General features: G+C 45.2%; 2 protein-coding genes across 2 annotated transcripts; both read right to left on the bottom strand.

Moving 5' to 3' along the window:
* Positions 1 to 8051: 8051 nt before the first annotated feature.
* On the bottom strand, positions 8052 to 16830 carry LOC121872412 (the record flags this gene model as incomplete). The annotated part of the gene is made up of 3 exons (XM_042375153.1): positions 16742 to 16830; positions 10027 to 10627; positions 8052 to 8181 (listed from the first exon to the last, which is right to left on the bottom strand). Coding segments are annotated over exons 2-3 (684 nt in total), but the record flags the coding sequence as incomplete, so codon positions are not given.
* Positions 16831 to 28707: 11877 nt separating this feature from the next.
* LOC121872413 (ribosome-releasing factor 2, mitochondrial-like) lies at positions 28708 to 57065 on the bottom strand (the record flags this gene model as incomplete). The annotated part of the gene is given in 14 exon segments (XM_042375154.1): positions 28708 to 29014; positions 29332 to 29400; positions 29565 to 29624; positions 30232 to 30405; positions 32515 to 32661; positions 38435 to 38620; positions 38996 to 39096; positions 43497 to 43643; positions 45249 to 45365; positions 49570 to 49714; positions 50329 to 50390; positions 50393 to 50456; positions 51525 to 51674; positions 56916 to 57065. Coding segments are annotated over 11 exon segments (1440 nt in total), but the record flags the coding sequence as incomplete, so codon positions are not given.
* Positions 57066 to 64407: the final 7342 nt, after the last annotated feature.

Below are 64407 nucleotides of genomic sequence, written 5' to 3' on the forward strand. Positions count from 1 at the left end.
TAGAAGCAGCACACACAACACAGTACAGCATGCACCTGTCGAGCATCAAGTTCTGTCTTTAGTTTATTCTGGGCTCACTTGATTTTGATGTCTCAGCTGTTGACTCTCCTGAGCTTCAGCTCCACCCTCCCCGCTGATAACAGTTGTTCTTCTGATCTGATGTGCTCTTATAAACATGTATTGTTTCAACCATCATCATCATCATCATCACATATTATTAGAATCACCTATTATTATAGGAATCAGACTTATTATCAATACCATAATCATTGCTGTCATCATAACCACCACCATCATCGCCGTCTTCCTAACCAATTATCCTCACCACATCATCGTACATCCTCACCATCACCATCATTATTAAACAAGAACAACCCCAGTGTGACCCAACATGGAGAAAAAACTCGAGGGTTAAGTACAAGTAGGTTGTAGGCAGCTACCAAACAGGAGGTACTGGGGAAGATATTGGAAGCATAATTTGGGTTTAATGGTAGACTCTTGCTGCCATATGTGACCAAGTCCCAGTTGATGATCTGACTTTTCTGTCTTTCATTTACACACAATTGCAGGGTCTCAAATTGTTTCTTACTATTGACACACACAACATAAGATTGCTTCACTATTGATTTATTTGTTCGATTTTTATTTATTTATACATACATACATTATTATTATACATATATATATATTATTATTTATTATTATTATTATTATTTTAATTGTTAATAATAATAATGTATAGACATTAATATTATTATTATTATTATTATTATTATTATACGATATTATTATTATTATTATTAGTATTTTCACCCTCAGGTCTAAATGTGTGTCAGACTAGTGTCTGGTATTAATCCACGTGTGTGTGTGTGTGTGTGTGTGTGTGTGTGTGAGAGGCAAGGGTGTGGGAGGGTGTTTGAAAACCATTTACCAACCACTGTATAAAGTTCTTATGATGCAATTAAGATGTTGTGATCGATAGTTATCCCAGGAGAGAGTACCACCAGAGAGAATGATCTGATCAAGAATAAAAGCCCTTGTAGATACAGCCACATGATCTAATGCGGTCTTTGTCATAAAACTGTAATGAGACCTTAATCATAAGAAGGACACACTGTGAATTTTACCGTCACAAAGTTGAAGGAGAGGATTGGCTTTTAACCTCAGCTACTGGCCTGCCTTGCACAACAAGTGATGTACTGTGCCATTAAGGGGAGAGAACTTTGATTTCCGGGTCTTGCTGACTTAAAAAGGTCAGTGAAGATATGTCCATAGGATAAATACACCCTACTCTACCAACTGAGGTGAATATAAATCCTGACTACATCATACCATAACTAATCATAAGGAAGAAATCCAATAATGAAGAATCATGGCAGAAGTTTGAGGCTGTTCCCTGAAGTCAAGGAAGAAAGGAAGTCCAGGAGGATGAACCGCCAAAACACATGAGAATCAACACACAAATAAAGGATTCACAGAGAACCTGGCCTAAATCCCATAGAAAGATCCCAAGTCCTTATATGTAATAATACCAGACCAAAAGCAAAAAAATAAAGATGAAGGATAATTTTTATTCTGGAGGAAGAAATAAAGACGGTAGAGACCCTCAATACATACGTTTTTATATTAGAGGGCCTCATTATAAAAAGCAACACCCGCCAAAAATGTTTTTTAATGGATATCAATTATTTTCAATTCTTCCTCTACATGTTGGCGTTGGATGACTCTACCTAGAATAGGAAATAGAAAACCAAAAATATGATTTTGCCCAGGCCTGAGCTGAGTATCTGGCCAGCGCGAGTTGGGTCGATACCGACTATACCGAGGCAGTTAATCATAATGTTTACACGCCACAGCTGCCAATCCTCGACACCCAGATGCTGCCCTCCTTAGTTTTATATATTTTAGTATCATCGTGAAGTTCAGTATTTGTTCGCACTTTCGCTATTTTTTGATAACTTTGGGCGCAACATTGACGCTATTCGTGTTCCACTGGTGCCGTAAAAGTAACATCTGTCATCAAGTATTAGAGCAAGACTGAGTGAGGCTGTGGCCTTCTGGTGGGTTCAGGAGCTCATTATTCCTGAGCGTGTTTGACGCTAGTGCTCACGGACATCTCCCAGTAATGCTTTGGTGATAGTGATTTTGTGGTGAATTTAGTGTGATTATGGTGATACAAGGATACTGGAGTGGTGCAGGTGACCTGCAGAATGTTGGTATGAGCTACGGTGATGGTTTTGGAGTGGTGGAGCAACATGGGATGGATTGCGGAGTCAGGAGCATACCCGCCCCCAATTCCCACCCTGCAAGAATTTATGAAGAGGATTGAGCTGAGGTTGACGAGGAGGTTGCTGTGAACGGCATTTTGGGGTGAGGGGTGGTGTACAGCACCAAGAAAGTAGTCATGGTTGGCACCACACCAAGAAATACAGATTATGAGGGAGGTAGAGGTGGTGCAGAAGAGAAATGTAATTGATTCTTATGGTGATGAAAGGAGCCTGACCCAACAATGTTAGGTGAAAGGAGCTCTGACCTAACGAATATAGTTATTGGTGATCTAAATTTATTTGAAAGGAGTAATTTTTGTAGTGAGCTTAACTCAACGAATGATAGTGAAAGTGAGCCTTTATTCCCAACGAATGAGGGTGATGTGAGTCTGAACGTAATGTAAGTAAAGTGAGCCTGAATCTAGAGTGAAAGTGAGCTCAATTAAGGAGGTAGTGAAAGTGAGCCTGACCCAACGAATGTTGGTGAAAGTGTGAAATGTGATGCAGGTGGACCCAACTAATGATGGTGAAAGAAAGTAAGCCTGACCCATCGTGAATGTTAGTGAAAGTGGAGCCCATACAGTCTTTGTGAAACTGAACTGTTGCCGGTATCAAGTATGTGTAATCAATGATTTAGTTGATGAAGAATTGTGTATGATTTTAGAGAGGGCAGAACTTTGGATCAGTACCTGATTGATTATGACGGAGGTCGTAGTTATACGACTTTGTGGGTTTACTTTAACTTCAAGTTGCTACGGCTTCAGTAAGTAATAAAACGAAGGAACTAAACAAAGCAAGATTGTAATACTATTAGTTGACAATCCCTTATGCACCTGGATTCCAGAGTGAGCAGGTGTATTTACAGGATCAGACCACCCCACAGGTCACTGACCTCCATTGTGGCCTGAGGGTTAAAAATATTAATAATGTTTGTAAACTTTGTGGTCAACCCGACTTCACACCCTCCACATCCTCACTTTGCCCTATGACTCCTACAGTCCCTCAGTCATTACCAACACCCTCCCTGACCAGATATCCCCTCCTAGTGACAGGCCTGGCACTAGGGACCACACTTTGTTAAGCCTAGACAATTGTACCGAATTCTCCCACACACCATCATTCTGTCACGTAACTTGCTGACAAAACCCATGACCCTTCAGGCTTTTATGTCCTTAATGCATGAGTCATGAAGCCAAGCATGAACTCAGATGCTTCCCTGTTACTAAACGCTTCTGTTTCACCTTGCACAGGATGGGTGGTGCCTAATAAACTAGTTCGGGCAATCTGTCTGTAATTAATAATAATTCATAGGTCTAGGTCACTTTTGGATCTTTTCATTCTTATTTTTTATTATTATTATTATTATTATTTTATTATTACAGTATTATTATTATTAATTTTATTATTATTATTATTAATTTTATTATTATTATTATTATTATTATTATTATTATTATTATTATTGTTATCATTCTATTTTATTTTTGCATTTTTATTAAAATTTTATTTACTATGAATAATTATTATTATTATTATTATTACAGTGGGTATGCTATAACGAACGGATCCTACTACGTAATATTCTATAATTAACGGTTTTACCTAAAATTGAGAATGCTATAATCAATCTAAAACCCTACAAACTAACATTATTTAATTTAATTTATTGTTTTTTATTACAAATATTAATGATATTCTTATTTCAGGGTTTAGATGCATATTTATGCATCTTTTACAATTTTACAATTTTATGTTATATTTTTCAGTGTTAAGTTTGTATTTGGGGCCTGGAACGGATTAATCCATTAATAATCTAATGCTAACTAACAGGTTCTAGAACCAATTAGATTCGTTATAGCATACCCAACTGTATATATATTATTATTATTATTATTACAGTTTTACCCCCGCCTAACGCTGTTTCACTTAATCTGCAGATATAGCGGTGCTTTGCCATAAGCTGAATCCTCAGAGATCACTTTGTCTAGGAGAAGCGGCGGTGATAAGACGCCCAAATTTCCATTTAAAAGTAGCTTTTGAGCTCATAGTTGCATAAGACCAGTACCCCAAATGTGACACTTACCCACTGACTCAGTAGTCCTTACCAACCATCCTTGATTTTTAAAATAAGGCCAATTCACTTCAAGTAATGTCATCAAATTATTTGTTGGTGTAAACACTAGTGACGTCACTGAGCGTGGTGGGAGTGTTCCTCGTCTCGGTGGTGTAGGTTCTAATATAACAGATAGCATTTACAGCAACCACCGTATTCTAATTGTGGTGTTTCATTAGGGATTTGAGGAAAAAGTTTACTAGTATGTACTTACTACATACATTTATTACACACACACACACATATATATATATATATATATATATATATATATATATATATATATATAATATATATATATATATATATATATATATATATATATATATATATATATATACTGAATATACTTATAAAAATGAAATGTGTTCAATGAATTATTTATGGTGCATTAGGGTACTGGCTACTTCAGATGGGCTATAAATAGCGCCTTGTTATCTCCCTCCATCTCACCCTGAGCCAGACGGAAGTGCCTTGGTAAATAACATGTTTGCTTATTTTCCATTTACTTTAAATAGATTTACGAATTATTTGTTTTTATTATTTATTTATAATATACTGTAATATATTAAACACTGTAATTATTTTCTTTAATTTATAAACTGTTTATGAGCAAAGAATGTTCTCCAGTAGTGTTTCATTTAGGATTTGAGTGAAAAAATAATACGTACTTACGCAATTGTTCTCTTACTTTGACAACACAACATACATACAGTATATTATTTCTCAGTTTTGACTTTTTTTTAATTTTTGTATTTATTTATAGTTAGTTACAAAATAAGGCCAATTCACTTCAAGTAATGGCATCAAATATTACCAGTTGGTGTAGTGTAAACACTAGTGACGTCACTTGAGGTCTGTAATTAACCGTCGATAGTTTCCAGAATTAATGCACTCATTTACTGAATATTCTGGAAAAATATAATTAAATCAATTATTTATAGGAGATAAATATTATTATGAGTAAATATACCGATACCGGTATGCATTACTGACCACCTCCACTTGCCAAAAATAGCCCAATCTCTAGAGTCACTTTCCCTTTCTTGTCTCTCACTGGCAAATGGGGGGCGTGGAGGGATGTATTGTTAGCTGTTTATTATATGGGGTAGTAATCTTTACGGTATGTTAGACAGGTTTATAATACATTTATTATTTTAATATACCGTAATCTTAATTTGAATCCAGCTTTCAAAGGTAAGTTTCAGTATAAAAATTAGTGGTGGACCTTGTGAGTGGCTTGATGTTTTCATCACCACTCTTGACACACTAAACCACAATATTTAAGAGGTAAGAATTTAAACTTGGTGGTTTAGACGATCAATTTCTATTTGGGCAGATTTTTTTAATGTTCAAATTTTGTCTTATAGGCCGTGATAACGCAGGATTTTTTCTCAGATATACGTCGTGAGTGTCCTAGACGCTTATTTTTAGATTTGCCCCACCCGCCATCTTCCTGACTGCCTGTTTAGCTCATAAAATCCATACAAATTATTCAGGCCAGAATATAATTTACATTGCTGGAATTATATTTGGTGATCATTATGAATATAAACATCATATATTTTGTTTTAAACTTACAATTTTAGATAAAAATTTTTCTAGGTAACTATGGTATCTTTTGTGCAAAATATATGACATTTATATTCAAAATATTCCTGGTCTTACAAGGAATCCAGCAATGTCAATTATATTATCCTAACTTTAGTTTGAGGTATTATTTATTAAAATTTAGTGGTTATCCCACACATCTCCTTGGGACGGTTGGTGGGGGTGGGGGAGGAGGGACCGACCGACCATCTGTTACCCCTGAAGAATTATTATTTTTTTTTATTAACTGAAGATATTTGTTTTAGCTCATAAAATTCATACAAATTACCCGGTCAGAATATAATTTACATTGCTGGAATTCTTATAATTTGGTGATCATTTTGAATATAAACATCATATATTTTGTTTTAAACTTACAATTTTTAGATAAAAATTTTTTCTAGGTAACTATGTTATCTTTTTGCAAAATATATGACATTTATATTCAAAATATTCCTGGTCTTACAAGGAATCCAGCAATGTCAATTATATTTTTTCTTAGTTTGAGGTTATCCCACATTCCCTTGGGACGGTTGGTGGGGGGGGAGGGACCGACCGACCATCTGTTAGCCGGCTGTGTAGTGTGAGAGGAGGGTTGAGTCCATTATTTGAATGGATAACTTTACAATATTTTCTATTTCTCTTAAGTATATTTGTGTGCATGTACCATCATAAAATTAAGATGTTATTTTTACAACATAGGTATGTGCCTTCAAAAGTGGAGTTGGGGTCGGGCCGGTTTTGCTGAATTAATCCCATATGTTCTGTTCACTTAATCATGATTTCACTTAACGCGACCCTCTGGGTTCAATTGACCGCTAAGTAGGTACAACTGTATTTATAATTATTATTATTATTATTATTATTATTATTATTATTATTATGATTATTATTATTACGTATTACATTTTCCCCCCCGGCCCTGATGTGGGTCAGTGACTCTGCCCGGTGGTTATAATACAAGAAGAAAGAAAAAAAAAAAACATTGCTCCACAAAAACTTTCGGTTTTCGGAATTTCGGATGAAGGGTTGTCAACCTGTATCATATTACTGTTACTAAAGATTATGCAAACTTTCTCCGCGTTTGTATTCGTAGTTAATACGTGAGGGGGGTTAATGGTGGGGGAGTGTAGTGGTGCTTCCTTACTATTATTCTACTTAACAACATTGTAAATCTTGGCTAATAATAGGAACCAAAAGATAGATACTGATAAGCAAATGAGTTTTTATTATTATTTATTCTTTTGGGTTAATGGGAGGTTTATGGGGGGTGTAAGACAAGTGTCTGATGGTGATTATTAACTTGTTTTCAGTATTAGCCAACAATAATAAGAAAGTTTAGCAGAAAAACGCGATTATTGTTGGTTTCAAGCTCAAACAACTGTACATCACAGGTAGTTATTCTCATTCAACTCTTGATAAAATAATAACTATTCACAGAACTAACTTCCAGTTTCCACAGTTCGCTAGAGAGGATTGAGCTGCACGATAAAAAAAAAAAACCTCTAGCTAAAAAACAGTTCTGGGTGTTTGAACTTCAAAAACTTTAAATGCGTTTCAGCTTTTGGAATTTGGTGTCATATGGAGATCCTCATATAATGTACATCAGTGTTGACAAAGACAGTGGATAACATGCCAGCACCCAGAAGAATCACACTTGTGGGTACTTCAGGTGCTGGACGTGAACCAAGAGGAATAACGACTGCAAATGAAATCGCCAGAAAAGACGGACGCCAGCCAACCTGCAGGAATTCAAAGCTGGAGGAGTGATGGCTCAGAGAACAAGGTGATGAAAGAGTCAGTGAATGAGATACACACTCCACTCAAGCCTGCAACCTGTACAATATTTAGGAAATACTCAGACCATCGACATCCAAGGGTGTAGAAAGAGCGACGTAGTAAGAAAACCCAAAGACCAATCAGGTGAGCTTCAAATACTGTACCTGCAAACTCTCTGGAAAAATTATGAGGGACTACATCATCATAAAATGTGAGAGAGTTTATGAAGGTAGAGGAAACTCACATTTAAGATAAAGACTTAAGACACGGGCGATCAAGGAACATAAACGCAGGTCACCCACCTTGGTATCGAGGGTCTGGCAGATGCGAAGCTTGTCCGATATTAACATTTTAGTTTTGGCAATGAGCTGTCTTCTCTCCATTTCCTTCATCTTTTTCTCGACTGCTTCTTCTGCTTCTGGCCACAATGACCTGGAAAAATGTCAAGATCTAAATAAAGAACTAATAAAGAACTGAATACTATAGTACTGAGAAACTGCAAAGATTAAATTAAGGAAGTGAGAAAAAAATACAATGAAATGATAAAAATGGGAAATTCAGCTTTAACTTATATTCCTAACTGTCAAGGATGCAATACCTTTACGCCTGTATTATTAAACAACATCTTCCTTGAAGAGGCCTGTTTCAGGACTCATATAGTTTAAAACTCGGGTTGAAACACTCCATCGACCCTCTTCAAGGAGGATGTTTAATAACACGAGCCGAGTCTTTCCACAGGTAATAATCTGCTCAGCTTAGAAGAACCCATATACCACTTCTGGTCCAACACCACTCACCTCCCTTTCTGAAGTCGCATATTTGACGCACCATCGATTCCTTGTCTTTATTTGCCACTGCACTCTCGTGTCATGCGCTCAAGACGAGTCGTGAGATCCGAGCGACTTGACATTTTCGACATGTAACTCTCCTCTGCTTGATGTGTTTTTGTTGCCAACTACATGCATCTGCCTGTGCCTGCAAGCAAATGCAGATATTGTTCAGTGCTCTTTCAATTTCTATCAATTACATTTGTCAGACATTTATACAAAACACTGTAAAGCCCAAGAGCTATTAACTGACCATTAATTAGGTTAACACAAAAACAATGATCCTCCTAAGTCAACCATAACAACTGCTATTAATTGGTTCACTATGACCATCTCTGCACACATAGAGCTTTATTACTCAGGTCAACCAACAGAGGTAGAGGAGGGAGGCCAACAGAGGTAGAGAGGGAGGTCAACAGAGGTAGAGGAGGGAGGCCACAGAGGTAGAGGAGGGAGGCCAACAGAGGTAGAGGGAGGAGGTCAACAGAGGTAGAGGAGGGAGGTCACCACTACTTTATTGTAACAGATGTAAACAGAGAGTATTGAAGGAGGTCGCGAAAAAAACAAAATGTGTGTTTGTACGTTGCAGTCACCTGGGCGCAGAGCTCCTCGAGGGCTTCTATCTGTGAGGCGAGACCTAGACGCAGTGGTCAGCTTCAAGGCGTCCACTTCACCCTCTAGCCTGGAGAGAAGAGTATGGATTAAGGTATATATGGGTAGGTTATGATAGGTTAACCACACTACTTCAAGATATTTCAGAGATAAGAGCAATGTCCTTCATCTGATCATTAATATTGTATGACTTATCTTCTTTTATTTAAACACCATAATGTTCAGTGCTGCTCCTAAAGAATATAAACAAAAAAATAACTATGCAGTACTTACGCCACCTAACCTACAGTACACGCCTACACATTATTTACACTTCCACTGTTGACAAGTTACATTAATTATAAACTGTACAGTACTATAATAAAACTACATTCACAGTCTGTACACAGTAAGGCTCAGTGTCAGCTGCCTCAACAGTGGCTCTGGGGAGTGTGGTGTAACTTATCACAGCAACAAAGAACTACAACTTATAACAATTGTCATGATTTGTGACTGTTGGTTTACACTACACTGGCTTAGTTATTAATACTGTGGTCAAAAGAGACCACACCTTGTGGTATACTACACCTTGTGGTAGCCTACACCTTGTGTAGTTTAGCCTGGTACTCACCTGGCCTTCTCCCTCTTCAATGTGTCACACCTGCTAATAAACACGACAACATCCTCATCAGGTTTTCTTTTGGGGTGGAGGAGAAATCCACTTTGCTGATCTCAAAGTCAGAATCGGACTACACTCATTACTGCTGTCGTCAGAAGGCTTTCAATTTCGGTGAGAAGACAACTAGAAGTTTTGGGATCCTCAGTACAGGATGGGATGGTAAAGTTAATACTTGGTTACTTTGGGTAACGCCAGGTTCTACTGTGTCTGGACGAGTCTGGTTCAGTGCTACTACAATATACAGAATCTACTTCAGTTTGTTGTAAATTGTTCTCCATTCCTCTGGTGTCACTGTCTGGGATATATTCCAGGGAAAACTCTACAACACTATCATCTCGTAAAACACTGTTGGTTAACATCAGTTCCTCCTCTGCAACATTCATCATTCTCTCTTCTGTATTGACTGTTTCCTCCACTATTCTCACGTCACTTGAATTCTGTTTTTCTGAAGCACAAGAACCTTCCCCTTGACAGTCTTCCACACCTTCACTCTCCCTGGACCGTGACGACCCACCACTCGTCACTGTATCATCATCTTTATTAACTAACATCTCACTGGACCTTTCTAACGGTAATGCTTGAAGAGTTTCATTTTCCATTCTTGTTTGTTCAATATCCCGTGGACCCGGCCGATCCAACGGCAGGAGTTCGCCGTCATCATCGACGATCTTGTCGATTTGTACATTCTCTTCAGATTGTAGTTTTGATTGGTCGTCAGCCTTTTGTTCATCCATTTTAAGTGGTTATAGTCCAAATAGAGTCATGTGGACTGTGCTGGCATCTGAAACATGTGAAAAGGAATATTAACAGCTCTTACCTACAGTACTGTACATTGTAAACTCTTACTTCACTCTTAATATCCTGCACATTCTATTAAAAGACTTACTTTGGTCCCACAATCTATACCGAGTCCTTCTTCCAAGATACAATACAACTTTGTAATTACTATATTGAATCGGGGGTGCTTGAGGACATTCTCGCTGTTTATCCCAAATTTGCTAGCCCTCACTGATTAGTCTTCAATTAGAATACGACGTCCAATGTATATGAACCACTGCCTTACATGCAGCGAACAGTGACATCACCCACACGACTCTGACCTATATACAGTATACTGCTAATGAATATGATGTATTTCTTTGTGTACAAACCTCTGTCCTGCATGGCAGTGAATAGTGACATTACCCACATGAATCTGACCTCTATATATACAGCTCCTCCCCGACTTACGACTGGATTAGGGACCCAAATCCAGGTCATAAGTCGAAATGGTCGTAAGTCGGAAATGCTTAAATAATACATATAAAATCTAAAATGGGTCTCTTTTTCTTCTCAGCACCACAAAACACTCACTTTTAAGCTTGCCAGCCATTTTAAAGTGAATTACAAAAGAAAATTTTGTCTGTGTACTGATTTAGGGACTCGAAAATGCATAATTTGACCAAATTTTGGTACGACTGAGACAGGTCGTAAGTGCGGGTGTGGTTGTAAGTCGAGTAGGTCGTAAGGCGGGGAGGAGCTGTATAGCTGTTAATGAATATGTTGTATCTCTTTGTGTATGAACCTCTGTCCTGCGTGGCAGTGAGAAGTGATACCACCCTCAGTGTTAAGATCTGACTGAATTACTCAGAATAGGCAAACTGTACTCCAAGCTTTGTCAATAAATTTGTTAAACTAAAAAACTTCTTCCCAGCTGGATTATGAACCTTTCCACACTTGTACAACTTGTCTTAAAATGCCACGAAACTTGCAGATTAACTACAATTGAATTCTTCCCTCTTTCATTTACGATAATATCAAGAGCTACAGTGCAGTACTATTGTTCTGTTATATACACTAAATAATTCTATATCTACAGTATTAAATTTCTGGTGGTTCTTTTTCTTTATTGTCAAAGGAAAAAATTTGTAAAGGAGTAATTCAGATATTGACTTGATGCAGCACTGTACAGAACTTCCGTTGACCAAACACTCTCTCACCACTGTGTCCTGGGTAAACATGGGTACGGTGTTAGTCAGTGTAACACCACCCAACATGGCAGGTCTCCTATGGGTATCCCAGTTTCCTCCTGTACTAACACTGGACAAGAGGAACATAACAAAGAATGGCTAGTGAACTCATAAGTAGTGAAATGAAAACAATTAATTAATCAATGTAAATATCCACTCCAAGACAAGCTGAAGATGTAATATATGGGGGCCACCTTAGTACAGTACTCAAAACAGCCTACATGCACAGTATTGTGTTTTTAGGCCACTTGAACCCCCTACTATTTTAGATACTGGTAAGAAAGTTCACCTGAAGGTTAGGCACCCCAGCTTATTTCCCCCAGTGTTTAAACACCCCAACACAAACCTAGACACATTGCTCTTGTCACCATTGTTTTGTTCCATCATAAGAACCAGACAATTATGAGGTACAGTACAGTAGTGTTTTCTTCGTCTCCTTCACTATGGACACGCCACCTGTCACAATTTATTGACTAACACCAGATGATATTAACCCGCTCAGAGACACTGTACACAAGGAGTTAAAAACCTAACAACTAACCTAACCTCCCATAACCTTATCTATCCTGCCAAACCTCCCATAACCTAATCTAACCAACCAAACCTAATCTAACCAACTAAACCTACCTATCCTACCAAACCAAATCTAACCAACTACTCCACCATAAGATACTGAAAAAAGGGAAAATCAATTAATTTAACTACAGTATAGTCTGGATTTACGCGGTTTTTGTTTACGAGTTTGGTCATTCACGCGGTGCCTTGCCAGAACGAAATGTTTTAATTACGCGGTAAATTTCATCATTTACGTGGCAAGCGGCTGGAGAGGTCCAGACCGCCGCGCCATCTTTTGCCCACGCGGTCCATTCTTGACCATACGCAGGAAGCGGCGCGGTGAGTGGTGCCGCTCTTACGTTATCGCTGAAGTCATATGACGTATCGGACTGTGATTGGGCTACGCATCCTTACCACCCACGCATTCCCTCCGCCGCTAGCTGTGATTGGTCTAATGTAACATGACGTGCCCTGCCACCAGACGGTAGAAGTCGCTGACCTAGCCGGGCCTGTCTCATTGTTCTCAGTCCGCGTATACAGTTCTCTCTTGTGCCCGCTATTCCCCTCACAATGGCTTCAGCAGGACCCCCCACCACCAGAGAAAACCCTTGAATTACCTGGACCAAGCCATGATAATGTGAAGGAAATCATCGAGTTGGGGGAGAAAATTAAGCTCATCCTTGACAACGACCCAGACAAGCATCAGTATGAAGAGTCTAATAACCATCTGACGAAAGTTATGGAGCCGTTTGTCCAGATCTATCTCGACAACATCAATGCTAGTCGTCAACGTAATATTAAGGACTTCTTCGCCAGCAACCCACCACAACCACAGCCAGCCCAAGTCAGTGATAGTGACGATATGGACTTTGAGGGGTTTGTCTGGGAGGCCCTGCAAACCTCTGCGAGTAGTGAAAGTGATTCACCGGAGGGCAACTAATCTGCCCTCTGCCTTGGAACCAACCGCCATCCACGTGTGCCGACCCATCTCTTCTACTAATGTAAGTGTTAAAAAATCTAATATTATTGATATTTCTCTTAAATATTAATTGTGCATACCATCATAAAATTAAGATGTTATTTTTATTACAAGGTACGTATTGTGTCGGAAAAAGTGGAGTTTGGGGGTCGGCCCAGTCTCTATTGCAATTAATCCCATATGCTCTGTTATTTCGTTTACGCGTTTCTCGTTTTACGCAGATCTCCACGGGTTCAATTGACCGCGTAAATGCAGACTATACTATTTATAAAATTTTGAGAACAAATGTGATAGGTGGCAACTACACACAGTACTGGTGGTGGTAGTTCCTATGATCATGAAACAAAAGTTGCCGACATTTATCCAAAACTCGTGGAATTTGCTTTGTTATGTTGATATAGTATAGTATTTATCTCTTACTGTGCAACAATTAATGTTTAATTCTGAAAAGTTAAAATAAAAGTTTTATTCTAATATAAAATGTCCAAAATACCGTCCTTGAAGAGGAGTGCAAAAACTACAAGAGGTCCCCCGAACACCTACTGATATGAATGAGGTTTTACACTTTTTTATTTACCTGATGACTTATTTTTTACTCTCATTTACTGTATTTTGTCATTCTATTTCTTCTTTTGTCTTAAATCAAGTGATTTTAGAGGTATACAGCTCCTCCCCGACTTACGACGGGGTTAGGGACCCAAATCCAGGTCGTAAATCGGAAATGCTTAAATAATACATAGAAAATCTAAAATGGGTGTCTCTTTTTCTTCTCAGCACCACAAAACACTCACTTTTAAACTTGCCAGCCATTTTAAAATGAATTACAAACGAAAAATTTGCCTGTGCACTGATTTTCGGGACTCGAAAATACGTAATTCTACGAAATTTGGTACGACTGAGACAGGTCGTAAGAGTGGGAGGATCTGTATAAGGACTTAGGCTGTGTTATAGTGGGATTTTAAACATTGTTCTGTAAGTACGGTCTGCACATAGCACGTATTCTAACTTACGGACAAATCCAACTCACAAACATCCTCAGAAACGGAACCCGTTGGTAACCCGGGGACCCCCTGTACTGTACCACCTGTAGCACCCTTCACAAGTGTTCTAAACAGCCCTTATTCCTCATGTACTAAACTTTAGTCTTAAAACCTGACTCACTCACTCCTGTCTCCACCAAATTTGCTTCTATAAACAAAAATAAACATACAGTATCATATCTGTTAAGCTGCCAACAACATTAGGTAATACTTTATGAGAGCTGTAGCCCTTAACCAGCAGCTTTAGGCGTTATTCTGGGAGATAAATGCTTTCTTATCACACGAACGCGACCAAAAATTCTCAAAATATTAGCCGTGCCGAACATACGCGGCCGGGTGCATCGCGTGACACTGCTTACGTCTGCAGTACTGTATTTTGTTTTATCCTCAGGAACAATTTTTGTATAATAGATGATAACTACAACATGTTAGGTGAACTTGTCAATGGTTATCTTATATCATCAGGGTGGTGGGTGAAGAGCAGCAGCTGTCAGGAAAAACTATAGGTGTACGTGTGTTGCAGTAGGCCCATACACCTCCCTTAGAACGGAAGGAGGTGTAAAGGCTGTAGTTGGAGACTTGAAAAGGTTTGGGTGAAGCTGCTTTGGTCAGTTGAAGTTCAGATAGTAGTAAGGGGTCGGGGGAAGAGGTTAATAGATGGTGCTCCACAGAAGGAAAATTGGATCTCAGTCCGCGAATGTTGGAAAAATGAAGTGTGAAAAAAGCCGATCCTCCAGCAACAGCGGTGGAGTCAGTTGAGGCCCCAGTAGTCTGATGATGATCAGGTCGGCCCTGGGGTCCACAACTAACCCACTCGGTCCGAGCATACTCTATCGTCCACAAAAAACACATTGGTACCAGATAATATAAAAAATACTTTGTTTAATATAGAGGGGGTCCACCCCGGCTAGGAATTAAGGTAAGGTTAGGTAGGTTTCTTTGGTTGGTTAGGTCAGGTTCCATTAGGTTCATTATTATTCATTTGCAACAAAAGTGTATAGAATGAAAGTTACTTGGAATGATAAGATATATCTTTAGCATTTGATAAAAAACTTAAAACTAATTGAGAGTCCACATGTAAAAATTGACCAATTACCCAACTTGAAGTTAGGTAAGGTTAAGTGGTTAAGTCAGGTTGATGTTTCTATCATCGTGTTGAACATCATACAAATAGTACGTCCAGAAATTTGGGTTCAAACCCATAAGTTATTTCTATTGCTGACCACGTTCCCTTTATCTTGAGGAAATGAGAACAAATACACAAGGATTACATTTAACATAATAACACTTTTACAAGTTTTTCAGTTAAATCTGCAGCTGCCGAGGCGACACCACCATCACCCTAAGTCACGTTTACAGCAACAACATCAGCTTGTGCGGTGATGTTCGCAGTTTTGTGCAAACATAACATTGTCTTGAAGGTTCCTTAAGATTTGGGTAATATTGCAACAACCACCAACCACAGAATTCCGGAACTTCACTACACCCAATCGACAGTTCTATTTTTTCTATGATCACAGGTTAGGTTAGGCTTGGTTAGGTTAGGTTAGGTTAGGTTAGGCTTGGTTAGGTTAGGTTAGGTTAGGTTAGGTTAGGTTAGGCTTGGTTAGGTTAGGTTAGGTTAGGTTAGGTTAGGCTTGGTTAGGTTAGGTTAGGTTAGGTTAGGTTAGGTTAGGCTTGGTTAGGTTAGGTTGCTGTAATCTGCAATCTTACCAGATTTTTTTATATTTTTCCAGATTACAATATAAGAACACTAGTACGTATAAAAGGTTGGTTTGGTATTATTGCAGTTTGGGCCAATACACGGCCGGCTGTTTTAACCATCCCCAACCTTTCGATCTCCTTATTTGGAGTATTTCTGACCCTATTTCAACCAGGGGCAAGAAATAATAACGTCAGAAATAAATTTAAAAGTTTTCCCATACTTTTGGGGGAGAGAGAACTCTAAAACGGGTACAGTTCTTCCCACTGGAAACTAAAGTCAAATTAGATTAAATCACACCAAAAATACACTGACAAACTAATTTATAATCTACTCGGGCATAATGGCCAAAAGCTGCAATTTTACCGCTGGTTCATTGATTGTGGCACTGACCATAACTACAAGGGTTATTTTATTTCAGGTCATCCAGGGAATCGGTTAGGTTAGGTTATCTTTTGTTTAATTATTTCAAGAGAAAACTATAATTAAAACTATTGTAGAGACAGTGACATGTCCTTCACCCCAGACACTGCCACCTTAACATCACCTTCCTCTTCGTTCTTCTCCAAAACATAACGTCACTTAAGGAAGGAACTAACTTAAATAATACCTTTCTGTGGGTAGGTTATCTGAGTAACTCACTGGAGGGAGATAAACAGTGTGGATCACCTCCCATCACCTGCTCCCTTCTCGGCCACTGACAGCTCTCAAGATTTTATTTCCTGCTCACAATACTGATAACTTTATATGTTATATGTATATATTTTATAATCGTTCATATATTTACCTTACGTCTTGTTAAAATAATGATGTATTTAATATTCCTATAACTACATTACAAATTTGTCAAAATGTATGTAAGAGAAACATATAAATATCACTTGCTTCACAGGTACATGATGCATATATAAGATATTTACATTGGCTTTGTACAAACTGTCAATGTTGGTGAAAAAAATATTATTTATTTTTAATTAAAATGTCACTTTTTATTTCTTGTACAAATATAATTGTATTCAGTTTCGTTCAGTAAATCTAGCCACTATTGATATATACATCATTATAACAAATTACCCAAATAACTCCTCTGGGACAGGTACTGTATGTGGTATGGTATCAGATAAAGTAACACCTCAAATTAAAACGTATTTTTTTTTATCACTAAGTGTCCAGAATATCTTAAATATGATTTTATACAGATTCGGGGTTTAGATCAGTAAGGCATTTATTAGAGCAGTGAACATATTTATTATTTATCATTATTGACTAGTGACCTCAACCCCCACATAAAGACCCCAGTGGAAATACTTTTCTTTTCTTTTTCCTTTATCCTCTTCACCACTGATCGGCTCGTTAGCCGCTTGGGCGATCAGTCACGTCTCTGTTACGCACTGTTGGCAAGTACTGGGCATGTACCGGCTCCTGAATGTACCTGAACCTGTGGTCAAGTCTGGTCTTGAAAGAACTCACACTCGGTGCCGTTGTAGTGGATTCCTCCCCTACAAACGCTTGTCGCTGAGTAGCCGACCCCGCGAATTCCCCAGTGTATGCCTCGTGGTCTAGGTCAACCAGCGCCGCCTTACATGACGGAGGTCAACTATAAGCCACGCCTACCTACGCTATATAAGACCTGACCTCGTGATGACCTACCTCTCTTTCTACCTACACCAACCAGCAAGCAACACCACCTCCTCAACTCTTGCCTGGTGGCCCTCGCTCCCGCCGGCGAGCATGGCGACCCACAAGCTGGTCCTCCTCTGAGCACCCTCACCAACCAGCTCTCTCTACATCACGCTTGTAACCACGCTGCCATTTCCCAGCACCAAGGTGCATTGTACATCCAATACAACATGTATACAGAGAGCACATTGTGAGTTTCCTTTCTCCATCCCATCCTGAGTGTGAACCAAACATACCTTACCCCACACCGTCACAACACTCTCTGGCAGATTGTTCCAAGAGTTCACAACTCTTACTCAGAAAAAGTTTGCCCTCACAGTTTTCTGGACCTGCGGCTTCTTCAATCTTGAGCTGTGACCTGTAGCGTACTGTAAGTGGCCAGTTGTCAATTCTCTTTAGTTGTATGGGCACACAAACGTACGTACATGTAGATGTAGCCACTCAGGAATGAGGTAGGACAGAAACTCACGATGCGCTTTCTGTATATATATTGTTTGTACAGCGCAGTGCTTAGGAGTGACTAGGTGAGGAGCTGTGAGAGATGTTGCTGGTCCAGTAGCTGAGTGTAGAATGTCCTCCCTGGGCAGGCGTGGCCGTATTTATACAATTTACCAGGATCAGGATTTGGGGTGCGCGTAGCGAGAGGACTAATCACAGCGGCTCAAGCGTAAGGTGTGAAACGCTCTGATCCTGAACTGGAGGTTGATGGTCGAGACTAGGTCGGCGATCGTACCCCTACGTCCTCTGCATAGACCTAGTCTCTCGGCGCAGCTGGCTGTACGCTGATTGGCTGGTCGGCGTGCGGCCGGAGCTCAGTTGGAAGTTGTAGGGGAGAGGAGCCACTACAATACTCCCCCTCCCCTCCCGGCGCGGCGGGAGGCTGGATGTTGTCCGGGTTGTGTCCCACACATAACACATACCGGGCAGGTGTACGTACGACTCGGCCGCTACGTGTAACAACTCCCTCCAGTGACACAAAACCTGTGGGAGAATTAGGAGGAGAAAGAGGGTTTGGGATTAGAAGAGGTTGTACAAGCAATGGTTGTTGTGCTCCTGCTGCTGCAGGGGCTGCGTCAGGAGGAGGGTCCATGGCAGGAGCAGGTTCCATGATAGGTGCAGGTTGTATGTCAGGAGGAGGGTCCATGGCAGGAGCAGGTTCTATGACAGGAGGGAGGTCTATTACAGGTTCAGGTTCTATGACAGGAGGAGGGTCTATGATAGGTACAGGTTCTATGATAGGTGCAGGTTCTATGTCAGGAGGAGGAACCATGGCAGGAGCAGGTTCTATGACATGAGGGAGGTCTATTATAGGTTCAGGTTCTATGATAGGAAGAGGGTCTATGACAGGAGCAGGTTCTACAGCAGGAACAGGGTGTACATGAGGGTGAAAAGAGGGTGCCCAGAAATGTCGTGGGCGTGGTGTTGCTGCCGGTGGTAACTGCGGGTAGACTGGTGCAGGCGTAGTTTGTTGATGGTGCTGCTGGGCTGGGGGCCCGACGGGTAAGGTGGCCGGTTTGACTCGGTCTATGCTGACGGTGTCATGTCTGCCATTCCGGATAATCGTCAGGAACTTTGCTGAACGGGTAACCACCTGGAAGGGTCCATCGTAGGGGCGTTGTAATGGGTTGCGATGAGCATCACGCCTGATGAAAACATACTCGGCTGTGAGTAGTGCAGGAGGGATGTGTTCAGGGCGCCGAGGAGGCTGGCGTGGAGCAGTAGCTCTGAATGCAGAAACTGCTTGTCGTAGCTTTTGGAGTAAGTTGTGACGAACGGCTGGAGTAGTTTGGTGAGGGTCAGGAGGGAGTGAGAAATCCCCGGGTAGCCGAAGGGGCTCGCCTAGTGTAAGATCTGCTGGGCTACAGTCCATATCCTCCTTGTGTGACGCACGGATGCCGAGGAGCACTAAGGGAAGCGCATCAGTCCAGCTGTAAGGGTTGTGCTGTGCCTTGAGTGCGTCCTTCAGCTGCCGGTGAAAACGCTCTACCATGCCGTTGGCTTGAGGGTGGTATGCTGTAGTGCGTTGTCTAGACGTGCCGAGGAACTGTAGGAGGTGCTGCCAGAGTTGTGACTCAAACTGGACTCCTCGGTCAGTGATTACGGTTGCGGGGGGGCCAAAACGAGAAACCCAACCGGACATGAAGGCGCGGACAGTAGTCTCTGCTGTAGCATTGGGCATGGGAATTGCTTCTGTCCACCTGGTGAAACGGTCGATGCAGGTGAAGATGTAGGTACTACCGTAGGATGATGGAAGAGGTCCCACGATGTCAAGGTGTACTACTTGAAAACGTCCTTTGGGAATAGGGAAGGTTTGTAAGGGGGCCCGTATGTGACGATGTATTTTGGAGGACTGGCAGGCCAGGCACTGGGCAGCCCATTTCTTAGTATCAGACTTGATGCCGGGCCAGACGACACGTTGCGTGAGGAGGCGCTGGGAGGCCCGCACACCCGGGTGGCTGAGACCATGGATGCGGTCGAAAACAGCGCGGCGGTGGACGTGAGGCACGAACGGTCTAGGCTGGCCACAGGATACGTCGCACCACAATTTTATCTTTGTGCCAGGAACAGGGAGTTCTTGGAGTGTGAGGCTTGAGGGGGATGTCTTGTATGCTGCCAGGTCTTCGTCCTTCTCTTGAGCCGCGGCTAGCTGCCCATAATCAATGGGTGGAGATGAGGGAAGAATGTTGGATATACAACGAGAGAGGGCGTCGGCGATCTCGTTGTGGCTGCCTTTAATGTGTTGGACGTCGCTGGAGAACTCTGAGATGTAAGCCAAGTGGCGCAGGACACGAGGTGTATGTGACTGGGAAGCTGAAGCGAAGGCGTGGACGAGGGGCTTGTGATCAGTGAAGATGGTGAACTGACGGGCCTCGAGGAAGTGCTGGAAATGTTTGACAGCCAAGTATATGGCCAGGAGTTCTCGATCAAAGGCGCTGTACTTGAGGTGTGGTGGTTGAAGCCATTGTGAGAAGAAAGCAACGGGCATGAGAATTCCGTTGATCTCCTGCTGTAAGACGGCGCCCACTGCAGTAGAAGCGTCTGTTGTGAGAGTGGTCCGGGCGTTAGGTGCGGGGTGGGCCAGGAGGGTGAGGCGTGTAATGTGCTGTTTGATAGTGGTGAATGCCGTGGCAGCCTCTTGAGTCCACACGAGAGACTTGTGAGACTTCTTTGGGCGTCCCTTGAGAAGGTCGTGTAGGGGGGCTAGGACGGTGACAGCTTTGTCAATGAAGCGGTGGTAGTAGTTGACTAAACCCAGGAATTCTCGGAGTTTCTTCGCCGTTTCAGGTTTGGGGAACTCCTTAATCGCAGTTATCTTCTGTGGTAGGGGTTGTATGCCACTGGGCGAGACTCTGTGACCGAGGAAATCGATGGCCGAGGTTCCAAAGACGCACTTAGCAGGATGAACTTTCATGTTGTTGTTCTGCAGGCGTTGGAGAAGGAGTTGTAGGTGGTGGTGGTGCTCGGCAGGCGTCGAAGATGCGACGAGGATGTCGTCAATGTAGACGGTGACAAAATCGAGGTCGCGAAGCATATGGTCCATGTACCTCTGGAAAGTCTGTGCTGCATTGCGTAAGCCAAAACTCATGAAAGTGTACTCGAAGAGTCCAAACGGAGTGGTGATGGCTGTCTTCTGGGTATCTGCCGGTGCTACTGGGATCTGGTGGAAGGCACGCTCCAAGTCGATCTTCGAGAAGATAGTCTTGCCATGAAGTTTGTGGTGAAAGTCCTGGACATGCGGAATAGGGTACCTGTCAGGTTTGGTGACGAGATTCAGGGCTCTGTAGTCGCCACACACCCTCCACTCGCCGGGTGTTTGCTTAGGAACCATGTGAAGAGGCGATGCCCAGGGACTCCTTGAAGGGCGAATGATGCCGTCTTGCAGTAGTTTGTTGAATTCTACTTTGGCTGTGTTCAGGAGCTCAGGGCGCAGGCGGCGAGGGCGTGAAAAGACTGGTGGTCCTTTGGTTTCGATGTGGTGGAAAATTCCCGATGTATAGGTGGTGGGGGTAGGGAGACTCGGGGTGAGAAAAGCTCCTTGAATTCGTCGAGCAGGGAGGAGAACTCGTTGGAAGGCGCAAGACAGGTGATAGTGTCGGTGTGTCTGGCACGAAAACCCTGGATCTTGCGTGCTGTAGGCTCATGGATGAGGCATAGATGACTTGGTTTGACGCCGAGCTTGTGGAAGGTGAGGAAGTCGAAACCAAGGATGGGTTGAGACATGTCTGCTATCACGAATAACCAACGCAGAGTCTTGGGCAGACCGAGGTCTAAGGCGAGGGTGAGTACGCCGTAGGAGGCGATGGAGGTACCGTTGGCAGAGAACAGGTCATGTAGTGAGGGAGGGATGAGGCTGACCGATGAACCTGTGTCGATGAGGAACTTCTTGCCAGAGGTGCGGTCGGTGACGTGCAGTAATGAGACGCCTGAAGGGACAGAGGCTGAGGCGTCTACCAGCCTCCGGTGTTGCCGCTTCCCGAATAGGTGCAATAGGGCTCACAGTTTCGAGCATTGCGGCCGAAAGTCTGGTGATACCAGCAGAGGGTATATTTGTTGTGCTGGGGGCTGGCTGCTGTGCGTCGGAACTTGTAGGGCGTGGTGCGTGAGTCAGGAACTGGCACAGCGGCGGGTAAGGAGGAGCAGAACTGCTCAATGGTGTCCATCCTGCGGTTCAAGGTTTGTAACAGGTCCTTGATATCTTGTGAGGTATTGCTCGGCTGAGGGGTGTTGACCCGGCTTACAAGTTCGAATGTAGGTACTGGTGTGACCGTGGCAGCAAGGGGTGCAGCAGCGCACTCGTTGAAAATTCTGTCTGCCGCGGTTGCATATATTTCTGGTGTCGTAGAGTAATCTACTGCGGACAGGATGTTGCGTACTTCTGTGGGTAGCTTTTGTGTGTGAAGCTGGCGCAGGATAGAGTCAGGAAGTCTGTCTGTGTACCGGGAGTTCAACCTGCACATCTCTTCCCAGAGAAATCCCGGAGTTGAGTTTCCAAGGGAGATGGAAGATAGGTTCTGCAGGAGATTGGAGCGGGTCCGTTGGTAATGCGTTTTTAAGGCATCCCGCAGAGTGGCGAATTTGTTGTTCTCTGGAGGGTTGGAGATGGTCTGTGAGACTTGTGTGGCGACTTCAGTGGGCAAGGAGCAGAGCAGGGCGCCGTACTTTTGCCCGTCTGTAGCTGTAGAGCCGATGAGAGCTGCTTCGACATGAACTAACCAGTCCTCTACGTTGTGGTTGAAGGTTGGTAGAGAGATCCGTCCGTCCATTCTTGCGGGAGTATATCGCACCTGTTAGGGAAGGATGAGGGATGGGTGCTTGTTCCGACCCCCTTCCGTGTTCACAATCTCCTGGGAGGGAGGTGAACACTTGCGGGGGGGGACTTCGGGACGAATACACTTTTTTAGGGTGCAGGTCCTTCGGCCAGAACTAAAAAAACAAAAGAAAAATAGGAGAATAGGCAAAAGAGCTCAAACCACGTTTGGAATATCAGACAATAGTTGCTCTCCAGCTGTGATGTGGGTCACTCACACCGCCAGTAGGGAGAACAGACTAATGCGTTATAAACCTTACGGTCGTGAGATGGTGTCGTTGTGGAGTAGTGGGTGGTGCAGGTAGGCGGTTGGCCTAGGCTGGCAGCAGGCAGGACGATCTTCTCAGCTCTAGTAGTAAGGCAGCAGAAAGGAGTGTGGTATTCACGGCTCCAGGGGTCACCAATTGTAGCGTACTGTAAGTGGCCAGTTGTCAATTCTCTTTAGTTGTATGGGCACACAAACGTACGTACATGTAGATGTAGCCACTCAGGAATGAGGTAGGACAGAAACTCACGATGCGCTTTCTGTATATATATTGTTTGTACAGCGCAGTGCTTAGGAGTGACTAGGTGAGGAGCTGTGAGAGATGTTGCTGGTCCAGTAGCTGAGTGTAGAATGTCCTCCCTGGGCAGGCGTGGCCGTATTTATACAATTTACCAGGATCAGGATTTGGGGTGCGCGTAGCGAGAGGACCAATCACAGCGGCTCAAGCGTAAGGTGTGAAACGCTCTGATCCTGAACTGGAGGTTGATGGTCGAGACTAGGTCGGCGATCGTACCCCTACGTCCTCTGCATAGACCTAGTCTCTCGGCGTAGCTGGCTGTACGCTGATTGGCTGGTCGGCGTGCGGCCGGAGCTCAGTTGGAAGTTGTAGGGAAGAGGAGCCACTACAGACCCCATGTGGGGCGAGCGTCCGCCAGCTCCAAGTAAGGACACTCGACTGTGTAGTGCCCCTTGAGATGCTTATACACCTCAATTAGGTCGCCCCTTGCCCGTCTGTAGTATCAGCTAGGCAAGTTCAGGCGCTCCAATCTCTCAGGGTAGTTCAGGTGCCAAAGTACAGGCACCAGTCTGGTGGCCCTCCTTAGAACATTTTCAACCAACTGACAGCCTCTAGCATATCTCTGGGACCAGACGGGGTGACAGTACTCCAGATGGGGAAGCACTTCACTCTTGAAGATCGTTATGAGGGACGGACCATCTAGATATCTGAACGGCCTTCTTATAAGACCCAATAATTTATTTGCCTGATTTACCTTCTTCTCACAATGGTCTGAGAACTTCAGCTCATTGTCAACATACACACCTAGGTCCTTCTCACATTCTCAAATAGTGCAGTTTCTTCATCCCGTTGGGGCATATGATACGCCTCCTTACCGCTGGTACGCCCCAGGTGCATCCTCTTACACTTCCTAACGTTGACTCTCAGCAGCCATTTCTTCGACCATTCTTGAAGCCCTCAGAGATCCTTCTGCAGCTCTTCACAGTCCGCATGGTTCTCGATTTCCCCAAATAACTTGGCGTCATCGGCAAACATTTGTATGGAGGAGTGTACAACGTCAGGCATGTCATTTATGAAACAAACAAACAACAGTGGGCCCAATACACTGCCCTGTGGTACCCTGCTTGTGACAGGTACGGATGATGATTTCGTGCCATTAATCACCACACACTGCTTGCGGTCATGTAGAAAGTCTTCTATCCACGCTAGGACATTTCCCCGAATATCGTACTCTTCCAGTTTGATTTTCAGCCTTTCATGGGGTACACTGTTGAAAGCCTTGGCGAAATCTAGGTAAATATTATCGATATTACCATCCCGTTCCAGAATATGGGTCCAAATATCCAATACCTTGAGCAATTGTGTTAAGCAGGAGCGCCCCGGCATAAAACCGTGTTGGCAATCTTTAACAAGATTGTTCCATAGTAGATTTTCCATTGCGTCATCTCTGATAATACTCTCAAGTACCTTACATATTATGCTGGTCAGGCTCACCGGTCTATAGTTGTTCGTGGAGTGACGATCGTCCTTCTTGAAGATAGGACTCACATAAGCCACTTTCCATTCACTGGGGACCTTTTGTTTTTCCAGGCATTTACAAAACAGGATCTTCAGGGGCTCGGCAAGCTCGTTGCACAACTCTCTTAGCACTCTAGGATGCACCATGTCAGGGCTGGGACCCTTATGGACCTTTAGCCTGGACAATATTTTTAATACCCTCTTTTCTGAACACAATGTGGGTCAGTGCTGTGTCGAACCTTCTGTCCTCAAACGCAGGAAGGTTAATTGCATCCTCTCTTGTGAACACCGAGGAAACGAAGCTGTTCAATGCCTCAGCTTTATCCTGGTCAGAATCTGCGTAACTACCATCTTCAAGCCTCAGGTCTGACACTCCTACTCGCGTTTTTATTTTCGACTTTGCTTAGTGGTAAAACACCTTTGGGTTTGACTTGATCTCGCTAGCAACCAGCCTCTGGAACTCCTTTTCAGCCCTTCTACACTCTGCCTTTGCTTGGTTTCTGGCTCTTGCATACATCCTCCTGTCCTGCTCATCGTTTAACCCAACCCACGTCTTGAATTTCTGGGTTTTCTTAACCCTTTCGACCGCCGCATGGTTCATGTGTAGGGATCCCCTCGTATTTCTACAAGCACTGGGTTTGGTCTTGGGTATATATTTATCGATCAAATGGGTCACTTTACTAGTTATGATATTCAGCGTAGTGTCTGCGTTCTTGTACCTTAATGAGTCAGGCCAGTTGATACTTCTCATCTCTTCCCTCAACCCATTGTAATTTCCCTTGTAATATTTGCACCTTGGTCTGGCCTTATCCTGAACTAGGTAACAGTTAAATCTAAATGACAACACTATATGGTGACTGGTGCCAACTGGGGCAGTGTTCCAGTTTGGCCACCATACCCTCCTTGTTTGTTAGGATGAGGTCTAGTGGCTTGGGTGTTTGTTCCCCTCTGTAATGTGTCGGGTCTCTAACATGTTGGGACAGAAAATTATCTCTCAGAGTTTCTACAAAAAGAGTAGCGGGGTTATTCAAGTCATTTAGGGTGGACTCGTTTCTCCAGTCGATGTCACCATAGTTGAAATCCACTATGATAAGGAGGTGGCTAGGGTTGAGCATCGCCGCGCTGTCTATCAAGGCTCTGAAGTTCCTTTGATTTAGTGGGCCACAGTTTGGGGATCTGTAGATACACCCGACAATATCTAGATGATCAGTCTCCCGTAACGACCATCAAGAGTGAGATACCTTGTGAGTGACCTGTTATAGTGGTCCCTCAGGTGTTGTGAGTGACCTGTTATAGTGGTCCCTCAGGTGTTGTGAGTGACCTGTTATAGTGGTCCCTCAGGTGTTGTGAGTGACTTGTTATAGTGGTCCCTCAGGTGTTGTGAGTGACCTGTTATAGTGGTCCCTCAGGTGTTGTGAGTGACCTGTTATAGTGGTCCCTCAGGTGTTGTGAGTGACTTGTTATAGTGGTTCCCAGGTGTTGTGAGTGACCTGTTATAGTGGTCCCTCAGGTGTTGTGAGTGACCTGAGTGGTCCCTCCTGACTTGTTATAGTGGTCCCTCAGGTGTTGTGAGACTTGACTGACTTGTTATAGTGGTTCCCAGGTGTTGTGAGTGACTTGTTATAGTGGTCCCTCAGGTGTTGTGAGTGACCTGTTATAGTGGTTCCCAGGTGTTGTGAGTGACCTGTTATAGTGGTTCCCAGGTGTTGTGAGTGACCTGTTATAGTAGTCCCTCAGGTGTTGTGAGTGACCTGTTATAGTGGTTCCCAGGTGGTCAGGTGTTGTGAGTGACCTGTTATAGTGGTCCCTCCAGGTGTTGTAGTGACCTGTTATAGTGGTTCCCAGGTATTTGTGAGTGACCTGTTATAGTGGTTCCCCAGGTGTTGTAGTGACCTGTTATAGTGGTCCCTCAGGTGTTGTGAGTGACTTGTTATAGGTGGTCCCTCCAGGTGTTGTGAGGACTTGTTATAGTGGTTCCCAGGTGTTGTGAGTGACTTGTTATAGTGGTCCCTCAGGTGTTGTGGTGACCTGTTATAGTGGTTCCCAGGTGTTGTAGTGACCTGTTATAGTGGTTCCCAGGTGTTGTGAGTGACCTGTTATAGTAGTCCCTCCAGGTGTTGTGAGTGACCTGTTATAGTAGTCCCTCAGGTGTTGTGAGTGACTTGTTATAGTGGTTCCCAGGTGTTGTGAGTGACCTGTTATAGTGGTTCCTCAGGTGTTGTGAGTGACCTATTATGGTGGTCCCTCAGGTGTTGGGAGTGACCTGTTATGGTGGTCCCTCAGGTGTTTTCAGTGACCTGTTATAGTGGTCCCTCAGGTGTTGTGAGTGACCTGTTATAGTGGTCCCCATTTGTCAGTGACCTGTTAGCAGGTAGTCCCTCAGGTGTTGTGAGTGACCTGTTATAGTGGTCCCTCAGGTGTTGAAGTGAGCTGCAGTGGTCCCTCCCAGGTGTTGTAGTGGCTGTTATGGTGGTCCCTCAGGTGTTGTGGTGACCTGTTATAGTGGTCCCCAGGTGTTGTGAGTGACCTGTTATGGTGGTCCTCAGGTGTTGTAAGTGACCTGTTATGGTGGTCCCTCAGGTGTTGTGGTGACTGGCTATGAGGTGGTCCCTCAGGTGTTATGAAGTGACCTGTTTGTTGGTCCCCAGGTGTTGTGGTGACCTGTTCTAGTGGTCCCAGGTGTTGTGAGTGACCTGTTGGTGGTCCTCAGATAATTGTAGTGACCTGTTATAGTAGTCCCTCAGGTGTTCTGCGTGACCTGTTAAAGTGGTCCCAGGTGTTGTAGTGACCTGTTTGTAGTGGTCTCAAGGTGTTGTGAGTGACCTGTTGGGTCCACTCAGGTGTTGTGGGTGATTGTTCTAGTGGTCCCCCAGGTGTTGTGAGTGACCTGTTCTGAGTGGTCCCCCAGGTGTTGTGTTATTCCTGTTCTAGTGGTCCCCAGGTGTTGTGAGTGACCTGTTCAGTGGTCCCAGGTGTTGTGGTGACCTGTTCTAGTAGTCCCCAGGTGTTATGAGTGACCTGTTCTGAAGTGGTCCCCAGGTGTTGTAGAGTGACCTGTTCTGAAGTGGTCCCCAGGTGTTGTGAGTGACCTGTTCTAGTGGTCCCCCAGGTGTTGTGAGTGACCTGTTATAGTGGTCCCCCAGGTGTTGTGAGTGACCTGTTATAGTGGTCCCCCAGGTGTTGTGAGTGACCTGTTCTAGTGGTCCCTGGGGGCAGTGTAGCTTGGGTGATGAAGGGGGCGGTTACAGAGTGGTGTTGTGTTGGAGGGAGAGTGGTGGTGTTGGAGAGTGGTGGTGTGTTGGAGGGAGAGTGGTGGTGTTGGAGAGTGGTGGTGTGTTGGAGGGAGAGTGGTGGTGTGTTGGAGGAGAGTGGTGTGTGTTGGAGGGAGAGTGGTGGTGTTGGAGAGTGGTGGTGTGTTGGAGGGAGAGTGGTGGTGTTGGAGAGTGGTGGTGTGTTGGAGGGAGAGTGGTGGTGTTGGAGAGTGGTGATGTTGGAGGGTGGTGGTGTGGGAGTAATGGTGACTCAGCATACTACTAGGCATCTATCCCTCTATAGAAGAATAAAACGTTTATTATAAATATCTTTAATATCTTACTTATGGTTCTCTGCACTTCACTGTACAGTATATCTTTACATTTATTATATACAAAGTCCATCTAAAAGCTTATGTTTTGTTTTGGCAACACCACAATCTAGGCTCCATAATGATAAAAAGGACAAAGTTATGGAGATGTGCACATTGTTCTGTCCCAAGGTGAGAGGTGAAGCCGGAGGTAAACTGTCAGGCACTTCCTGAGATCATCCACAGATGCACCAACCAACTTGAAGATGTCCCACTGTGGCTCTAGAGGCAACAGGTAGCTAGTAGTCACAGCTGCAATAAAACATTAAACTCACTCACAAAAACTAACTGACACGCTCAGACCACGTGTTAAATATTAATGTGATGTAGAGAGCCCGTTGAGACTTGAGTTCACTTACTGTGTAAATTAGGGAAGCTGTCCATGAGATTTAAAGCAAAAAGAGAAAAAGTGATGTAGAAGTAATAGTCAGTATTTGTGATAAAGAAAACATTACATTCACAATCATATCTTCCTCACATTTAGCTTTACTTTCCTGAGAACTTGATCCTATATGGTCAAAACACCTTTATGGTAGATTACCACACAACTTCTTAACCTGTTCACTTACTGAGTTCTCTTCCATAATTTACTCCTAGCTCCTTTTATATCTTCATTTTGTTCTTACAGTTCACCTTACCTGAAAAGAACATAAAATGCCATGGCAGTTTCTTGATGTAAGTCTTAGATAATTAAGTTCTGTTGGCATAATTTATCCAGAAGTACAGTACAGTAAGAACCCTAAGTCGGACTTCCATAACTCGGACACTCCCATTGGTTGGACTTGGGTTTGCCATCACTCACCCTACACCTCCGAGTTAGAACTGGTGGCAACCCCCAATCTGCCACCTCACATCCTCGATTCTGGCAGTGATTAAACAAAGTAATAAATGCTAGTTTTAAGTGTAATTGTGCAGAAAAATATAAGTGAAACTACAGTAAAGTAAGTTTAAGCGGCCCCCTTAGCGGCCCCCTTTGTCCTCCAACTCAAGGTTCATCAAGACTCGTCGGCTACAATAATCTCAACATTCATCTACTACAGTGTAAGTACACTGTAAATAACTATTGTTAACTTTAATACTTATTGTTTTTAGATGTGATATTTCAGCAAAATGGTGGACTGTACATCAAGTGTTTCAGTGACTGTTAAGAATGCAATTATATTCTGTACTGTAATAAATAAAAATAATACCGGGCTTATTTGTCTAGTGGACGTGGCTACAGTGATGAGTCAACATGGCAACAATGCCACCAGTGATATTAACAAATGCAAACAAAAATAACATTATCTGTAAATCTTCATTTGTATCAGGAATTTGTATATATAAAGCAGCATGTACAGTATAGTGAATGAGGTTCTGCATACAATACATTATAAATTCGTTGCCTTGCAGAGAAATTGACAAATAATGTTAATGAAGACTTTATATATTGTTAAACAACTCTGAAGAACAAGCACAGACTGAATTACCTTCTACAATGGAGCAAATCCTGTGACAGCCTCTATTGCTGCTGCCTGGTCCTGAGGACTCATCGGTCTGTAGTCGGAGAGTTCCATCGCGAAGGTTGCTGTACCCGAGGTAAGAGTGCGGAGGACTGTGGAGTAACCCATCAGCTCTGCTAGTGGACACTCTAAGGTCACTACCTGGTGGGGTGGGTGGAGCACAATAAAGTACCAAATAATAAAGGCAACTCGGGCATTAATTTACCAATCTAAAATGGGTAAAAGTTTGACAATAAATTTCTCAATTATTTTGTCCACAGTTATGACAGACATTTGTTAATCTCACAAGCCATTTCCCACTACAGTACATTACAGTGGAGTGTGACCTGAGCCAGCAGCTAAGACAGACTCTCTTGTCACCCATCCAAAGAATAAACTTCCAGGGAAAGAATTTAAGACAAAGATTCTGGATCCAACTTGATGTATAACGTCCCCAGGAAAACACTTAATGCAATATAAACCTTTATCACGTATGGTAACATTATGGCTGACTCAAGCAAGAATGGAAAATTGACGTAAATTATTGTTGTTAATGATGATGATGATGATAATAGTGACTTACCATGATGATAATAATGATGATGATGATGATGCCCAAACATGCAGGTAACTGTTAGGATGCATTCATTGTACTGGTGAAGACAACTGCCATTTTGGAGTCAATGTAAAATATGTCCCCTAAACCTCATTCTAAAAGACTACTGTTCAATAGTCTCAGAACTACTAACTGTAGCAACACACAACATCTATCTGAATGACCCACAGAAAAAGCTTCCTACAACTTCCTGGATTTTACAGCAAGATGTACTGCCACCTGGTACTACAGTGGCTGGTGCATTTCATGGGATGTGATGACTCTGTGGAATTCTTAGTCTGGCTACTATTGTGAGCTTCCTCTCACAAAATGTGCCAGCCAGTGTACTGTACCAGGTGTGGGTGCAGGTGGCTGTACCATTTTGAAAGTGATGAAACAGTCACCGGGGCATCAAATGAATTCCCATTTTTTCCATTGAAGAAACTTGGCAAAGAATCACCTAGACCTCCTCCCCTGTCCCCTCAAATGGATCCAACTTGGCAACCATTAACATCTGAGACACTAGAGAGAGTTTGGTCTCTCTCTCTCTCTCTCTCTCTCTCTCTCTCTCTCTCTCTCTCTCTCTCTCTCTCTCTCTCTCTCTCTCTCTCTCTCTCTCTCTCTCTCTCTCTCTCTCTCTCTCTCTCTCTCTCTCTCTCTCTCTCTCTCTCTCTCTCTCTCTCTCTCTCTCTCTCTCTCTCTCTCTCTCTCTCTCTCTCTCTCTCTCTCTCTCTCTCTCTCTCTCTCTCTCTCTCTCTCTCTCTCTCTCTCTCTCTCTCTCTCTCTCTCTCTCTCTCTCTCTCTCTCTCTCTCTCTCTCTCTCTCTCTCTCTCTCTCTCTCCTCTCTCTCTCTCTCTCTCTCTCTCTCTCTCTCTCTCTCTCTCTCTCTCTCTCTCTCTCTCTCTCTCTCTCTCTCTCTCTCTCTCTCTCTCTCTCTCTCTCTCTCTCTCTCTCTCTCTCTCTCTCCTCTCTCTCTCTCTCTCTCTCTCTCTCTCTCTCTCTCTCTCTCTCTCTCTCTCTCTCTCTCTCTCTCTCTCTCTCTCTCTCTCTCTCTCTCTCTCTCTCTCTCTCTCTCTCTCTCTCTCTCTCTCTCTCTCTCTCCCTCTCTCTCCTCTCTCTCTCTCTCTCTCTCTCTCTCTCTCTCTCTCTCTCTCTCTCTCTCTCTCTCTCTCTCTCTCTCTCTCTCTCTCTCTCTCTCTCTCTCTCTCTCTCTCTCTCTCTCTCTCTCCTCTCTCTCCTCTCTCTCTCTCTCTCTCTCTCTCTCTCTCTCTCTCTCTCTCTCTCTCTCTCCTCTCCTCTCTCTCTCTCTCTCTCTCTCTCTCTCTCTCTCTCTCTCTCTCTCTCTCTCTCTCTCTCTCTCTCTCCTATACAGGTTAAAGAAGGCCAAAAGTATAAGACAAAGATACACTGCTGTACTCCAGGCCATGAGAGTCTGGTTAAGAGTGTAACCTTTAAACTTCACCCAAGTCTCTCTAGTTGACACATCTCTGGCTGGGACTCACTGTCTTAACTGTTTAGAAAAGTTACACCAAAACTGGCCATAGTGTTACTTATTCTACAGTGTTTAGTTATCTACCTTAAGGATAATGTGTTTCAAGAGTACAAATGTATTTATTTAAATATTTTCTAAGATGCTAAGAGTCATGGTGAGTACAACAGACGTCCAGGAGTCTCACCCTCATATCCTGACGATGTGAGACCTTGAGAACATTTCCTCTTCTGCGGGAGATGTCGGCAAGAACAGAGGAGGTGTGCTCTTCACTCGTCACCACCTCCACCTCCATGACAGGTTCAAGGAGTTCACACTGGGTTTTTTGCATTATCTGAAACAGTTTTATTCTTAGTCATATTTTTATTGATACATACAAATAACAGTGCACTCCAGCCTACAACACCAAGAGCAAACCGACTCAAAACTCTCTCGCTAGAACAGAATGCATCTGCTAAGTCGAGGGAGAGTAACTGAGCAGACACCGTGATCTGCCTTACCTGAAACTATGTAAGCTGAGAGGTGAAACTCATGAAATACAGTAAGTCCTCGCTTAATGGCGTCCCGCTTAACGTTGTTTCGGTACTACGTCGCTAAGCTTTAGATGCAAAAAATTTGTTTATCGTCCTGGTGATTCGATACAACGTCGTTTTGCGTCGTCATGACTACTTTCTACGGCGCATCACCCGCTCTTGTCTGGCCGCGCTACGCTCTCTCGGCTCGGCCCGCGCTCTCACTCACGGAACGTCACAGCGTCCCCAAGCGACGCCGAGCCAGTCTCTGTTACGACATCGCATCATTCATGTGTACTTAGATGCTTTTGCTCTAAAAATTTTACTCTAACCATTTGAAAGGACTTCCAAGCACCCATCAAGTACTACTGATGTAGTGAAGAGGCAACATAAGCCCATTACCCCGGCTACGAAAATGGATGTATTAACACGATTTGAAAAATGGGAACGTGTTGTGGTCATAGCCGCTGTGCTTGGTCTAACCCCCACAACGGTGCGTACTATCCGGACCAACGCTGACAAGATTAAGGTTAGCACTGGAAGTGGTACTACTCTCAGTACAACTAAAACAACTCGTACTAGAAGCACTGTGATAGAGAAGGTGGAAATGATGCTGGCAATGTGGATGGAGGACCAGAATCAACACAATGCCCCTGTGAGCCTTATGGTTATCCAGCATAAGGCCAGATCCTTGTTTGACGACATAAAGGAAACAGAGGGTGAAGGATCGAAGGAAGAGACCTTTACGGCCAGCCAAGGCTGGTTTCAACGTCTTAAGCGTCGTTATAACTTCCACAATATTAAGATGACTGGTGAAGCTGCCAGTTCAGATATGGTTGCTGCCGATTCATTCCCGCCAGAATTAAAAAAACATTATCCAGCAAGGAGGCTACTCACCGAAGCAAGTCTTCAATGTGGATGAGACTGGTCTCTTTTGGAAGAGGATGCCGGAGAGGACCTATATCTCCAAGGAGGAGAAAAGAACGCCAGGTTTTAAAGCGGGAAAAGACCGCTTGACGCTGCTGTTTGGCGCGAAAGCTGTGGGAGATTTCAAGCTGAAGCCAATGTTGATTTCTCGCACTGCTAACCCACGGGCCTTGAAAGGTTACTCTAAGGATCACCTTCCTGTCATCTTCAAAGCAAACAAGAAGGCATGGATAACCGGCGCCATATTTAGCCAGTGGTTAAACGTGTACTCCGTCCCTGCACTGAAGGAATACTGTGCCAAGGAGAACCTGGACTTCAAAATTCTTCTGATCCTTGACAATGCTCCAGCTCATCCTCCCAATCTCAACGACTTGCATGACTGTGTAAAAGTTGTATTACTGACTCCCAACACGACAGCACTGATGCAGCCTATGGACCAAGGCGTCATCACCACATTCAAGGCGTATTATTTACGCCGTACCATGGCCCAGCTGCTCAAAGCTACACAGAGAAAATAAACCAACGATCCGAGATTATTAGCGTGGCTTCAACATTCTTCAAGCAATTGACAACATTGGGAAGAGGTTTCAGAAAGTTGCCTGAATGGTGTGTGGTGTAAACTGTGGCCCGAGTGAGTCAACAGTTTTACGGGATTCACGGACTTAGTCCCAGCTGTGAATAGGGATATCCTCAGCTTGGTTAGACAGGCAGGCTTTGATGAGCTGGAATCAGAGGATATTGAGGACGTCCTGGCGTCCCATACAGAAGAGCTCACCACTGAAGATCTGCAACTGTGAACAGAACACAGTGCTGCTGAAGACGACGAAGAACCTCAACGAACACTAACTTCAAAGAGGATGGCAGAATCGTTGAAAATGTTCCACTAAGGACTGCAAATGCTTCTAGATGATGACCCAAACAGAGAACGTAGCTCAAAGGTTCAACGCAGCATTGATGACAGTCTTGGTTGGTACACCGAGATCTATGAAGAGAAGATGATAAGTAGCACCAAGCAGTCAACACTGGATTCATTTTTTCGTCGCAGGACGGCAGGAGCTTCTTCACAACAGCCGGCAGCCGAGGAGGAGCAAGCAACAATGGAGGAGGAACCCCAGTCAGCGCAGGAGGAGGAGGAGGAAGCCTCAGAGTCTGTGACTCACCACCCTCCTCCTCCCCTCCCACCCTCCTCCTCCACTCCCACCCTCCTCCTCCCCTCCCGCCATCCTCCTCCTCCGCTCCACTACCCACCACACACTCACTCTACCACCTCCGCCCATCAGTGAGTACCAATACAAACTTAGTACTGTAGTTCTATAAACTATTTTCTATAGAAATGGCAATGATTTTCTGTATACATACGTAACTTTTTTCATGGGGTAAAGGGAGGCTCAGGAATGTAACTTTATCTATTTCTTATGGGGAAAATTGATCCGCTTGACGTTGTTTCGTATAACGTTGCATTTCCAGGAACGTAACCCCGATGTTAAGCGAGGACTTACTGTATTTGGGCTAGAGATACAGTACACCTAACACTCCCTAAACAAGAGATACAGTACACCTAACACTCCCTAAACAAGAGATACAGTACACCTAACACTCCCTAAACAAGAATCTGTTATTTTATATTTTCACTCCAGGAGATCAATCCACTGATTCTAAAGGGAGCAAATGCCATAAGGAAAGATGTACACAATCAGTAATACAAGCAGTTCCTGAGTTACGAATGCTCAACTTTCGGATACCATACTTACGAACGGGATCCCAATACAGTATTACCCCGCCTAACGCGGTTTCACTTAGCGCGTTTTACCGTATACGCGGTGCCTCGCCAGAGCTGAACTTTCACTTAACGCGGGTTTTTTCCACGTATACGCGGTGAGTGTCCGGCTCGAGAGCTATTTTTAGATTCTCCCCACCCCCCACCCCCCCCACCCTGCCTGACTGCCTGTTTTAGCTCATAAAATTCATACAAATTACCCGGCCAGAATATAATTTACATTGCTGGAATTCTTACAATATGATGATCATTTTGAATATGAACATCATAGATTTTGCATTAGACATACAAATTTTAGATATAAAGTTTATTCTGAGTAAATATGTTATTTTTTGTGCAAAATATATGACATTTGTATTCAAAATATTCCTGGGCTTACAAGGAATCCAGCAATGTCAATTATATTATCCTAACTTTAGTTTGAGGTATTATTTATTAAAATTTAGTGGTTTCCCCCAAAAATTTCTCAGAGAGGGAAGAGCCGGCAGTGTAGTGTGAGAAGATGGGGAGGGAGTCGAGTCCATTATTTGAATGGACATTAACTTGGCGACTGTATTTCTCTTAAGTATTAATTGTGTGCATGTACCATCATAAAATTAAGATGTTATTTTTACTAGAACATAGGTATTGTGTCGGAAAAAGTGGAGTTTGGGGATGGGCCAGTTTCTATTGGAATTAATCCCATATGTTCTGTTGTTCACTTAGCGCGGTTTTCACCTAACACGGTACCCTCTGGGTTTTATTGACCGCGTTAAGTGGGGTACAACTGTACTGTATATGGTACTCATGTTCATCACAAAAACCTATAACTAAAATTCTATTTGTTTTTACATTAACAGTAAAACCTCGCTAAGGCGGACAAAATTATTTGACAAAAAATAATTAAAAGCTTAAAAAAAAAAAGTAGGACATAATTTGTTGCAAGAAAACAGGTCCGCCATAAGCCCAAAATTTCAAGGGAGCAAAGCGGACAGACCTCATGATCCACACACACTGGTAAACAGAGGGACACGGGTCACTCACTTAGTCATCAATTAGTGTTGCCCGTGACAGCCTCACTTCTCCTCTCTCACTCTGCCGATTGTGTTTCATTGTTATTTACACAAGCAGAACTTTATTTGGAAACTTATTTGACATTGCCAGTAGTGTGATTATGCTGTAGGCTGATGTAGCATACGTATTTTTGTAATATTATTGAAAAATTAGACAATAACAATGGCCCCTAAGGAAGTGTTTGGTGTCTGTAAGGATGGTGAGAAGCTTAAGCCTAAAACATCATCAGTGAACAAAAAGTTAAAGGGGATTCAAAAGCTAGAAAAAGGTGCTGGTCACTCACAAATATGTGCAGAATATGGAGTCTTAAGGCACTCAGACTCAGAGAGACTACAAGCCTCTCACAGTCATGTTCAGCTGGATCTGCCTTTCATTTATGGGGGTAAGTGTACAGTTATTAAGTACATTACTTTTTTAATAAATTTTTATTAAAAAACTTGTATTTCTTTCACAAAAATTTGGTCCAAGGCGAACAACCTCTTATCCCTGACACCCAGGGGCGATTCTACGGGGGGGGGGCATGGTCCCCCCACTTTTTATTCCCAAAATTGTAATTCCAAAAACATTCCCAAAACCAGGAAGTGAGTAGAGTGACTCAGGCAATGGGCACGCCACACGCCAGATGCAGGCATGGGTGGGGTGAGGTGAGGTGAGGCCCGGAGGGCGGGAATTGGGAGGGTGCAGATATACGGGGTGGGGTCAAGTGTGTCAATACTCCAATGAATCATGATTAGTGGAATAAGAGCGTTGCCATTATACCGCCATAAGCTGATTATTTGAGGCTGGCGTCATGAGAGACTTCACTTCACATTTGTCAATCAAACTGGTGTAATAATGCCAAAAACTGCATCTTGCAAATTGTACACAGGTTTGGTTTTGCCCCCCAACATTTACCTTGGCCCCCCCACTTTCTGAAGGCTAGAAACGCCACATTCCCCGCGCCTTAGTGAGGGTTTACGTATTGTTTAACATCACTTTATTTACAGTATTTACATAATTTGTTATGTACGGGAAGTTATCGTTGTTTTGTATAGGCGGGGTTGTGCTTTAACTTAACCCAACCCAACCTAACCTATGGAATTAACACTGTTCCGACTTAGGAACAGGATCCAGGAGCATAACCCGGGGACTGTCTGTACAGTATATCTCCCCAATGAGGACAAGTCACACATAGAACACAAAATACTGTACTGCTGAAGGTTTGTTTTTTCCCTTCATTACAATCTGTGGTACTTGAAATATAAAAAAGGTCAACATGTTTTCTTATTTTATTTGTTTTTTTTAGTTAGCTAATTATGATCCTTATCTATGACTGAAGTATGATTACAAGAATTCAACTGTAGCAACTTTTTCTGACCTACAGATACCCTACATATTAGTTCTTCTTCTTAACCTTCACCACGTAACAGAAAATGGACAATTAATTATTAAAGACGACAAAAAAAACTTGTGCTGTAATCCTCTCCTAATTTTGTTTCCATCTGCACAAAACTCCAGTCATCCTTCTACACATAGATCCTGTTATTTTATCCAGTTCATATGAGGAGGTACTGCTGTGCTCTGTAATACAACACAGGGGAGTACTGTACACTGATCCACACAAGTGTCTGTCCTGCTAAGTCTTCAGAAAGTTAAGTTCTCTTTCCTACAGCAAAATTTTAAATCCCTTTTTATCACCACACCGTCAAGATCCGTCTCACGTCACGCCTGTAGCCCTCCATGCACACAATAAAGACTGTATCTTTATTAACTCAATATAAAGATAATAAACATAAATAAAATATATCATTGATGTCTACAGTACAGTCCCCATGTCAATACTAGCACAGCTCTCCAACCTGGTGAATGCACTGAGCTGCAGCCGCTGCAATTATGGTCTCTGACGTCCCGCGGCCAATGTCTAGCCAGTGTAATGCTACCTTGAGGTCCACAACTGGAAAGCCCAGGATGGGACCATTCGTCAGGGCAGAACTCACACCACGGTTCAAGGCGGACATGTGGTGGCGGCGGATGGCGTGTAGATTCTGATTTAAAGAATTAAGATCATTTCTGATAATGTACATAAAACCACCATTTAAAACTAATGTATCACTTTAATATTAATAATAATAACTGATATTTAGTCAATTTGACTAAGTACAGCTGACAAAGCCACAAGATGCTTATTTCCAGTAGTCCTTGTGCAAGAAGTTCAAAGTATCATTTAACATATTATAAACAGGTTAATAAACAGTACAGAACTCCTGATGGCCTGTACCAGAATTAAATGGTTCCTTCACAGAGACAGAGGACTGGGTTGTGAGGTGAACCTTAATAAACTCTATAAAAATAAAATGTCCTCCAGTACAGTACATCAATATACCACAAAAGTTACTTCAATAAAGGAAGAATTGACTTACTTCTTGGTTGTCTTTAGAGAAACTCAGTTCTAATGACTTGAATTTGTAGTTTGGTTGAGGCTTAATGGAGAGTGTTAATGTGACGGCCTGTTTACTATCACCTGACGGGTAAGACAAAACAAGATTAAGGTTATATTGTTACTCTGCCTGATGTTGTGATGCCTCTTCCTATTGAGTATACTTCATCAAACACAACAGTCAAGACAAAGAAAAAGTTCACAAGAAAGTCCTGCCAAAACTCCTCATTGTGCCATCGCTCAGAGGGCCGTATCTCTCATAACTTTTAATTGTGGATGGAATAATTATAAACCTAGTTACACTTAGCTGTTGAAGCACAGTTATAACATGATAGTATATAAAATACAAACCATTGCACTCAAGACCCCTGAAGAGTGTTTCTCTGTAGAACCTTCCTCTTCTCTCTTACAGCTGCTCCCTGTCTCTACAAGGATGCCAGTTGTCTTCACCTCAGATAATATTACATATACTGTACTATACTGTACAGTATTAGGTACAGTCAAGATTAAAGGTCCTGTGACAGGCAGTTTTGGCTCACCTATGACAACGTTGAAGACACACACACACTTTGTTAAACCACCAATGTATGTAATAAGTCATTTATGTCCAATGTATATTTTCAGCCTTCGGGCTGCAGAACTTTTTCAATAAACCGTTAATTATTATTATTATTATTACATGGTGTGTGCCACAAACCCTGATTATGTGAACAATCCATTACAGTGGTCCCTCGGTTAACGAACACAATCGGTTCTAGAAAGTTGCTCGTTAACCGAAACCATTGTTTCAATGGGTTTTTGGGTAATTGGTTCCAGCTCACTGAAAATTGCCTAAATTCAACAAAAAAGATAGAAAGGTTACACTTACTTTGAGGTGTGTATGTAGAAGGCTCCTGGATGATGATGGGAATTAGAATGGGGGTGGAGGAGAAGGGAGAAGAGAAGGCATTGGGGTGGAAGAGAAGTCACCCCATGGTGCCATTTCACCCATAAAATTTTAGTTCTCTTGGTGTAATTCAAGATTATTTTCTTTAAATCAACACTGTACTGAATTATATATTGTCAATATGTAAAATAAATTTCAAAATGACCAATAATTTGCTTGCAAACAGAAAAAAAGTGTTTAGTTGAAGAGTCTCAAGCAAGATGTTACCTCCACTGAAAAGACACAAAGACTGACGCCTGTATGGTGTGTTGAGAGGCTGGATGGTGCGCATGAAAATAGTTTCCTTACCTTCAATTATGTTCAATAATTGTTAAAATGACTAAAAAATTTAATTTTAAACTTTTAAAATTCTTGAATAGTATAAACTTCTTGATATTTACTAAAATAGTAAGGAATTTAAGCCCTAGAACCGATTACAGTACTGTATTGGCGGACTAATACTACAGCTGGTAGACCGCCAAATGCAAGCGAAAAGATGTTCAGGTCGGCTCATTAGAAACTCGTTAATCGAGGGATTGCTCATTAACCGAAATTAAGAATCTTATGGAAGGTAACTAGTTAGCCGAAATCTCGTTAACAGAGGGACCACTGTACACGGTAACCCCGAGATGTGATATAGTTCACTTTAATAATGGTTATAAATTAAGACCATCTCGCAATATACGATCAAAATTACTTGCTTTAACTATTTATATCCATTGGTTGGAATTTGTTTTATCTCTAGTGCAAACTATGGGTCGTATGTACTGAACTCAATTAATCTCTGTCTCGCAAGGATTCCAGCAATGCAAATTAATTTTTCTACTTCAAGTCGGAGACATTTTATAAGGAAACAATATTTTACACCTGTAAGCCTACCCACACGCCACCACACGGCCAAGCCACGCACTATGGCCCTGGGTCTGGTCGATCATAAACCCACCATCGCGTGGCTCCACCGTTACTGGTCAGCATCGTAGTTATCATCTTTTTTCTTATATAGTGAGAGGACAGCACTAACATTTAGACTGAACTGAGTTGTGGTGACTGTGAAGTGATATTTTGTGTGTTTTGTGACTGTAAGGGGAGTCGACTGTTGTTTAAAAAATGTGAGCCGCCATCATTGTTTCGTGTTATCATCGTTCGCTGTTTTTGTGACTGTTAAGTGAGCAGTGTAACTTTGTAAATGTCTGGGAAGGCGAAGGCATCCAAGACAACTGTCTCTCTGAGGTGAAGCTTGACATTGTTAAGCAGCATGAGACTCCCCAAGGCTGTGTGGGAGTCAGAGTGACGTCTCCACTCCACCTACATGAGTCCCCTTGGTCTCGAAGGGGACAAGTGATGATGACCAGACTTGATTTTCAGTATGTGGTGAGTGTTGTTCAATTGTTTTGTACTGATAATAGTATTGTAGGAATTGTGTTGTCAGTGATACATGTGTGTTTGGGGACTGGCTGGGAACGTGTCTCATTGAACCCCATGTTATAATGATCCCTGTTTAAGGTAATTCACCTAGCGATGGGTTTTTTCAGGAACGTAACCCCATCGTATCTCAGGGGATCTCCTGTATATGGCCTCTCTATGTGCATATCCTCTATGAACTACACAATTTATCGGTGATCAATACAGTAGAACTTCGATTTAAAGCGATTCAATTTAAGAATATTGATTTAAAGCGACACCCACAATTAAGGACAATATTTTAATTTAAAGCGATTCTTTCCTATTTTGATCGAGTCAATCTGGCGCATCATATTTTAAAATTTGCGCCTAATGTTTCTCTGGGCACGCTACACTGTCCTAAGGGCAAAGCTGCACTGCACATGTACTCAAAATAATGTACTAAATGATTACTAAAATTTTTGTCTAGTGCAAACTATAGCATGTTTATATTCAAATTAATCACTATCTTATAAGAATTCCAGCTGTGTAAACTATATTCTCCCCGGCCACTTCTGTGACATTTTATAGGCAAAAAACAAGAACTCAATCTAAAGGACATAAATAAACAAATAAATACTTCACTTGACCTTCAGCGCTAACTGTCAAACATGTCACTGTCACCCCCCCCCCCCATCCTCCCAGCCAGGGTTTGGTGTTTTAGGCTTTAAGTTTTTATATTATATAATATCTCAGTCTAAAGTTAGGAGAATATAATTTGCATTGCTGGAATCCTTGCAAGACAGCAAATAATTTGAATATAAACATCATATATTTTGCACAAGAGATAAAAATTTTAGCCATTTGTAATAAAATTAATTAGAACATGTTGGTTCAGTGACATTTTATAAGAGAAAAACTTAGTCACTCTTAAGGACAGATAAATAAATAAGCACTAGACCTTAGCATCCACATAACTAGGTTAAGCAAAACTGCCTGGCAAAGGACTTTTGACTGGGCCTTTACATAATGGTCGCCTAAAAACTTCAAAATGGAGAATTTCAAAGATGTGATATTCACTTGTATTCACGTACTTGAGAGTTACTGTACCACTAAATTTAGTGTGACTGAAGCCATTAACACCTTCACTATGAGGATGCCATCTTTAATATTTTATTTGGCTAACACCAAACAATTTTATTCAGCTGAGAGGGACCCAGGGTTAATGGGAGGCTTAAGTACATAAATGACCAGATAGGAAGAGTATGGTGCATCTACTGCATGAGTACAAAGAAACACTGAAGTTGGTTCAAATCCTACTATTAAATATAACACCGAAATGTTCCATTTGAGAAGTGTACAGATGATAATGGAGAACACAAGAGGTCACCAGCTCCTAATGGTGTAAAACTTCATTACTGATCCTGACTCATGGGCTTCTTCTTGCCTCTCTAGGTTGTGGGGAACACCTCTTGATGTACAGCAACCGTTCTCAACAGTAATTAAGTTTTGTTCTTCATCCTTATGATCCTTGAGTTAAAAGTTGGAACCAGACCAACACCTCTCTCCACACAGTCATTAATGACAGACTCACTGCAGGCCTTTGTGATCCAGGAACACAAGGTTTGATGACCAGACTGCCAGGTCCTCCAAAAGAAGGTAAAACCATTCTTTGACTCTCCTATGATGAACAACTAAAGGCTGCTGTTGACCAAGTGGTTGTTTCCTCTACACATCACATGTAGGGAGTGACAGGCCAGAGCATAGTTGCTGTAGTCCATCACTCAGAGAACCCCAGCCCTGTCAGACACATCGTAAGTGTCTCTGCCACATCAGGTCACGACTGTCATCAGTGTCAAGTCATTAACTGCTGCTCTAATTATACTCAAAGAGGCATGGACAGGTGGGTGATGCCACACCCATTTTGGCTTGTGAGTCCCACCTGTTGCCACAAAAGTAGTAAGGGGAGGAAATTTGTTCCTACCTAAGCCACACCTAAACATGTTCAAATCAATTCCATTTTTGGATTAAATAGTTAAGACATGATGGTAGGATAAAAGAACATGTCAAATCAGGTCACTTTGAAGTTACATCTCCATGTTCCTAATGTATACACATGTTTTGTAAAACAAACTTGGCTAAACTTTCAGGGTATAAAACAAAGTCTCTCATTCCTTACCAATCATTTTGTTGACATTAATGGTGTGAGTACAGGAAGTTCTACAAGTTTCTTTGTAGGAGACCTGTAGTGGGCCCAACTCAGCCTCCACCTTGTACTCTTTATTGATTCTATGCCGGATAATGTCAAGGTGAAGTTCTCCCATACCTGACAAATGATAGCAAAAACATCTATAAATATTACAAACATTTAAAAAATAATCCAAGTTTGGTGTGCTTACCAGACCAACTGATACAGCCTCCATCACACCCTGCTGCTCCATCACACCCTGCTGCTCCATCACACCCTGCTGCTCCATCACACCCTGCTGCTCCATCACACCCTGCTGCTCCATCACACCCTGCTGCTCCATCACACCCCTGCTGCTCCATCACACCCTGCTGCCCATCACACCCCTGCTGCCCATCACACCCTGCTGCTCCATCACACCCTGCTGCTCCATCACACCCCTGCTGCTCCACACACCCTACTGCTCCATCACCACACCCTGCTTGCTCCATCACACCCTGCTGCTCCATCACACCCCTGCTGCTCCACCACACCCTGCTGCCCATCACACCCTGCTCCATTTCACACCCCTGCTGCTCCATCACAACTGCTGCTCCATCACACCCCTGCCGCTCCATCACACCTGCTGCTCCATCACACCCTGCTGCTCCATCACACCCTGCTGCTCCATCACACCCTGCTGCCCATCACACCCCTGCTGCTCCATCACACCCCTGCTGCTCCATCACACCCTGCCCATACCCCAGCATTGCTCCATCACACCCTGCTGCTCCCATCACACCCTCTGCTGCCCATCACACCCTGCTGCTCCATCACACCCTGCTGCTCCATCACACCCTGCTGCTCCATCACACCCTGCTGCTCCATCACACCCTGCTGCTCCATCACACCGCTGCTCCATCACACCCCTGCTGCTCCATCACACCTGCTGCTCCATCATCACACCCTGCTGCTCCATCACACCCTGCTGCTCCATCACACCCTGCTGCTCCATCACACCCTGCTGCTCCACTCACACCCCACTGCCCACTCACAATCTCTTCTGCCGTTCCATCACACCCTGCTGCTCCATCACACCCTGCTGCTCCATCACACCCTGCTGCTCCATCATTCCCTGCTGCCCATCACACCCCATCACTGCTCCATCACACCCCTGCTGCTCCATCACACCCCACTGCCCATCACACCCTACTGCTCCATCACACCCCTGCTGCTCCATCACACCCTACTGCTCCATCACACCCTACTGCTCCATCACACCCTACTGCTCCATCACACCCTACTGCTCCATCACACCCTGCTGCTCCATCACACCCTACTGCTCCATCACACCCTGCTGCTCCATCACACCCTACTGCTCCATCACACCCTACTGCTCCATCACACCCTACTGCTTTATCACACCCTGCTGCTCCATCACACCCTAAATCTTTGATGCCCATTGTAATACTGTTAAGTTTTTCACCAGGAAAGATTGAGAATTAATAACATGAAGACAGTGAGGACTTTACTTGTTAGCAGTGATGGAGAAGGCCTCTAACACCTGGGTACAGTGCAGTACATTACAGGGAGCGACCGGACGACCAACCACAAAATATCATGGTTCTCACCATAACCTTATGACGGGTCTATACTATAGCCTCTCATTATGATGTGGCCGCTGACTCCTATCATCCAGTTATCTGAGTAGAGTCTCATAAGGTTTACATCACTTTACAACCACAAGAAGAAACTTCAACTGACCTGAGAGAACAGTTTGGCCGGTGTCTTGATCGAGCGTGACGTGTAAACTTGGGTCTTCTCTCTGTAGCTGACCGAGAGCATCCTCTAGAGCCTTCTGGTGTGACGTAGAGGGAGCCTCTAAAAGGGATATGTTTACAGTAAACTCTCTCTGTAACAGACACCTTAATAAAGTAATGGATACAGTAAACTGTCTCTGTAACAGACACCTTAATAAAGTAATGGATACAGTAAACTGTCTCTGTAACAGACACCTTAATAAAGTAATGGGTACAGTAAACTCTCTCTGTAACAGACACCTCCCAATAACAGACAGGGGTTACAGGAATTAGTTTGGTACAGTATTGGGAGTGTTTACTGTATGGTATCTTAAACATTAACAGCATCATGATGAAGGTAATGGTTGAGATGAGTACAGTGGTCCCTCGGTTAACGAACGGTTCGATTCACGAACTTTCAGTTTACGAATTAGCTCCTGTAAGGATTTTCAGTTCGATTAACGAGCAAAACTTCGATTAACGAAATCCTTATGACAAACACTCTTTGTTGTGAGCACCAGCTGATCGGCTAGTCCACCAATTGGTTCTATGTTACATTTGTTTCCAGTGGAATAAATATCAAGAAGTTGGTCTCTTGAATATTTCTGCATTTTTTATATTAAGATTATTGGTCATTCTGAAATTTAGTTAACATATTGATAATATATACAGTACAGGGAACAGTTTTTGTGTTCCCATCAGCTGATCGAATCGCCCACCAACGATTCTCAGTTTAACTTTGTTTACAGTGGAGTGAACATCCAGTTTGTTGGTCTCTTGAATAATTTTCCATTTTTACATTAACATTATTAGTCATTCTGAAATTTAGTTCACATATTGATAATATACAGTGCAAAAATTATTATGAAACATGAAGAAGGCATTAGAACCATTGCCCTCTGTTAGGAATCTGGCATGTCATCATCGACTGCCTCTACAATCAGCTGTTTGATATGCAAACAAAGCTGCCGGGAATACGACATACACACCTCAAAGTAAGTTAAAATAGAGTATTCTAGTGTTTTTTATTTATTACTGTACAGTACAGTACTGTAGGTATTTAGTTTATATTTAATATTTTGTTAATTCTATTACTGGTATACAGTATAGCCACTCCTCGACTTACGACCGACTCGGCTTACGACCACCCGGACATACGACCGCCCCAGTCGTACCAAAATTTTTTCAAATTACGTATTTTTGAGACCCGACGTTAGTGATTGCGTTGTGTACTGACAAAATTTTCATTTGTAATTCCCTTTAAAATGGCTGGCAAGCTTAAGAGTGAGAGTTTTGTGGTGCTGAGAAGAAAAAGAGACACCCATTTTAGATTTTCTATGTATTATTTTCGCATTTTCGACACGACCAATTCAACTTACGACCTGGATTTGGGTCCCTAACCCCGTCACAAGTCGAGGAGGAGCTGTACTTTGTATGTATATTTTTTTCTGTGAGTTGGAACCAATTACCCAATATTCCATTGAAATAATAGATTCGTTTAATGGACGACTCTGTGGAAAGAATTGTGTTCGTTAACCGAGGGACCACTGTACAGTACAGTATAGGCACTCCCCGAGTTACAAACATCCACGTTACGATCATCGCCCTATTATATTCTTAAAAAAAATAAACTGACTTACGACCATTTGTAATACTGCACTTATGAACCAACGCTCTAGTACAGGTTGTACCTCTCTAGTCCGGCATTCTGTGGTCCGGAAACTCCCGTGGTCCGGAAACTCCCGTGGTCCGGAACGATTTTAGTTTGTCCAATAGGTAGATAGGCAGCTTTTTTTTTTTTTTTTTTTACTTATCTGAATTATTATTACAGGAGTATTAAATTTTTGCCCCTCAGGCCCCAATGTGGGTCAGTGACCTATGCCCGGGTGGGCTAATCCCCTTAAAAAACAAAAAAAATAAAACAAAGCCGCGGGAAATTAAGGTTTGTTTACATCCGGCAGTTCGGCTGCTCTCTCTCTCTCTCTCTCTGCTTGTCTATACAGAGTACAACATTTAACCCTTCAATATATATATGAGCAGTAAATAAGTGTTGCTTTCATATTCTTATGTAGAGTAATGACGATATGTTTTCACATGTGCACACTTACATACGCGCAGTCTCACTTTTTTTTAACCATTAATAGTTAGCTACTTATATTGTTCCATTTATTAACATTAAATAACATTACAGGTACTTTCAAGCAACCATATTCATTTTTACATTAATTTTACTACAGCTAAACTCAGGTCTTATTTTCTTCAGTTTATATGTAGAACCAATCAGTCACTGGTTTTGTGTTTTAACATAAAACAATGCGGCAGCCGCTCGCCTCTAATATTCCAATGTATATTAATAAATTGTATTGTTAATTTTCCCACACGCATATTGATTCAATAAAAACAAATTCAGAAACATTAATTAAAATATTTATGAACAGTAAAAAGGTTGTTTATATTCTATGTAAAGTAATGAAGATATAGCCATCGCAGCGCACTTACATACGCCGATCTCTTTTTTACTTCATTATCGTTAGCTACTTCTATTGTAACATTTATTAACATTAAATAACATATTTAAAAACAACCATATTAATTTTACTACAGCTACAACCAAGGTCTTATTTTCTTCAGTTTTATATAGAACCAGCAGTCACTGGTTTTGAAATCAACGAAAACAATGCTGTGTCATTTCTCGCAGTGTTTTAATATTCTACGTATATAATGAATTGTATTGCTCTATTTTGCACACATAAACATTAATTCAATAAAAAGACATTCAGTAATAAACAATAATGAATCTTTTGTACATGAAATGACGCTGTTTACACGATTATGCATCGCCGCCTGCACGCTGGGCGGGCTGCTCAAACCTCGCCGAATTCAAGTTTCCGGCCACAAAATTTTTATTTATTTATTTTTGTGTGTTCCAATAAAATACTGTAAGAATTAAAAACTCATAAATTTGAGAAGCTACTATACGACATTTAACCCTTCAATATGTCTTCAAAGAGACCATGATGCAGAGAAAGTGGTGCTAGTGCTTCCAGGCATAAGCACAAGTCACTATCTATCCAGGAAAAGGGTGAATTTCCATGGTCCGGCACCGGTCAGGTCCTGAGGTTGCCGGACTAGAGAGGTACAACCTGTATATTGTTTGGTGCACCGTGCCAGCTCCCCTACTGAGCCAGCTAACTCATGTGTAAAGAAATGTTTATTCCCCTAATTTGTTTCCCCTTATGACAATTATTTCATTTACTTTTAATAACAATATATATGTAGGATGGTGTGTGCATATAACTGAGTAAAATAAAAGAAGAAAGTTACATATATCTACCCCAAAAATACAAGTTGAAAAACAACCATAACACCTCACAGCTTGGCTCAGTAGCCTGGTGGTTACAGTGACGAGTCTAACTTGGCTACAGTGTAACGATGCTAAAACACGCACTTGTGAAAAGTTATCTGTAAATCTTCATATGTATCGGGCATTACATTACATAACATTGTAAAAAATATGGAGTAAGAAAGCAAAAAAGTGTGGGTAATTAGAGAGATGGAGTGAATAGGAGTGTTCCAAGTGCTCCTCAACAGCTGATCTTTAACTCGCTACCAAGCAGTCACACAGTTGTGCATCAGTACGTATTTTATGAGGAATCTGCAATGTTCTGAGTTATGAACAGATCGGCTTGTGGTCAGGGTCCAGGAAAGTATCCCTGCTGTAAGTTATGGAATACCTGTACTGTATTAATACCTGGCAAAGAAAATACCCCAAAGTATAAATACTGTACAGCAGTTATATAATGACAGTAATAATCACACACTTACTCAACTTAAACACAAAATAATACAAATATAAACCATAATTTCTTCCTTAACTAATATAATAAATGTTAGTTCATCAGTCGCTTTTGTGTCATCCAATCTACCTATGATTGTCTGGCATGCTTATGACTCGGCAATTATTAACCCACAGTTGTTGTCGGGTACCCACAGTTGTTGTCGGGTACCCACAGTTGTTGTCAGGTACCCACAGTTGTTGTCAGGTACCCACAGTTGTCGTCAGGTACCTACAGTTGTTGTCAGGTACCCATAGTTGTTGTCAGGTACCCACAGCTGTTGTCACATACCCACAGTTGTCGTCAGGTACCCACAGTTGTTGTCAGGTACCCATAGTTGTTGTCAGGTACCCACAGCTGTTGTCAATACCCACAGTTGTTGTCAGGTACCCACAGTTGTTGTCACATACCCACAGTTGTTGTCAGGTACCCACAGCTGTTGTTACATACCCACAGAGCAGAAGAAGACAGGATCGGGAACCTGTACGCCCAACAACATGGCTGCCTGGGACTCTCTGTTCTCGTCCGCCAACTTCTTTTTCACACTGTTGGCAACTGAGGAACTGCCAACCAACGTGTCGCCCGTGCTGGTGATCTGTCGTCGGATAATTCAATGTATTTCTTCCCTAAAAATAAACCCCGCTCGCCGATAAATGTTTGAAAGGAAATGGATACCCTTGGTAATACCCATTAATATATAGTATACATTATCCAGAGCTTTTATCTTCTTCACTATTGGATGCCACTTTTAATAGTTTATTTGGTTAATGCCAGACTATTTTATTCTGCTGAAAGAGGTCCCCTGTGACTGCTATACCATCTTCATATCAAAGGTGAAAAAGATTTAATTATAAGTCAATGGTAGCAGCCATAGGCTCAAGATACATCAGCCAATCACAGGCATCTCATGCAGTCAAATGACATTAGTAGCCAATCATAGCTCATGAGTACTATCAGCCTACCCACCCACATGTTACACGATGCAATCTCTGGGAAATACGTCCGAATGCCCGGAATGGAGAGATTTGGGGGGGGGGGGGAATTTCTTGGAATGCTCAAAAAAAAGATTTCTGGATAACGGAAAGTTCAGGGGATCAAAGATTCTGGCTAACAGGGAGATTACTATTAACTATAAGTCCTAATATCACTTAAGTTATTCTCACAGTCCTTATCATATCAAGTGAGCTACAAAAACCTCATCAAATTTACCTTTAGTCCAGTAATAACCACAATATTCCCGGCCTTGATGGTTGACACCTCCTTGAAGTCATGTAGGCTATCAAAACTCGTCCAACTTTTTCCGTCTGATCTGCATTAATATTATACAGCTTCTGACCCTGAAATACAACACAACATCTGAGTCTCGCCTCTTGTTGTTGTTGGGTTACAGAACCACCACCGTAAAAGAGAAGCACACGTGAGAGAAATATATCTTCTATGTCTGTCTCTCTCTTGATGGCTTGTGTCAAACCCTGGTTATAACAGACACCTGGGGGCTGTCTCAGTGCACCTTATACCTCATGGAAAAAATTCTTTACAGTACTTCAGTAAAATTATTTATGACAGACTTATTGGAAAACAAAATAAATGGAAAAAGTTGCTGCTTTGACACATTAAATATTTATGTAATGAATCTTATACAATTACTGTGACATATACAGTGGTCGGGACTCGCTAATAATGGCAGCACAACACTGTGTCATGGTCACAATAGTATGGCTAGTGTGTTCAACACTTAATTATTCATATTATGCTCCACCGTCCACAAAATATGTGTGAAACTGTTGAGTCCCCCAGTTGAGACGTCCGTTTTCTCACCACTTCAGTACGCCCGAGTCCTCTGTTCTCTTATGTGCCTCAGAGACTCTGATATTTCTTAACACCTCATATAGTGTTCTGAGATTTAAAATTGAGAGTGAATGAATATGTTTTACATTAAGTCAGATACACCTACAGTGAGATAAAGCATTGAGTGTACTGTATGTTGAAAGCATCATATATCTTTATGTGTAGAGTACACAGTGTTAAGATGTGTTTTGAGGACCCAGCCCCCAGCTGTACTCAGTCTATGTTTCTTGTTAACTTATGGGATGACAATTCAAAACTGAAGTCATAAGAGTTGTGATTCAAAAGTTCCCGGACTGGCTTCATAAAATCTTAAGTCTCAATGCAGCGCTGAATCCGCTCTTCCCACTTCTGGAAGCAGATCTGTAAGTCCTCGTTGGTGAGGTTCAACTTTAACTTCAGAAACAGCCAGAACTCACAGGGGGCCTAATCTGGAGAGTTGGGGGCCACCGGGATGCTGTGCTTCACCAGAAAATCATTGACAGAGGAGAGAGTGTGTGCGCAGGTGCATTGTCCTGGTGGCTGGCCAATTGCCCGTCGTCAGTCAGAATCCGGTTTACATTTCCATATGAGAGGTCGGGCCGCTCAGCAATCTCATGGATGATCACCCTACGATCTTCATGGACAAGCTGGTCATTTCTCTCAGTGGAAGGCCACCCAGAACGATGCTCATTATCAAGAAGGTGCACCTCTCTGAGCTCTTGTGCCACCTGAAAACATGAGCCCCAGACATTGCTCCATCTTTGTAGGCTTCTTTGATTATTTCTTGGGTCTGCACCATTTTTTCCGAGTGAAGCAAATTCTGATGGCGCAGCATTGTAGATACTTCCCTCCATGTTGAGGGTTGAGTGGCGACTGACTCTACTTAGATGGGCCGGTGTACACACTCACACAAAGCTGCACTACGGCCGGTTGGCTCCACAGATTCCCGCCAAATTGACACAGTTAACAACTTATACCCAAGGTGGGTGACTGCTGATGATTCAAATTTGATATCTGCAAAGAAGGTTTTTAAGCCAGCCCGGGAACTTTTGGATCACGCCTCGTATCTTTTTGATCTGTGAACCTCAGAGAATCCAATGAGAGTACAGTGCATCCTTGTATAACAACTTCCCGCTGCTTTGTTTCGCTAAACTTTAGAGACCAAAAATTTGTTAAACGTCCCGGTGATCCGATACTACGTCGTTTTGCGTCTCACCGCGACTATTTTCTCGGCATCACCTCTTGTCTCATCTGCTTCTATCTCGCTCGGCCCGCTCTCACTCACGGAACATCACAGGCGTCCCCAGCGTGCGAGCCAGTCTCTGTTCTCGACATCGCATCATTCATGTACCTTAGATGCTTTTGCTCTAAAAATTTTACTCTAACCATTTGAAATGACTTCCAGAACCCATCAAGTGTCTACTGATGTAGTGAAGGGCAACGGAAGACCATTACCCTTGCTATGAAAATGGATGTATTCGATTTGAAAAATGGGAACATGCTGTGGACATAGCCGCTGTGCTTGGTCTAACCCACAACGGTGCGTATTATCGGACAACGCTGACAAGATTAAGGTTAGCACTGGGTGGTACTACTCTCAGTACAACTAAAACAACTCGTACTAGAAGCACTGTGATAGAGAAGGTGGAAATGATGCTGGCAATGTGGATGGAGGACCAGAATCAACACAATGCCCCTGTGAGCCTTATGGTTATCCAGCATAAGGCCAGATCCCTGTTTGACGACATAAAGGAGAGAGAGGGTGAAGGATCGAAGGAAGAGACCTTTACGGCCAGCCAAGGATGGTGTCAACGATTGAAGGGTCGTCTTAACTTCCACAATATTAAGATGACTGGTGATGCTGCCAGTTCAGATATGGTTGCTGCCGAGACATTCCCACCAGAATTAAAAAACATTATCCAGCAAGGAGGCTACTCACCGAAACAAGTCTTCAATGTGAATGAGACTGGTCTCTTTTGGAAGGAGGAGGAGAAAAGAACGCCAGGTTTTAAAGTGGCAAAAGACCGCTTGACGCTGCTGCTTGGCGCGAACGCTGTGGGAGACTTCAAGCTGAAGTCTATGCTGATTTCTCGCACTGCTAACCCACGGGCCCTGAAAGGTTACTCTAAGGATCACCTTCCTGTCATCTTCAAAGCAAACAAGAAGGCATGGATAACCGGCGCCATATTTAGCCAGTGGTTAAACGCAGTACTCGCCCCTGCACTGAAGGAATACTGTGCCAAGGAGAACCTGGACTTCAAAATTCTTCTGATCGTTGACAATACTCCAGCTCATCCTCCCAATCTCGACAACTTGCATGACTGTGTAAAAGTTGTATTACTGACTCCCAACACGACAGCACTGATGCAGCCTATGGACCAAGGCGTCATCACCACATTCAAGCATTAAGACAACAAGCATCCAGTGAGGGTCTTTGTTGTGTGACTGCGTGGAGGTGAAGTTAAAGATCAGCTGTTGAGGAGCTTATCAACACTGGTGCCACTCCATCACACCTTTCTCACTCCATATTTTAAAATGTTATGTAATATAATGTTGAAGTGATACAACTTTGCTCATTTATACTTATACTTATCACAATCTCTTAAAAAATACTTTGGTTGTGTGTTTATTCAAGACATCTTCAGGTCATGAGACCCACTAATCCCCACCCAAGAAAGGTGATCTGACATTCCATCAGAAAGTCAGTAATATGAGACCACTAGTCCCTGACCCTATCTCCACCTAACAGAGATATTACTGTATAAGCTCATAGCCTGATTTTCATAACCCAATGTGTACAGTAAAGGAGTCTGATGATTACAGTATATCAGTCAAAGTCCCGACTTAGTAACTCAGGGGTTGAGAGAGGCTGGGAGAGGCAGCTAAGGTGGAATATAAAGAGAAAGGAACTCGGCCCAATACAACTGTACTGCTTGTTAATCAACCACTAAGGCTCCTAGAGTACAGTGTGTTAACGAGGCTCCTAGAGTACAGTGTGTTGTGAGGCTCCTAGAGTACAGTGTGTTAACGAGGCTCCTAGAGTACAGTGTGTTAACGAGGCTCCTAGAGTACAGTGTGTTAACGAGGCTCCTAGTACAGTGTGTTAACGAGGCTCCTAGAGCAGTGTTAACGAGGCTCCTAGAGTACAGTGTGTTAACGAGGCTCCTAGAGTACAGTGTGTTAACGAGGCTCCTAGAGTACAGTGTGTGTTAACGAGGCCCTAGAGTACAGTGTGTTAGCACCAGGCTCCTAGAGTACAGTGTGTTAACGAGGCTACTAGAATACAGTGTATTAACGAGGCTCCTAGAGCAGTGTTAACGAGGCTCTAGAGTCAGTACGAGGCTCCTAGAGTACAGTGTGTTAATGAGGTTCCTAGAGTACAGTGTGTTAACGAGGCTCCTAGAGTACAGTGTGTTAATGAGGCTCCTGAGTACAGTGTGTACGAGGCTCCTAGAGTACAGTGTGTTAACGAGGCTCCTAGAGTACAGTATGTTAACGAGGCTCCTAGAGTACAGTGTGTGAAGGAGGCTCCTAGAGTAAAACAGTACAGTGTGTTAACGAGGCCCTACAGTGTGTTAATGAGGCTCAGAGTACAGTGTGTTAATGAGGCTCCAGAGCAGTGTGTTAAGGAGGCCTATGAGTACAGTGTGTTAAGAGGTCTCTAGAGTACAGTATGTAAATGAGGCTCCTAGAGTACAGTGTGTTAATGAGGCTCCTAGAGTACAGTGTGTTAATGAGGCCTTGATACAGTGTGTTAATGAGGCTCCTAGAGTACAGTGTGTTAATGAGGCTCCTAGAGTACAGTGTGTTAATGAGGCTCCTTGAGTACAGTGTGTTAATGAGAAGATGTCTGGTATGGGTGGCACATTCCTTATCAATTACTGCATATAGCCAGTACAGAGGGATAATGCAAGGAAACCAGTGTCAACATCACTGGTGGATGATCCCTCCTCCTCCCTCTCTCTCACACACACACACAGTACTCAGTCATATCTCAAACAAGTGAACAAATACAAAACCAAAAACTATCCCATACCTTTTCCAAATGGCTGAGTATATTCGCACGAAAGTTAAGACACCGCCGCATGTTTATCATGGACTATCTTACAGCACAGAGGTGTGGGGCATACAACCCGACAGTCTCTAGGGCATTCTCAAGAGCAACCACAAGCGGCCCCACGGCTGAACCCTGTTTGTACTTAGCTAGCTATGAGAGAGGAACTGCTGTCTGGGGAGTGAGGAGCTTTGGGTACTACTACTGCTACAGCAAGTCATAACAAGTGAAACTACATAATACTCAGCTACAGCATCAGTTTAGCCTTACACCTTTGATTATGATGACAACCCCTTCAATACAATGATATAACCCCTTAAGTGTGACATAACCCCTTCAATACAATGATATAACCCCTTGAGTATGACATAACCCCTTGAGTACAATGACAACCCCTTGAGTACAATGGCAACCCCTTGAGTACAATGGCAACCCCTTGAGTACAATGGCAACCCCTTGAGTACAATGGCACTCCCTTGAGTACAATGGCAACCCCTGTAAAATGATAACCCCTTGAGTACAGTAACACAACCCTTGAGTATGATGACATTACCCCTCGGTTTTTTTTTATACAGGGATCAGCCCACCCGGGGCACAGGTCACTGACCCACATCAGCCTGGGGGGTGGTGGTGGTGGTGATGATGATAATACTGTACAGTGGTCCCTCGGTTAATGAATGGTTCAGTTAACAAAATTCCATAAGGATCTTCAATTGCTGACTTAACAAAATTTGATTAACTTAAATTCTTGCTTAACAACACGTTTTGTTGTGAGCATCAGCTGATGGGCTAGTCCGCCAATTCAGTAATCTGTTCTATGTTTCATACGTTTCAGGAGTAAATATCAATAAAGTTGTGTCTTTAATATTTTTTGCATTTTTATATTAAAATTATAAGTCATTTTAACATTTATTTAACATATTGATAATATATGCAGTACAGGGAACTAGTTTGTTGTGCTGTCATCAGATGCGTGAGTCAGTCATGGCATATTTGAATTTTGGAAACGGTGGAGAGAACATCTATTTTATTGTGTCTTGAATATTTTTGCATTTTTCATTGAAATTATTGGTCATTCTGAACTTTAGTTAACATATTCATAATATATAGCGCAGTGCAGTGTAGTGTTGATTTAAAGAAATTAATCTTGAATTACACCTTATGAACTTAAAATTTTACTGGTGAAATTATCATCAAGCATGGGTCCCCTGAAGGTGATTTCTCTTCCACCCCATCCTTCTCTTCTCCTCCACCCCCACTTCTAATTCCCATCATCATCATCATCATCAACCAGGAGCCTTCTACATGCTCACCTCAAAGTAAGGCATGTCTTTTACTGCATTTATTTTTAGTTTGTATGTATTTTCGGTGAGTTGGGAACCATTATCGAAAACCATTGAAACAATGGATTCGTTAATGAAAATTCGTTACGAACGACCTCTGGAACGAATTGTGTTCATTAACCGAGGGACCACTGTAATAATAATAATAATAATAATAATAATAATAATAATAATAATAATAATAATAATAATAATTAATAATAATAATAATAATAAAGAAATAAAATAAAAAAGATCAACATTGAGAAACGATATATGTATGTTGTGTTGTCAATAGTAAGAGAAACAATTGAGACCCTGCAATTGTGTGTAAATGAGGCAGAAAGTCAGATCATCAACCTGGGACTTGGTCACATATGGCAGCAGGGTCTACCATTAGACAACACATGCTTCCAATATCTTCCCAGGTGGTAGTACCTCCCTGTTTGGATGCCTACTCCTACCTAACCCCTTGAATATGATGATATAACCCCTTGATTACAATGACTTAACCCTTGAGTATTGAAGGGGTTAGCTCTATGCTCCCTCCCTATCAGCCTGACTTGACGTAACTCTCCTTATCGCCTCTTCTAGCACATGTGGAGGTATTGCTCTATGGACTCCTTCTCCAGCACGTACTCTGCCAGCTGGTTGTCGAGGTCAGTCAGCTGGTCCGTCAGTTCACACCGAGCCAAGAAGCAGTCATCCCACAAGTCCTGGTCATCTGGGCTTAACGTGTGATCCTCAGATTTACTGCCGTAGTCCCTGTGTGCATGAAGACACAATTATGCCTCTGTGATCATTAACTCCTTGTGTGTGGGGGAGGGGGGGTGGTTGTCTCTCTTTCTGAGCCAAATAAAATCATCTGATCCCGCTAGCCGGAACAATTGGTGCAGAGCACTTCCGGGGATGAGAGATTTCCGGCTAACCAGAAGACTTTCTCAAACCCGGAAAACCCCCATCCCCGGAAATATTTCCGGTAATGGAAAAACTTTCCGAGTGTCTAAACTATGCATCTTGCGCAGACAAACACTAGTCCACATCCTCATAATGTTTCTGTGTGCTGGGGAGTTTTCCAAGAGTCTAAACTAACATCTATATATGGTCATGAATGAAGCTGTGTGTTAGAGCAAAGACTGGTATTTCCACTCCCTTAGAGCTGTGGGGGATTAGTGGATTCTGTAACTGACCTGACCTAACACAATGTCAGGTGGAGGTAGGGTGGGGTATTGGTGGTCTCATATTACTGACCTGATACAATGTCAGGTTACCCACTGTTGGGTGGGGATTAGTAGGTCTCAGGACCTGAAGATGTCTTGAATAAACATGACAGCTGAAATACAGTATTTTTAAACTTACACTTATCACATTGTATCCCTTAAACATTACGTTACAGAAGATTTTAAAATGTGGAGTGAGAAAGGAGAGTAGGGTGATGGAGTGGTAACATGCACCAGTAAGTGCTTAGCTTCCTACTGAGTCTTTAAATCACCTCCACGTAGGTTAACTACACGATAAATTTGTCATACAATATGGGGGTGTTTGTGTGTGAATTGGCAATAATTAATAAATAAGCTATTGCATCGTTAGCGATGAAGTGAAGAATAGGAGCATACAGTAATTGTCACTACTATTCTCATCAAACTACAGCTCCCTGACTTATTTACCTACTCGACTTCATACAACCGTTACGTGCCTGCTTTCAGTCGAATAAAATTTTGTCAAATTCATGTATTTTTAGGTCCAACATCAATATCACAGACATAATTTTCGTTTGTAATTCACTTTAAAATGGCTGGGCCAGCTAAAGTGAGAGTTTGGTGCTGAGAAGAAAAGAGGACACCCATTTTAGATTTTTCTATGTATCGTTTAAGCATTTTCGATTTATTACCATTTTGACTTTACCTTATTTGGGGTCCCTAACCAGTCGTAAGTCGGGGAGGAGCTGTACTGTACTGTCATTAACTATACAATTTGTTTATTTATTATTCTTAATTGATACCCCAACACACATGATACATACAATCTTTGTGTGAGACACTGCTAGTTGGGGGGGGCAAGGTGCTGGCAGGGAGGCAGGGGGAGGCAAGGTGCTGGCAGGGAGACAGGGGAGGCAAGGGCAGGAGAGGGGAGGCAGGTGCTGAGGGGGGCAGGGAGGCAGGTGGGAGGGCAGCGGGGTAGGGAGGCAGGGGGAGGCAAGGAAGGGCAGGGGGGAGGCAGGGGAGGCAAGGTGCTGCAGGAGGCAGGGGGAGGCAAGGTGCTGGCAGGGGAGGCAGGGGAGGCAAGAAGCAGTGGGAGGCAGGGTGGGGGAGGCAAGGTGCTGGGCAGGGAGGGGCAGGTGGGAGGCAGGGCTGCGGCAGGGAGGCAGGGAGGCAGGTGGGAGGCAAGGGGAGGCAGGGGAGGCAGGGTGCTGGGCAGGGGAGGCAGGGGAGGCAGGGAGGCAGGGGGGAGGCAGGGATGCTGGGGAGGCAGGGGGGGAGGCAAGCAGGGGGGAGTAAAGTGGGGAGGCAGGGCTGGGAGAGGGGAGGCAGGAGGCAGGTGGAGGTGGGGAGGCAGGGGTGGGGGAGGAGGGAGGTGCTGGCAGGGGAGGCAGGGGGGAGGCAGGATGCTGGTGGGGGGAGGCAGGGGGAGGCAAGGTGCTGGAGGGAGGTGGGGGAGGCAGGATGCTGGCAGGGAGGCAGGGGAGGCAAGGTGCTGGCAGGAGGCAGGGGGAGGTGCTGGCAGGGAGGCAGGGGAGGCAAGGTGCTGGCAGGAGGCAGGTGGGAGGCAGGATGCAGGGGGGGGGGGGGGAAAAGGTGCTGGGGAGGCAGGGGGGAGGCAAGGGGAGGCAGGGGGGAGGCAGGGTGCTGGCAGGGAGGCAGGAGGGAGGCAAGGGGGAGGCAGGGGAGGCAGGGAAAGGGCAGGGAGGGGGGGGAGGCAAGGTGCTGGCAGGGGAGGCAGGGGGAGGCAAGGTGCTGGCAGGGAGGCAGGGGGAGGCAAGGTGCTGGGAGGGGAGGGGGGAGGCAGGATGCTGCTGGGAGGGAGGCAGGGGGAGGCAAGGTGCTGGCAGGGGAGGCAGGGGGGAGGCAAGGTGCTGCCAGGGGAGGGTGGGGGAGGCAAGCGGGCAGGGGAGGCAGGTGGGAGGGGTGAAGGGAGGCAGGTGGGGAGGTGGGTGGTAGGGAGGCAGGGGTGGGAGGCAGGGAGGCAGGTGGGAGGCAAGGTGCTGGGAGGGGAGGCAGGGGGAGGCAAGGTGCTGGGGAGGGAGGTGGGGGAGGCAAGTGCTGGCAGGAGGCAGGTGGGAGGCAGCTGGAGGGAGGCAGGGGGGGAGGCAAGGTGCTGGCAGGGAGGGGCAGGTGGGAGGCAAGGTGCTGGCAGGGAGGGGCAGGTGGGAGGCAAGGCAGCTGGCAGGAGGCAGGGGGGGAGGCAGGCTGGCAGGGGGAGGCAGGGGGGAGGTGGGAAGCTGGTGGGGAGGCAGGCGGGCAGGGAGGCAGGGGGAGGCAAGGTGCTGGCAGGAGGCAGGTGGGGAGGCAAGGGGCAGGGAGGCAGGGGGAGGCAAGGTGCTGGCAGGGAGGCAGGTGGGGTGCTGGGGGGGGGGCAGGGGGAGGGGCAAGATGCTGGTGAGGGGAGGCAGGGGAGCGGGAAGGTGCTGGAGGGAGGCAGGGGGGGGAGGCAAGGAAAGGGCAGGGGAGGCAGGGGGGAGGCAAGGTGCTGGCAGGGAGGCAGGGGAGGCAAGGTGCTGGCAGGAGGGAGGGGGAGGGCAAGGTGCTGTGTGGAGGCAGGGGGAGGCAAGGAGCAGAGAGGCAGGAGGAGGCAAGGTGTGGAGGGAGGCAGGGGGAGGCAGGTGCTGGCAGGGGAGGCAGGGGAGGCAAGGAAGGGTAGGGGAGGGGCAGGGGGGAGGCAAGGTGCTGGGTAGGGAGGCAGGGGGGAGGCAGGTGCTGGCAGGGAGGCAGGGGGGAGGGGGTGCTGGCAGGAGGGGCAGGGGGAGGGCAAGGGGGGAGGCAGGGGGAGGCAAGGGGGAGGCAGGGGGGAGGCAGGGTGCTGGCAGGGAGGCAGGGGGTGGCAAGGGGGAGGCAGGGGGAGGCAGGGAGCTGGCAGGAGGCAGGGGGAGGCAAGGTGCTGGGCAGGAGGCAGGGGGAGGCAGCAGGGGCAGGGGAGGCAGGGGAGGGAAAAGGCAGGGAGGCAGGGGGGAGGCAGGATGCTGGGCAGGGAGGCAGGGGGGAGGCAAGGTCCTTGGAGGCAGGGGGGGATGCTGGCAGGGAGGGAGCAGGGGAGGCAAAGGTGCTGGCAGGAGGAGGCAGGTGGGAGGCAAGGTGCTGGCAGGGAGGCAGGGGGGAGCAAGGTGTAGCAGGGGAGGAGGCAGGGGGAGGCAAGGGGGAGGCAGAGGCAGGTGGGGTGCTGGCAGGGAGGGCAGGGGGGGGGGGAGGGCAGGGGGGGGGGGAGGCAGAGTGCTGGCAGGAGCAGGGGGAGGCAAAGGTGCTAGCAGGGGAGGCAGAGGAGGGCAAGGTGCTGGGAGGGCAAAGTGCTGGCAGGGAGGCAGGGGAGGCAGGATGCTGGCAGGAAGGCAGGGGGAGCAAGGGTCTAGCAGGGAGGAGGAGCAGGGGAGGGAGCAAGGTGCTGGCAAGGGAGGCAGGGGGAGGCAAGGTCATGGCAGGAGGCCAGGAGGGGCAGGTGGGAGAGCAGGGGTCAGGCAGGGAGGAGCAGGGGGGAGGCAGGGGCAGGTGGGGAGGCAGGGGTGCTGGCAGGGGAGGCAGGGGGAGGCAAGGTGCTGGCAGGGGAGAGGCAGGGGGAGACAAGGTGCTGGCAGGCAGGCAGGGGAGCAAGTTAGCAGCAGGGGAGGGGCAGGGGGAGAGCAAGGTGCTGGCAGGAGGGCAGGGGGGGGGCAAGGTGCTGGCCAGGGAGGCAAGGTGCTGTGGGGAGGCAAGGGTGCGGCAGGGGAGGCAAGGTGCTGGCAGGAGAGGCAGGGGGGGAGGCAAGGTGCTGGCAGGGAGGAGCAGGGGGGGAGGAGCAAGGTGCTGGCAGGGAAGGCAGAGAGAGGGGAGGAGCAAAGGTGTGGCAGGGGAGGCAGAGATAGAGCAAAGGTGCTGGCAGGGAGGCAGGGGGGAGGCAAGGTGCTGGCAGGAGGGCAGGGGGGAGAGCAAGGTGCTGTGGCAGGGAGGGCAGGGGGAGCAAGGTGCTGGCAGGGAGGCAGGGGGGAGGCAAGGTGCTGTGGCAGGGGAGGGAGGGGCAGGGGGGGGAGGCAAAGGTGCTGAGCCAGGGGAGGCCAGGGGGAGGTGCTGGCAGGGGGAGGCAGGGGGGGGAAACCAAAGGGGGTGCTGGCAGGGGAGGCAGGGGGAGGGCAAGGTGCTGGCAGGGAGGCAGGGGGGAGCAAAGGTGCTGGCAGGGGAGGCAGGGGGGAAGCAAGGTGCTAGCAGGGAGAGCAGGGGGGAGGAGCAAAGGTGCTGGCAGGGAGGGCAGAGAGGGAGCAAGGGTGCTTGCGAGGAGGAGCAGGGGGGAGGCAAGGTGCTGGCAGGGAGGCAGGGGGAGGCAAGGTGCTGGCAGGGGAGCAGGGGGGGGAGGTGGGGTGCTGGCAGGGGAGGCAGGGGAGGCAAAGGTGTAGCAGGGGAGGCAGGGGGAGGTGCTGGCAGGGAGGCAGAGGGGGGAGGCAAGGTGCTGGCAGGAGGAGCAGGGGGAGACCAAGGTGGCAGGAGGCAGGGGGAGGAGAACAGGTGCTGGCAGGAGAGCAGGGGGGAGGCAAGGGTGCTGGCAGGGGAGGCAGGGGGAGCAAGGTGCTGGCAGGGAGAGCAGGGGGAGGAGCAAAGGTGCTGGCAGGGAGGCAGGGGGGAGCAAGGTGCTGGCAGGGAGGGCAGGGGGGGGAGGGCAAAGGTGCTGGCAGGGGAGAGCAGGGGGAGGAGCAAGGTGCTGGCAGGGAGGCAGGGGGGGGGAGGCAAGGTGCTGGCAGGGAGGGCAGGGGGGGAGACAAGGTGCTGGCAGGGAGGCAGGGGGGGGAGGCAAGGTGCTGTGGGGAGGGCAGGGGGGAGCAAGGTGCTGGCAGGGAGGGCAGGGGGAGAGCAAGGTGCTGGCAGGGGAGGAGGGCACAGGGGAGGCAAGGGTGCTGGCAGGGGAGGCAGGGGGGAGAGCAAAGGTGCTGGCAGGGGAGGCAGGGGGGAGGCAAAGAGGTGCTGCAGGGAGGCAGAGGGGGAGAACAGGGTGCTGGCAGGGAGGAGGGCAGGGGGGAGGCAAAGGTGCTGGCAGGGAGGCAGGGGGGAGGGCAAGGTGCTGGCAGCAGGGAGGCAGGGGGGGAGGCAAGGTGCTGGCAGGGGAGGCAGGGGGGGAGACAAGGTGCTGGCAGGGGCAGGGGAGGCAGGTGCTGGCAGGGGAGGCAGGGGGGGGAACAGGTCTGTGGGGAGGGCAGGGGGGAGGCAAGGTGCTGGCAGGGGAGGCAGGGAGGTGCTGGCAGGGGAGGGCAGGGGGAGGAGCAAAGGTGCTGGCAGGGAGGCAGGGGGAGCAAGGTGCTGGCAGGGAGGCAGGGGGGGAGACCAAGGTGCTGGGGGAGGCAGGGGGGAGCAGGTGCTGGCAGGGAGGAGGGCAGGGGGGGAGGCAAGGTGCTGGCAGGGGAGGAGGCAGAGGTGGGGGGAGGAGCAAAGGTGCTGGCAGGGGAGGAGGGCAGGGGGGAGGGCAAGGTGCTGGCAGGGAGGCAGAGGGGGGAGGCAAGGTCTGGCCAGGGGAGGCAGGGGGGGGAGCAAGGGGCCAAGCAGGGGAGCAGGGGGGAGGAAGGTGCTGGCAGGGGAGCAGAGGAAGGCAAGGTGCTAGCAGGGGAGGAGGAGAGCAGGGGGAGAGCAAGGTGCTGGCAGGGAGGCAAGGGCTGGCAGGGAGGAGCAAGGTGCTGGCAGGGAGGCAGGGGTGCTGGCAGGGAGGCAGAGGAGCAAGGTGTGCTAGCAGGGAGCAAGGTGTGCGAGGGGAGGCAAAAGGTGCTGGCAGGGAGAGCAAGGTGCTGCAGGGGAGGCAGGGGCTGGCAGGGAGGAGGCAGGGGGAGGCAAGGTGCTGGCAGGGAGCAAAGGTGCTGGCAGGGGAGGAGGCAGAGGCAGGTGCTGTGGGGGGGGAGCAAGGTGCTGGCAGGGAGGCAGATGCTGGCAGGGAGGCAAGGTGCTGTGGGGGAGGCAGGGGGAGACTGCAGGTGCTGGCAGGGAGGCAAAGGTGCTGGCAGGGAGAGCAGGGAGGCAAGGTGTGCAGAGCAGGGGAGGCAAGGTGCTGGCAGGGAGCAGAGGTGCTGGCAGGGGAGGCAGGGGGGCAAGGTGCTGGCAGGGGAGGCAAAGGTGCTGGCAGGGGGCAGGGGAGGGCAAGGTGTGCTGGCAGGGGAGGGCAGGGGGGGGCAAGGTGCTGGCCAGAGGGAGGGCAGGGGGGGGAGAACCTGGAAGGTGCTGGCAGGGGAGGGCAGGGAGGCAAAGGTGCTGGCAGGGGGAGGCAGGGGGGAGGCAAAGGGTGCTGGCAGGGAGGCAGGGGGAGGCAAGGTGCTGGCAGAGATGCAGGGGGGGAGAACAAGGTGCTGGCAGGGGCCAGGTGGGGAGGCAAGGGAGGAGCAGGGAGGCAAGGTGCTGGCAGGGAGGAGGCAGGGGGAGCAAAGGTGCTGGCAGGGGAGCAGGGGGGGAGGCAAGGTGCTGGTAGGGAGGGCAGGGGGGGCAAGGTGCTGGCAGGGAGGCAGGGGGGGAGGCAAGGTGCTGGTAGGAGGGCAGGAGCAAGGTGCTGGCAGGGAGGCAGGGGGGAGGCAAGGTGCTGTGGCAGGGGAGGCAAGGTGCTGGCAGGGGAGGCAAAGGTGCTGGCAGGAGGGCAAGGTGCTGGCAGGGAGGCAGGTGATGGCAGGGAGGCAGGGGGGGAGGTGATACACACTCAACATTTAGCCAATGCCATTCTCGGATTCAGGAGTGTGCAACCATAAATGTATCAGGTAAATTGGGATGTTAAATAGCAATTTTGGGTCAAATCTTAGTGTGTGTGTGTGTGTGTGTTCATGAACGGGGACTATGGGCTCGACCTTGCGTTTTTGAGTGGGAGCAGTGGAGCATAGCACCTCAGAGAACAATAAAGTGCAAATTGGTCTGGGATCTGGGATTTGTGATATATGACAACATA

This window comes from Homarus americanus, unplaced genomic scaffold, assembly GCF_018991925.1.
Source record: "Homarus americanus isolate GMGI-L3 unplaced genomic scaffold, GMGI_Hamer_2.0 scaffold60469, whole genome shotgun sequence".
NCBI lineage: Eukaryota > Metazoa > Arthropoda > Malacostraca > Decapoda > Nephropidae > Homarus > Homarus americanus.